General features: G+C 36.3%; 8 protein-coding genes and 2 pseudogenes across 10 annotated transcripts in view; 1 reads left to right on the top strand and 9 right to left on the bottom strand.

The window, feature by feature from the left end:
• Positions 1–4,443: 4,443 nt before the first annotated feature.
• On the bottom strand, positions 4,444–5,885 carry LOC106407945 (annotated as a pseudogene).
• On the bottom strand, positions 5,174–6,904 carry LOC125575462 (probable LRR receptor-like serine/threonine-protein kinase At1g29720). The gene is made up of 5 exons (XM_048764176.1): positions 6,843–6,904; positions 6,531–6,624; positions 6,271–6,456; positions 5,513–5,702; positions 5,174–5,439 (listed from the first exon to the last, which is right to left on the bottom strand). Exons 1-5 carry the CDS (start codon positions 6,902–6,904, stop codon positions 5,174–5,176), a joined length of 798 nt encoding a protein of 265 aa, XP_048620133.1.
• A 1,370-nt stretch (positions 6,905–8,274) lies between these two features.
• Positions 8,275–10,687, top strand: LOC106410800 (dihydrofolate synthetase). The gene is made up of 9 exons (XM_013851407.3): positions 8,275–8,622; positions 8,748–8,845; positions 8,910–9,054; positions 9,143–9,205; positions 9,292–9,453; positions 9,530–9,724; positions 9,793–9,892; positions 9,968–10,102; positions 10,177–10,687. Exons 1-9 carry the CDS (start codon positions 8,347–8,349, stop codon positions 10,581–10,583), a joined length of 1,581 nt encoding a protein of 526 aa, XP_013706861.1. The 5' UTR covers positions 8,275–8,346; the 3' UTR covers positions 10,584–10,687.
• A 1,917-nt stretch (positions 10,688–12,604) lies between these two features.
• Positions 12,605–16,092, bottom strand: LOC106410799 (protein REDUCED WALL ACETYLATION 1). 2 transcript variants are annotated; one of them, XM_013851406.3, is made up of 16 exons: positions 15,801–16,091; positions 15,581–15,672; positions 15,338–15,478; positions 15,193–15,249; positions 15,039–15,111; positions 14,806–14,964; positions 14,580–14,729; positions 14,245–14,500; positions 14,038–14,153; positions 13,860–13,946; positions 13,688–13,776; positions 13,539–13,601; positions 13,390–13,446; positions 13,218–13,314; positions 12,985–13,145; positions 12,605–12,913 (listed from the first exon to the last, which is right to left on the bottom strand). In XM_013851406.3, the coding sequence occupies exons 1-15, from the start codon at positions 15,831–15,833 to the stop codon at positions 12,990–12,992; spliced, it is 1,626 nt and encodes a 541-aa protein (XP_013706860.2). In that variant the 5' UTR covers positions 15,834–16,091; the 3' UTR covers positions 12,605–12,913; positions 12,985–12,989. The 2 variants fall into 2 exon arrangements, with proteins under 2 accessions (XP_013706860.2, XP_048618336.1); XM_048762379.1 differs by having other exon boundaries at positions 13,218–13,446; positions 15,801–16,092.
• Positions 16,093–23,522: 7,430 nt separating this feature from the next.
• On the bottom strand, positions 23,523–24,092 carry LOC111203536. Its single transcript, XM_022697392.2, has one exon. The coding sequence runs from the start codon at positions 24,090–24,092 to the stop codon at positions 23,523–23,525; it is 570 nt and encodes a 189-aa protein (XP_022553113.2).
• A 4,485-nt stretch (positions 24,093–28,577) lies between these two features.
• LOC106448839 (uncharacterized protein At4g02000-like) lies at positions 28,578–29,613 on the bottom strand. Its single transcript, XM_048764177.1, has 2 exons — positions 28,905–29,613; positions 28,578–28,807 (listed from the first exon to the last, which is right to left on the bottom strand). The coding sequence occupies exons 1-2, from the start codon at positions 29,611–29,613 to the stop codon at positions 28,578–28,580; spliced, it is 939 nt and encodes a 312-aa protein (XP_048620134.1).
• Positions 29,614–30,724: 1,111 nt separating this feature from the next.
• On the bottom strand, positions 30,725–32,015 carry LOC125589823 (annotated as a pseudogene).
• An 8,434-nt stretch (positions 32,016–40,449) lies between these two features.
• On the bottom strand, positions 40,450–41,487 carry LOC106383587. The gene has a single exon (XM_013823667.2). The coding sequence runs from the start codon at positions 41,485–41,487 to the stop codon at positions 40,450–40,452; it is 1,038 nt and encodes a 345-aa protein (XP_013679121.2).
• Positions 41,488–47,038: 5,551 nt separating this feature from the next.
• Positions 47,039–49,995, bottom strand: LOC111208346. Of its 2 annotated transcripts, XM_022707415.2 has the most exons (7): positions 49,455–49,995; positions 48,965–49,351; positions 48,773–48,843; positions 48,365–48,673; positions 48,103–48,294; positions 47,711–48,021; positions 47,039–47,621 (listed from the first exon to the last, which is right to left on the bottom strand). In XM_022707415.2, exons 3-6 carry the CDS (start codon positions 48,786–48,788, stop codon positions 47,756–47,758), a joined length of 783 nt encoding a protein of 260 aa, XP_022563136.2. In that variant the 5' UTR covers positions 48,789–48,843; positions 48,965–49,351; positions 49,455–49,995; the 3' UTR covers positions 47,039–47,621; positions 47,711–47,755. The 2 variants fall into 2 exon arrangements, with proteins under 2 accessions (XP_022563136.2, XP_048618338.1); XM_048762381.1 differs by having other exon boundaries at positions 48,965–49,995.
• A 17,348-nt stretch (positions 49,996–67,343) lies between these two features.
• Positions 67,344–70,642, bottom strand: part of LOC106407732 (WRKY transcription factor 8-like) — a 3,732-nt gene continuing 433 nt past the window's right edge. The window contains exons 1-3 of the mRNA XM_013848603.3: positions 70,212–70,642; positions 69,292–69,435; positions 67,344–67,879 (exon numbers count right to left, since the gene is read on the bottom strand). The exon at positions 70,212–70,642 is cut by the window's right edge and continues 433 nt beyond it. Coding sequence (XP_013704057.2) covers positions 67,507–67,879; positions 69,292–69,435; positions 70,212–70,642 — 948 coding nt within the window. The 3' untranslated portion in view covers positions 67,344–67,506. The remainder of the gene's footprint in view (positions 67,880–69,291; positions 69,436–70,211) is intronic.

The raw sequence follows: 70,642 nt of genomic DNA on the forward strand, positions 1-70,642 counted from the left end.
AAGAATATTTGTTTCTTTCCTTAAATAAAAACTACGGAATTACTTAATATGGTTAACATATATATGACAATTAATGATTATGAATAATAAATATTTTATAAAAACAATTCTAACCTCTCTCTTTTTTGTTTAATTTTATACTATTAAATGAAACTAAACAATCACATTAAGCATATAATAAAAACAATTATATTTTTTCTTATATGTTATATTTTGAATTTTTAAAAACGACTATAAATTAATAAACAAAAGGTAAAAATCCCACATTAAAAAATTTGTGATCAATGGTTTAACTTTTTTTTTGTTCAAGCAAGATACAAATGATCATATATCATAGGGGTGAGCGTTCGGATACACGTTCGGGTTTGTATCAGATATTTCAGCATAAAGATATAGAACCTGTTCGGGTATTTCTACACTTCGAGTCGGGTTCGGATATTTTATGTTCGGGTTTAGATATTTTGGGTCGTGTTCGGATATTTAAATTTTGAAGAAAAAATAAATAAGTTATTCATAGTTTAAGTTTTTTCTTAACTATTTTTTTTAATTTTTAAGAGATTAAACTATTAATAGGTTTGGAAATAAAACTTTAAAAATAGAAGGACACTAATTTAGTTGTTGTTTTGAAATTTTAGATGCAACTTTTTTTAATGCAAGAAACAAGAATTTGATATGTATTTTAAGTGAGTATCAAATGATTTTGTCCATAATTATATGTATATTATCTAATTTTGAGCAATAAGAATCATTAATAAATATTTTGAATAAAATGAGAGAAATAAACTAGAAATATAGACTTAAGTATACTTATGTTTGGTTATCTTCGAATATCCATTCGGGTTCGGATATTACCCGTTAGGATTCAGATATTACCCAAACTGGTGAAATAAGTAATTTGTTTTGTTGTTCTGATTAGATGATTTTTAGACCGACTTGGTGAATATATATACTAGACAAACATTTATATTTCGAGTTTGCATTTATATTCTATAACAGCTTGATATATTAGATTTGAACACTAACCTGTTAATATAGTTTGCCTGTGATTTTTTTTCAAAATTTTGATTCTTAGATATGTATATGGAGTGAAACTAATTTTTACATATGCCGAATTTTTTAATTGACATTTATGTAATTCGCTGAATTCATAAAAGAAGTTAAAAAAAAACTTAACTTATATCAATAAAACAAAGACGAAAACGAAAGCACAATTCTATAGAGGTAGAAAATGAAATCACTTATGGAGTCAGTAGTAAAAAAAATCGAGAGCAGAAAACCTAATCTTCTTTCGTCATTATACAATCGATGTTGCCTATTTGATTTTGGTGATTTGTGTCAGCCGCAAAATTTAATTTCCTTCTGTGCATATGAAATCTCAAAAATAATTAAAATGAGATGTAATACCTTAACTCTTCAACAACAATGATATATTTAAGAGACCAACATTTTTATTCATCATTTTATAATCGATAAAGATTGTAGTGTTGCAAAATGTTAAAATAATTTCATAAACAAACATTATTATAAGAACTCACTCCGCGCATGCGCGCAGGTTATCATCTAGTTATAGCTTAAAATGTATAAAAGCAGAAGCGTATAAGAAAAATATCAGTATAGAATTGAAAGAATTAGAATCAAATTTTACATATATAGTCTAAGAATACAAAAAGGGAAAAATACAGAATCGATCACAAAAATAAGGTGTTAGAATCTGCAACCACAACAAAGAAAGAAGAAACCAAGCTTAGAAACCAAAACCATTGCTTCAATGATAGACATGATTCTGTATTTCAAAGTTTCGAAAAACGACATCTTCAGATTCAGTCTCTTCCATTTTAGTCCTCCAAGTCCCAACAATTTCAGTCTCGTCCTTTCCTTTCTCGTCTTGAACATCGAAAAGGTCCCTTTTCCCGTCATCTAAAATCTTGAGATCCTTGTATAAAGAGAAGTATTACGTTTTTGTTTTGTTTTCTGGTTTGTTATAACGTCTTCGAAGATGAACAAATGAGTTTTATACAAGACGATGTCTATGCTGTTTGGGTAATTAATAGTCGTTGACTCGAAGCGCGTTTTCACTTTCTAATTTCCAATGATCAACATAGGTGTCCTGACGTGGGAGCTTTCTGTTTTTTTTTTTTCCAAAGAACTTTCGTGGATACGTCATTATCTGTTTCTATATTTAAATATTTCATTGACTTATTTGAAAAGTGATTTATTTAGGTCTCATCATTATATTCAGTACTACAAAATCAAAATCAAGAAGGAAAAAAATTTGTCAGCTATACCAAGTATACTTTAATATGGTGGAAACCATCTAAAGTATATTCATCGAAAGTATTGGTATATGTCAATAACTACACTACGTTTATGTTAATATATGCCATACGTAAGAAGTAACAATTAATATGGTCACAATAACATAATCAGTTTTAATTGATTTTAAGTTTAGTTAATGGAGTCAATCGGTAATATATTTAACTTAACTCCAATTAACTAAATTCGACCCGATCTGACCCAAGTTATTAAACCCGACCAGACATTAGTCTTCTTTCCCTAAATCGAAAATTAGGGTTCGTCACCGAAAAATTTGGGGATTTCGAACAGAGAAAGATTGATAGAAAAATGGAAGTGGGTAGAGGATCGGGCAAGTTGTTTATGAACTTGGAGATTGAAGAATGTTGGGATTTCGAACAGAGAGAGATTTGAAGTCATGATCTCTGTGCATCACTTGCAGTCTGATGGTCAAACTGAAGTCACAAATCGTACATTGGGAGACATGCTTCATTGTTTGGTTATTGACAACATCAAATCGTGGGATTCAGTTTTGTTCAAGGTGGAGTTCGCCCATAACTATGCAGTAAACATAAGTACTCGCTTCAGTCTGTTATGTGTTGTCCATAGTAACGTCTCTTGAGGTCTTATTGATTTTTGGCGTTGCTCCAGACCCTACACGTGACCATGGTTAAGCGGTGGATCTTGTGGCAAACATTTATTCTCTTCATACACAGGTGCATGATAATTTGCAGCTCTCGTCCGCCAAGTACAAGGTCAGTGCTGATAGGCATCGTCACGATATGCAGTTCAAAGTCGGCGATTTGGTTTGGGACGTCCTTACACGTGAACGATTCACTCCGAGCGATTATAATTAATTGAAGTCTCACAAGATCGGTCCTTTGGAGGTACTTGAAAAGATAAATGCCAATGCTTACCGACTCTTGTTACCTCCTGAATCTCGATTCTCCGATGTATTCAATGTCAAGCACCTTATACAACTTATACAATTTGTGGCGCAAGATGATAATGAAGATCCGAAGACGGATTTTTCTCTACCCGGGTGACCTGATGCAGTGTAGTCGTGTAGATCATGTTTTCCTTTTCGGTTTTGGCTTAAGTTTTCCTTTATTATTCTCTTTAGTTAAACATTAGTTTCCTATTATTTAAGAGATAATAAGACTAATAGTTATGGATATAATGTTAGATCATATTTTTTTTGGTAGGGGTGGGCATCTCGGTTTAACTACGTGTTCAGTTTGGATTTGGTTTGGTTTGAGTTATTTGGATCTAAGAAAACTCTAACCAAAGTCAACCCAAATTAGTTTGGTTTGGTTTATGTTTTGTTTGGTTTGGTTTTAGTTCGGTTTAGTTTGTGTTCGGATTGGTCTTAGTTTGGTTTGGTTGTGTTTGATTCAGTTTAATTTGATTTTGTCTGTATTTTTCAGTTCAATCGAATATATATTTTAGTTTTGTTCTAATTCAGTTACAAAAATAATTTATAAAAAATAAAAAAATCGTCACTTGACACTAAATCATTATTTTCATATTTAAACATAAAATCAAACATCACAATAAATATATAGAAGATATAATCCAATAATTTTATATTACTATCTTCAAATCTATATAAATATCATAAATACTTTTCTGTTTTGAGGTAATGTATGAGATTCATATTCTTTTATTTTATTTTTATTTGTCTTTATTCTATTCATTCAGAAGTAAAATATATAAAATTTTGTTTAGTTGTTTAGGCTAAATGGTTAAATACATTAAATCTTAATATTATTAGTATATTTAATTAATCTAATTAAAAACACTTCGGTTTTTCGGTTTGGTTTGGGTTGATAAAATCTTGAACCAAATGGGTTAGACATATACTTTGGTTTGGTTTGGTTCGGCTCGGTTCGGTTTCTTTGCCACCCCTAGTTTACGGCTAATATTAGTATATATAGTAATCTCTAAACTTTGTAAAAAGACACATTGTTATTGATTTTACAAGAGAGCTTTGCTTTCAACCTTTGTTTTCGGCTATATGATTGATGATTTCAACGAATTGAAGTTAGTAGATTCTTTTGAGCATTTTTAGACTAAACAATTGAAGCTACATATATATGTTACTATTGGCTAGATTTAGGTTTCAAATCATTCTTTTTCGAATTTTTGTAATCTTGGGAAACATGTGCAGATTCATTCCATACCATTTTGCTCAAAGAACGTTACAGTAGTCAAGTAGACTTGCTAAAAACAGTGTTCGAATTTATGAAAGGTTCATTCAGGCTCTGTTTGGGCAAAAATAATGGACTCTGGACTAATAAGAGGGTACAGGTCGTAAGCAGATTCACATGACGAAGGAATTGACACGAGGTATTCTGAAGTCCCGATCTCAGAAGACCGCTTAAACCTTAGTTCATCTCCATACACTCCAGGGTCTGAGATGATCTGTTCTATCTCTGTTTCTCCTTGAAGCATCTTCACAACTTCCGACATGGTTGGCCTTAAGGTCGGAGCATGTTGGAACACAGAAGCGATACCTTTATCATTCTCTCTGCCTCCATCACATCGAACACTCCCTCCAGCTTCGGATCCAGAATCTCTGAGAAAGCTCCTTTCTTCTGTAAAACAAACGCCTGAAAATTCAAAAAAATCAAGAACCTTGTTAAGCACGTAATCCTGAGTTCTTGTGTTACTTTGATTTGGTTAAGTTACCCAATCGAGAAGGCCAACGCAACATTCGTTATCTGGTGTGTAATTAGCATTGCTCTTTCCGCTAACGATCTCCATTGCCACCACACTGAAGCTGTAAACATCTGCCTTTTCTGTTAAGTGACCCCTCATTGCATATTCAGGAGCCATGTATCCTCTGCAACCAGAACAACATTTTTAACATAAAACATTATCATCCATTGTGTAGGAATCTGACTGACATTGTTCCTGCAACTCTGGTGGTAATGTGGCTCTTGTCGTCTTCATGAAGCCTAGCCAACCCAAAATCCGAAATCTTGGAGTTCAGATCCTTGTCTAGCAGTACATTTGTCCCTTTGATGTCTCTGTGAATGATCTTAACCGCTGAATCTTCATGAAGAAATGCAAGCCCTCTCGCGATTCCTAAGCATATTTTGCGTCTTGTTCCCCATTCTAGTTTCAGACCGCTTCTTCCTGCATCTAACAATCAACCTCAAGACAGGAGAAGAATATTTGGTCTCTATTTATAGTCCAAATAATGCATCAGCAAGACAATTGTTCTCCAAGTACTCATAGACAAGAAGGAGCTGATTATTCTCACAACAGCATCCATAAAGCTTCACAAGATTCGGATGTTGCAGGCAAGCGATCATACCGATCTCGTTTACAAACTCTTTGTTACCTTGACATGATTTTGAAGATAGCTTCTTTACCGCGATCAATGTTCCATCTGGTAATTGTCCCTGTATTGTCAAAAAATTGCTGGCATTAACTTGGTACTCACGTCTTCTTGTGAACACTGACATTTGTAAAGCTTACCTTATCCAATCTTGTTTTGAGGGATCAAAATTGTCAGTTGCAAGTTTTAGTTGCTTCAAACTGAAGGAACCTGTTATCATTTAAGCTCTTCGTTTAACAAACGAACAAACAAACCAACAACACAACTTTACCTAATATCATTACCTCTGTTTCCTGAATCTGCATTTCTAAGGCATTTCTTTAAATAGAACGCGCCGAAAAATCAAGAAAGCAAGATAGAGTATCAAGGCTGTTATGCCGAGGATGAGAGGATATGTTATTGGTTTGTGTTCTTTTGTGACTGAAAGAATCTTCACTTCAACTGAAGAAAATAATGATATACACATTCATATCTGAAAATAGATAGAATTAATTGAGTTGACATTTTCTTTTCTTACCACCACATTCAGATTCAGAACCTGAGAAGACAAGACGAAGAAGAAAATAAATCAAGATGAAAGTTCATGCATGGGAGAAAACTTGATCTGCTAACTTTGACTTACTGGGACAGACTGAGATTGCAGAGATAAGAGAGCCATAGTTGCCTCTTTTAGGAATGATCGTTGTGCCTTTCCCTGCCCAGTAGAGCCTTATCTCTAAAGTGTTATCAGTCACAGTTGTGTTCACTTCTTTTATAACTTCCTTGTGAGTTCCATTAGCCTCTACTCTAATGTTGAAATCCTCCCAAATCAACTTCCCCTGAACAGATAAACAAAGAATTAGCCAAAAAAAAAAAAATTTAATCCACAGCTAAAAAATATATGTGTAAGTACCTGAACGTAAATGTTAAAGAGCCGTTTCCCTAGTCTAGAGTATGGTTCCTCATCTGAGAACTGAATCTCCGAAAAATGGAGTTTCACATTGTAGCTTCCATTTTCAAAACAAAAAGCAAAGTAAGCCAGACTTAAAGGAGAACGTCGAGCTGTCTGATAAAGTTCAGGATATTTTGCTGACACAGGAGATTCTGATGAAATTGAGTGATCAAGGTATCGCTATCAAGTGATATTTTAGTTCAGTAAAAAAAAAGGGTGATATTTTAGTTTTAGTAATAGTAAAGTGAATGTTCTTAGATAAAGATTATTTACCCAGTGATTTTGACACATGTTATCACTACATTAATTTTGAAAGCAAAATGATGATATGACATACTAATAGAGATGATATAGCTTGGATTAATTGTGATACGCACATTTACATTTAATATTATTTTATAATTTTGGTAAATTTTTAGAATAAGTTAATAACTTATAAATCATCATTAATATAACAATAAATAGTAAAGTTAGAAATATAGTATACATAATAATTTTCGAAAATATTATTTAATTTTATTTAAATAATTTTATAATTTTTATTACTAAAACAAATCTTAAAAAAATTATGCACTTTAAAAAAAAAATCTAATCATATTATGATTTTTTTTTTAATATTTACAAATTTTAGAAATATTATTTAATTTTATGTTTTGTTAATTATACATAACAAAAATTTCCCTTAATTTTATTGAATTTTATTTAATATATATTAGCCAAAATAAAAAAGAATTCAGAGATATATATATTATTAAATATATTTGTAAATAAAAATATTTATTTTATCTTAATTTTTACATATAACTAAAATGTTGTATGCAAATAATAAAACCAAAAAATTAACAAAAATTTATTTATAAATATAATTTAAAATTTTATTTTTACACATGGTGCATAAAAACATCTAGTTATGTAAAAAGAAACTGTGTTTTTTTTTTATTCTTGAAGTTAGTGGCTTCAAAAGTATGACAGAGAAATATCACTGATGGTATTATCTTTTAACTTTTATTTTTCCACAACATTCAATCTTTGACTAATGAACTTCGGTAACATTATCAACGTGAATTGAGGACTTTCTCTCTCCTTGTGCTCTCTGAACGAAGTATATTTCAGAAATCTAATCCCATATTTTTTCTAAATCTTCTTGTACTTAGCTAGATTTCGGAAGATTCTAATTGTACTTGCCTACCTCTTATACTACAGGAAGATCGCTTTGTGAGAATGATAGTTTCAACAAATTCATCCCTCTACGTAACCAAACCATCTTCTTGTTTTACTATTTTTAGCACTAAACTAGTTTCCATGTTTTCCTTTGTTTTTGGGCAAATTATTCCCTTATATTTTACTTAGATTTGTATAGGGGTAAAAAGGGTAATAAAATTTGTTTAATATTAAAATTAGGTATTTTGCTAATTATGATATTAGAGAGTGCAAATAAAAAATCTATCATTATTTTGTGGGTACTTAGCCCAAATTATAAACAAAGCCCATAAAAAGAAAGCAAGTTAAGAAGATTGCAAAATAAGATTTGTAAACTATCTCGGCTCCGTGTTTCAGCCCAAATAAAATTTGTTTAATATTAAAATTAGGTATTTTGCTAATTATGATATTAGAGAGTGCAAATAAAAAATCTATCATTATTTTGTGGGTACTTAGCCCAAATTATAAACAAAGCCCATAAAAAGAAAGCAAGTTAAGAAGATTGCAAAATAAGATTTGTACACACTTGAAACCTTTGTCTGGTTTTCATGGTAAGCAAGTTCCTCTCACTGTAAGAATGAGAGCCCTGTGGAGCCAGTTGAGTATCATTTCCAATTGCAAACTTTCTCCAACAATCAGAAGACCGTCCGCAGCGAATATGATGACCTCAAATCGAAATCTATCAACTGAAGATCCAGAGCTCAGAGATTTTGTAGGGTTCTTAGAATCTCTCAAAAACTACGAGAAGTCTGGTGTGCCAAAAGGAGCCGGAACTGATTCTAGTGAAGGGTTCGATCTCGGTAGAATGAAACGTCTCATGCTTCGTCTCCACAATCCTCATCTCAATTACAAGGTTCGTCCTTTCCTCTCTTCCTGTTAATTGGAGTAGGAAAGAATTGAAATTGGTGAAAACTTTTTTGATATAAAGGGTAGAAAGTCATATCATGTTTAAAGATTGAATCTTTCTGTGATTTATAGGTTGTTCATGTGGCTGGAACAAAGGGAAAAGGCTCAACTTCTGCTTTTCTATCTAATGTATTACGAGCTGGAGGTTATTCAGTTGGTTGTTATTCTAGGTAAAATACTGAGACTATGTAGTTATTGTATCTTGAAGTTTCAACCCTTTGGTCTTCTGTGTAGCCCACATGTTATGAGTATCAAAGAACGCATTTCCTGTAATGGACAACCTGTCTCTGCATCCACTCTTAATGATCTTTTCTATTCAATCAAACCCATCATCGATCAGTCTATTCAAGAGGAAGATGGTTCCTTGAGTCATTTTGAGGTTACTACTCAAATGCTTCTTGTAGATTAGATTCTCTCTACCTTCCACACAGTTTTTCTTATATAGATGTTTCTTTTTTTTTTGTCAGATTCTCACTGGGATAGCCTTTTCTTTGTTTGCAAAGGAAAACGTCGACATTGCAGTTATAGAGGTTGGCTTTTGTGCAGAAGCTAATCATCTAGTTTAACTAGCTTATGTCTACCACTCTCTCTTATATTTTGATTTGTTAATCATCAGGCTGGGCTAGGAGGAGCTCGGGACGCTACAAATGTCATTGAGAGTTCAAATCTTGCTGCATCAGTCATAACAACCATAGGTGAGGAACACATGGCTGCTCTTGGAGGTTCCTTGGAAAGCATAGCAGAGGCCAAATCTGGAATTACTAAACATGGTCGTCCAGTTAGGTGGCTTTTGCTTTTATAATCATTAGCTTATAAGCACATTGATAGATTGAGGAGTTTTATAAAACCAGTAGGTGGTTTTAGGTGGACCGTTTCTTCCTCATATCGAGGATATTCTTCGTTCTAAAGCAGCATCAATGTCGTCACCGGTTGTATTGGCATCTAACATAGGTTCTGGTTCATCAATCAAAGGCATCATCAACAAAGATGGGATTGGGCTTTGTCAGTCTTGTGACATTGTTATACAAAGTGAAAAAGATGATAAACCAGTAAGTCTCAGAGATTTGTATTCTTCTATTTGAAGCAAGAACTTCAATTGTGATGTTTATAAATGCAGATTGTTGAGCTTGGTGATGTAAATCTACGCATGCTTGGACATCACCAGCTCCAAAACGCTGTTACTGCCACATGTGTATCTCTCTGTCTTCGTGATCAAGGTATGATACTTTTTTCAATCTCTCTATACTGTTCATACTAAACTTTCATTACCTTTTCTTGATGTGCGATTACAGGATGGTCGAGAGTGACAGATGAAGCTATTCGGATTGGTTTAGAGAACACACGTTTACTTGGTAGAAGTCAGTTTCTGACACCAAAAGAAGCAGAGGCCTTGCAACTACCCGGAGCAACAGTGCTTCTTGATGGAGGTTTTGTGCAGATGTTTCTACTTTGCTTGGAACTTTGTGGTTAATGATATTCAATCTTTTTGTCTGTCTTTCAGCTCATACCAAAGATTCTGCACGAGCTCTAAAGGAGATGATAGAGAAGGAGTTTGCAGGGAAGAGATTAGTGTTTGTGGTAGCAATGGCTAGTGACAAAGATCATGTGTCCTTTGCAAAAGAACTTCTCTCAGGTGTTAGACCAGAAGCAGTAGTTCTAACAGAAGCTGATATTGGTGGAGGCAAGGTTAGATCAACAGCGTGTTCGGTTTTGAAGGAATCGTGGATAAAAGCTTCTGATGAGTTAGGTTTAGGGTTTATGGAAGCTTCAGAAGATAAAACTGTGTTTGGTTCTCTCAAGCTTGCGTATGAGATTCTCAAACACAACAGAACCGGTGAAGAAGGAATGGTTATAGTCACTGGTTCACTTCACATTGTATCCTCAGTCTTGGCTTCTCTGCAACATTAAGTTTCTTCTATCATCTGTTCTAATTTGTCACATTTATGATTTTCTTGTAACAAATCAGTTTTTATTTGTTACATCGAAAGGAAAACAAAGATATCATTTTGGTTCTTGTGATCTCCATGACCTATAATAGGGATCCAAGTCTGCCATAAACATCCAAAAAAGTTCTGTTTCTTATTAATGTGCAATGGCCACACTTCAGTTGAAGATGAAAATTTCTGATTAAATTGACACGAACCACAAACTAATACTACTAACAGACATTATATGAAATAATGTAAAATAAGAAAATGCCAAAGAAATGCACGTGTTTCGTTGTGGTTGCCATCATAAGCTTAACTAGTGCCATCCTAACCTCATCAGCAAACACAAAGAACATAAAAGAAAGAGGACTAACTCACTTCATTGCTTAACTTGTTAAAAACAACCATAATAGTCTCCAGACATAGCTAAACAACAAAGAGACTTCTTACAAACATAGCTCTGACAGTTTTCATCCTCATTTACTCTAGACAAAGTCTACACCTGCATTTCTTGTATGACAAGAGCTTAAAGTTCACATGTTCCCTCCCTCTCTCAATCTCTCTGTAGTCTTTGCATATCAGTGTACGTCGACTCGACACGTGATAGAGCGTCTTGGGATGTTCAGAAGTTTATTCAAGATGGTATTTTCATTTGCAGAATAATCCAAACGCAGAGTCAATTTCTTGAGGACTACAGAATTCTTCAGAAAGTACCTTACTAGCTTCATTTCGCCAAACTTGAATGAGGATAGAAAACACTCTGGAACGTGTGATGAAAAGTCGATTTGATTCATCTCCTTAGAATGCTCTTTCTTAGAGTAACCATTCCATTCCTGAAGGTAACGAAAAATGCAATGAAAAGAGATGGGTAGAATTTATTAAAGCTCATAGGGTTTATTAGCAAAGATCATTACCAAGATGAGAGATTTCAAATTTGGGCAGCTCTCAAGAAAGGTTAGTAACCATTATGTTAAGCTTCTTTAGTGACATGTGCAAACCTCGGTGAGAAAACTGGAGATGATACTTTTCTTGGATGAAACGCTTGTTTCATCGAAACTGTGCAAACCAAAGGAGAGAGCAATGTCTCATTCTTGTCCAGTTTTTTTTCTTGTACAATAACATTTGTGCCGACAATAATTAATAAAATCTTTTAGTCCGAGAAATAAATAAATGTCTTACCTAATAAACTAAATAAACAGTAATACCAAACAGTAATAAAACAAAATTCTTTCAACTCTAATAAATAAAAATTGTACGATCAAAGTCATGATGTTCAACTCAATGTTTGTCAAATTCTAGATGTGATTGTTGGTCTTCATGTCCTTTTCAGGTTAAGAAAGCTCCAAGCTACTTCTGTCCTGTGCTGCATGGAATCGGAAGCGGGGACGCGGAAGCGGAAGCGTAAGGAAGCGTAGAAGCGAAAATTTTAAAACAAGTGACAACACATCAAACAAAGCACAATAACTGAGTATTTATATATATATGAGTTACGTACCTTTGCTTCTCTTCTCTCAGAATCTGGATAAAATGTTGAACTTGAAGAAATATCAGAACTGCTTCGTACGGTAACTGAATTTCAAGAGTTTTAATCTTTTTAGCTTATTTGGTAACTAGGGTTTTGTTATTATAATGGGCTAATTGGATCACATATTCACAAAACAAATCAAAATTTAAAAGCCCAAAATAATTTTCAGTTTTTTGAACATATATCCATCGACGCTTCCGTCAACTATCCATCGACGCTTCCGTCAACTATCCATCGACGCTTCCAATCCGGAATCGCGTGCTTCCATTACGGTTCCAAACGTCTCACTATCCGAAACGTGATTCCATGACGATTCCGGGCGATTCCGAGCGATTCCGTTTCCGGTTCCGCTTCGGAAGCACGAAACGCATGACCACCAACGATTCCATGCTACGTAGTTCTGTCTAAGCAATCTGTTTATGGATTATGAGATCATATGGAAGCAGCAACTATCACCCTTCTTTTTTTTCTTTGGAAGTTTGATTAATACTTTAAAATCACTATACATTTTTGGACGAACCACAAAGATTTTGCATAATGCTTACAGAACAAAATATAAAGAAATCTATATATAAGGGGGGAAATTTGAACTGAAAACAGTTGCATCCATATCGTATGGCACTAGAGCAAAGCAGACTTGGTTTCTGAGATCAGGTCTAGGCTTTGTTGAACGAAGCTGAATATGCACAAGAGAATGATCCACAAATCTAACTTGTCTTTATCTTATTTCGCTTTGCTTTGATGAGATCCTGACGAAGAAACAGAGAACAACACGTCTTTAATCCCTGTACCACAACACAGTTTTTTAGTTAGATTTTGATGAGTAAATGGCAATGAGACTGATTCGTGGACTCACGGGTTTTAGCGATGAATCTGAAGAAGAACGAATGAGAAGCAATAGAGAGGAAGAGCAATGGCGATCCCAGCTATAAAGTTACAGAAGAGACGTTTGTTGTCTTTTGTAGGTACAAAAACCGTCTTGAGTGTGTTGGTTAGTTCAAAGAGACGGTGAGATACCTAAAGAAGAAGAAAAACACAGATGTTTCAGAATGGAAAAGGACAGGGAGAAAAGAAGTTTAAGTTTCTTACAAGGACGTATATAGCAGTTGTGAGCATAAAATTGAGCATAGGGTATCCCGGAATAATAGAGAGAAGCCACTTTGGTTGCCCATCAGGCATGTTTGATCTGAAAATTGGTGGGTTTGAATCAACAAGAGATTGAGTTTCCGGGGATACAAGATTCAAGTTGTGGAAAACAAACCTTAGCCATATATGAAACTGGGAAATGTATGTCTCTAAAGTGATCTTGCCAAGCCACCTGCGCAGAGACATGTAAGAGTGTATTACATGGTTATGAGGCAAGCTTATCAAACAGGGAATTAAGTTAAATGCAACTGCCAGTTAACTCACGCGAAGAGAGTCAATGAGACACTCCGAAGCTGGTGTGTGAAATTTCTGAGGCATATGTAAACACTGGATCCAAGGAAACCAAATGACAAGTCATGTTTCAGTTTCAGAAAGTAAATATAAGACGAAGGAGAGGATTTTATGCACAATACGTTATGGGGATCCAAGATGTATATGGGTGATACATGTTGTAACTGGTCTTTTCCAGCTTGTAGATACACTCATACCACACGTAGCCAACCTAAAATGTGAGCAAACGAGAAAAAAAATATATCAATGAGTACAATTGGATGATGCAATCAATAAGATCAAAAGATGACTTACAAGCACGGCAATAGTAACTATTGCGGTCTTGATTGATAGTCTTTTCTTCGTTTCACAATCCTCTAACTTCTCCATCCATCTCTCCACCTAGAGAATGATTTCAAGTATTAAAGTTTATTAAACCAACACTGCACGAAATAAAAAGAAACTAAATGTGCGGCTATGTTTAAGAGTTTACAGTTGGATGAAAATAGGCATAAATCATCCCAATGATCCATATGTAGCGATCAAGCCCCGATCTGAAGTGCCATTCATGTAACCGATGAAGATCAGGCTTTGCAGGGTCACTGTAACCTGCACTTATTCACACGCAATTTCCAAATATTAGGAAAAAAAACCATTTGGTTCCAAACATGATCATCAGATCTAGAGATTGTTAAACCACCTAGCAAGAATGTTAATGGACTCCAGAATATTTCAAAAGCTCCAGGGATTTCCCACATGAGAAAGACGACGAGGAAGCATGAAAATATCTTGAGAGCCATCACTGATCCAACTTCATTGTACTTGCTGAAGATACCGAGAGCTCCGTACACCATTAGGGTGAAGAGAGTGTGCATTGGGCAGATGTAATACAACATATAGTCGTTGTTGAGAACAATACAGCAAAATGCTACAAAGAAGTTCAGCCTCCACATCATCTGTAAGAGAACAAGATTTTAGATGCTGAGGAAGTAAAGTAAAATGAGGAGAGTTTTGTCATGGAAAAAAATGTATCACCTGCGCAAAACGTGCAACGGAGAAATCTTTTCTGATGTAGTAGTAGGAGAAGTTACCAAAACCAGTCATCCAGACATAAGCAGCAATGAAGATACGGATTGCGTTGTATATCTCAGCCGCAGCAAAGTAGTGATACATTAAGAACAAAACCTGTTCAAGATTAAGACATTAGAAACCGAACAAAAAAAAGAGAGGCAAAGATCATATCGCAAGTGGAGAAACTTGCCTGCATCCATCCTTTCCACTCTTCGGTCTGGTGGCGGTTAAGGTAAAGAATGGATTTCCCACTAATGGGTGATTTGTCATTGTGCTTTCTGAGAGACGTCATGGCTGATACTATGATGAGAAGAACGTATAGAAAAATGAAAAGGTCGCGGTTGTAGTTCTGTGAAATGAAACCAAGTACTATGAGCAAAAGCACTTCTAATATCGAAGTAGAATACTGAAAGACATGGGTACCTTGGTTGAATCTCCAAGCAATTCCGTGCGGTCACAGATATAGAAATATAATAAGATTGCACCGAACTCCGACCTAGGTATGAGTATGGATTTTAACATATGACAGAACCAACAAACAAACAAATCATCACTTGCTGAGGTTATTTTAACTTACATGGCTCTTAAGGTTGCTCGGTGTTCCAGCAAAAAGGAATCTTCCATACTCAAAAACCTATAAATCAAAGAAACTCTAGCTGAGAACAGCTGGAGAGTTGTAATTAAAAAAATAAAAAGAAGGGTAATGAGGTAGAAGAACCAACCTGATGATGTTTGTTCTGATGGATGAGTTATGAAACCTTAGAGATGCAGATCGAGGAAGACCTCCCTCTAATAAATCAGCTTTGTCATCATCTTTCTCCCCTACAACGCCTCCCAACTCAACCAGATTATTATCCGAGTGACTGCAATACAAGAATGCAAACTCCCAATCAAAAACTAAACTGAAAGAGAGAGAGAAGACAACAAACAACAAACCACATTGCAAGAAGAAGAAGAGCACTAACGGTTTCAAGGGAAAGAAAGACTTCCTGTAGTCGAGTAGCTCCGAGTATATCCAACCAATAAATATTGGGATCACTCCAAGCAGAAAAGATACCTACAAGAAAGGTTAAACCTTTGCACTTTGGGGAGATTGAGGATACAACCAATCAAAGACTCGATCTTTATCATTTAGTGTTAGTGATCCATCCATTGCACTGCTCGGTATTAAAGTAGAAATTGTACCTGACCCGGCGTAATCGGACCCGGATCCACCATTGTCGAGGAAAGGAGGATCTCAGAGATGGAGATGTTAACTGAGGCAAATTCAACGAAGACGATGACGGGTGTGATGAGATCTCTAGCAGACTATCGTAATAAATAACAGAGAGAGAGTTTGCTTGAAGAGGAGAGAATGTCGTTGGGGGAGCCGTCGTTTTCGATCGCCGGCGATTGATTTTTCCGACCGGTTGTTGCGGTTCGGCGTACTGGTTACAGACACTGACTCCTTCCACTTTTATTTTATTTTTCACGTCTACTCACAATGCTCCCTTCCATTTATTATTTTATTTTTTTGTAATACTTTTATATTTAGATATTCGGAAAAAAAAAATATCATTTTATTTTTAGAAAATAGCATTTCTTTATTAAAAACCATTTATCTATTTTCAAATTTATAAATGTTTCTGAGTCAAATATAAAAAAATAAGTTGAATATATCAAAAGATTTATAGTCAGTATTTATGAGATACAATTTGCATGTATAGTAATAGAATTGAAGTGTCTAAACTGTATGTAGTCGTGGGAGTTCTGCATTAGGCCTGGGCATTTTAACCTGGATCCGAAAACTCGAATCGGTACCGACCAAAAATATCCAACCCGGAACCGAACCGAAAATTTACAAGTACTTTTTGGGTCTAAATTTTGTTTACCCAAAAGAACCGAAACCGAAAAAATCCGACCAGAATAGACCCGGACACGAAAAAAACCGACCCGAATAAACCCGACCCGATAAGTACCGATTTGTACCCGACTTAAGAACATGTATATCTAAAACTATGATTTTTTGTGTTCTATTTTATATATATTATTTTATGATTTAGTTGAAATATCTTTTGTTAACAACATTTGTTATTATTTGTAACATTTTTAAGTAATATGAAGCTTTAAAATTTAAAATTTAGATTTTAAAAATGTTTTATTTTAATTATTAATAGTTTCATTTAAGTTATTTTGTAAAATTTAAGATATATATGATAAATATAGACTAAATTTAATGGAGTTGGATATGCCATGTCTTTTTCAGATCCTAAATACCCTAACCGGACCCGGACCCGATATGTTACGGGTATTTTATGGGTATTTTAATTATAGAACCGAACCGACCCGGACCCGAGAAGAGCCAACCCGAACCCGACCCAAAAATTTCTAAGTACCTATTGGGTCTAAATATTTAGGATCCGAAAGACTCGAATCCGAAAGGAACCGGCCCGAAAAGAACCGGTCCGAACCCGACCCGAAGACCCGAACGCCCAGACCTAGTCTGCATTGGCTTCGTGCTCTTCTACATCATATTTATCTCCATCAGAGATTTACATGAATCTTAGGTAGACTTCTACGTTGTTTCAACTCCGTTATGGAGATCTTCTCTACCCTCCGCTAAGGATTGTATCAACTATCAACGTTGCTTACTGGTGTCTTACATTTAAATTTTTGCTTTGTCTATTGTGTATTCTCTAATTTAGTTTTGAACTCATTTGTGCTCCTCTCAATGTGGAGTTGTAGTTATATTTTACCTTGATAAAACCAGTGTTAAAAAAAAAAGAAACAACAAACGTTTAATGGAAAAATATTTCTCCAGTCAATGTCGTCCAAGTTCCAATTAGCTTCTCTCAAAGCGAATAGTTAAGAGGAAAACTAATATCATAGAAAAAAATACGAGGAAGACCCACCAGGCTAAATAGTAGTTTTATCTCTCAAATCTTGACTTGCCAAATTTATCAATCAGGGATCGAACATGGTCTAGTTAATAGTTTATGGGTGGAGTCATAGTGATCAAACAGGAGTTCAATCGTTTGGATTTCAAATTACTGTAGAAACCAGCCAATCTAGATTATACGGATACCAGATACATGTATAAATACCCAATTATTATTGTGAAACATAACACATGCACGGTTATGCGGATCAAAAGTCTAGTTTTTTTTTTAAAAAATACAATTGAGAAATTTGTAATGGTCAAAATGCAATGATCAATTAGATAATCAACATAATAGAGTTTTATTTACATATAGAATGATAACTAGTTACAAAATTATTGCAAAATTTAGCTATTCAGAAAATTTAACTCTTTTTTATTGTTCTGCAATATTATATGTACTACATATATACTATACTAGGGGGTGTCCGCGCTTCGCGCGGAATATTGTTTTTATTATTGCTAGAACATGATTTTTTGGATAATGTAATCATGTTGTCGTTTTTATTTGTTAAGATCATCATTTGGTGTTTTTAGTGTGTTATGTAGTAATAGATGATATGTTAATATATTTTGTGTTAGTTTTTTCGAATAATGTGTTGTTGTGTGTATAGTACTTGTTAGTAGTGAAATGAGCATCTAACGTAAAAGAATATTGAATTTCAATAACTTTGTTGATTCTAAGATTAACGGTTTCAGTGTCAAAATTGTATTATATTTATTCACATTTTTAAAAATTATAACTTTTAAGATGTTTTTTGCCCTCTCCCTATATTTTGACCTTGAGCCATCACCGTCTATGTATTTCCTTACCTTTCTGGTGTGCGGTGCTTCTCACCATCACCGGAAAAAGACTTACATATTTCTCTTGTCTTTCTTTGTCTTCTTCACCTGTGAGATTATATGGTATTTGTTGTAGATCGGGTTTATGAGTTTTCAGTTTTTTGGTTGATTCTCACGGCATTGTAGGTTATTGACTGCTCCTCTTCTTCTTTAGATTTCAGCTGGTGTTAGGAACTGCATCTTCTTGGTTGGGTCAGAGTTTAGTCGTTTTTGATGTTGTATTCCTCAACGTTGGCTTACCGTCAATAGTCACTGCTCGTCTTGATTTTCAAGATCTAATTTTTGGTGTTCTGACTTCTATGCTCTCTTTCATAGCTCGAGGACGGTTTCATAGTTTTCTAATTTCGTTTCGTCTCCTTTTTCCTCTCTATTCTCGCATCTCTTTGCAGCTTTCATCGCATCTCTAGTGGTTCTCCCTTTCACCATGTTTGCCACTCGAGGTTTGGATAATGTTTTCGTCCGTGCATGTTATATGGACTTGGAAGATTATTTCTGGTCTCAAGTTTAGTCTCTAATTTCATGGTGGTTGTCTTCCATTCTCCCTCCCTCAAGTTGTTTCTTTTCTTTCCATGTTTCCTTTGGTATAGGTGTGCGGAATTAGTCTCTTGGAGCTTTGGTCCCTTCTATAACAAAGCTTTGTGGTTTTTCACTTGCATGGCCGTGTTGTATATTCTTGTTTAGTTTGTGAGGTGTTTCTTACCTTTTACCTACTGATTGTGATTCTGGTGCTTTAAGCATATATATATGTTCCTGCTTCTTGGTGGCTTTGGCCTTTCGATTATTATTCTCCTTCTGACCCGCTTTCTTGGTTATTTGCGTTGGTGCTCTAGTTTCTTATTATTAGTTTGATTATCTTATGATATTGATAGTGAAATAAATATATAATTTGTAAATGAAATAATAAAAATTAGTAAAAATAATAAAATAGTGAAAGTTTATGCTATTTTTAGTTGTAAATAAATTAAATGTTTAAAATATATTTATATTATTTTATTTATTTCTTGAATTTTATGGACTAATACGTGTGAGAAGGATTAGATAGTACATAATTAGAGATTGATGGAATAAATTGCAATAATTTAAAAGTAAAATGATTTAAAATACAAAAAAAAATATGAGGACACATGTCAACAAACCCCCCTTCCAAATGTCAACAAACCCCCTTCCACGTAGAGAAAAAGCCAATTTTATATATATATAGATGTTTATGATTTTATGTTGGACATTATGGTTCAAGATCCTGTCACACGCCTTTAGTTTAATTTATTTCTTGTCATAACAAAACTTCTTCTGAGTACTTAATTACTATATGACTCGAAAGTTTTTTTTTGGAAGAAAGGTTGATATGACTTATAAGCAACAAAAGGAAATGCACAACGAGCTTCTGTAAAAAGACAAAGCACATGACCTCTAACTTTAATCCAGTTATACATGAATATAAAACTATCTTAATTTTACTAGCAAACAATTCGTTGCTACAAAGTCTCTTTTCTAAATACGAAAGTGTTCGCCTGCTAAGCTTGGGATCGCATGTTTGGTAGCTACTGATTCTCGAAAGCGACCAAAGAAAAAAAATCAATACCATGTCATAGTTATATGATAACAAAAGAAGAATTTTTCTTATTCAATACGTTAAGTAAATAATAAATATGTCATCTGCAGCCAATTTTCAGGATCAGGGTAAGTAGAAGTAGGAAAATTTTGGTCGAGCCTTTTGAAAACAGTGATTAAGAAAAAGATAAACCTAATCCAGTCGACTATATATTTACTTTGCTTGATTCTATACATTATCTTAAGCATCACCATAATTATCCATTGCAAACCTTCTTATCTTTGTTTATATATTTATAAATAACACATTCCTAAATAGAGCTTAAGAATTACCATCCTGATTTTTCTATTTGCCATTCCCTTCATTTCATTTTAGTTGTCGTTCTAGGTTTATGCACATAGATTAAGAAAACATATAATTTTGTATATTTCCAAAATAAAAATACAATTAGCTATATACCTAACCATATTTCAATTAATAAAAAAATAAAATGGAGAATCTTATTAATAAATTTTGAATTTGAAACTTTAAAATGATAATTATTTTCAAACGAATTTTTTTTCCTACAACAATAATTAAATCGAAACGGAGGGAGTACCTGTTATCGATGACTTTATTAAACACTTGTATATATCTGAATTCGGAAACTGAAAGCTCTTATGTCGCATCGTAGTCCACTAAAATTCAAAAACCAGTACATCAGATCATTGCATATATATTGGAAACTGGAAATTAATAATTCCGTCCAGTTTATAAAAGGCTTTTTACAAAAACCGCTAACCGAACTCAGTTAGCGTATGCCTGTAGTTCAAATTCAAAAAGTGGGAGGGGGAATACAAAATGGGCCTTAAAAGGCCATGGACGCTGAAGCCCATCTCACCAAAGAAAGTTGAGCAGGAGACAAGTCATGTGGCTTCAATGTTTAATGCCAAGTAATGGAGTTTAAATGTCTCTTTGACAAAATAAATGCTCACAAGACTACAATCTACAAAGGCTCCGAATGGTGACTACGGTTTGAGCGGTGCGGGACAAGCGGTTCAACTGCGGTACAATTTTAACAGTTATAAAAACGTATAGATATATGGTATATGTAGATATTTTTGATACTGTTAACTGCGGTGCGGGGCGGAGCGGTTGTAAACATTCGAAGCCAAACTAGTATACAAGTTGAAGCGGTATGAATCATATAAATGTCTTATCAAAATACTTTATCCTCTTAATTATGGGGTCCCATATAACCATGTCCTTCTATGATATATAGTCTATAATATCTTCTTCTTCTTTTTTTTTGTGAGAAAGGGCATTAGTCTATAATATCTTCAAGATTTTTGTTATGTTAAAGACCAATATATCATATTTTACTCACACAATTTATTATTTATACATGTATTTGGTATTCGTATAATCTAGATTCATGGAATATGATCGGAATACTTAACGATTACACCAAGTACTTCTCCTCTACACAGAAAATAATATCGAAATCCTTATACCCACACACTGGGAAAAAGAAAGGGCTTTCAATCCTCTCTCCTCTCGACTTTTCTCCTCCTTCTCTCCTCTAGGTCTCCGTTTCAGATTTTGCTCCCCCGGTGGTCGCCGCCGCGTCCTTTTCGCGGCCGCCGGAGCTCCAACCTTCTGTTTTCTTCTTCTCGTTGTCTGTGTTGTTCTCTCCCTCCGTTGTGTCCTTCTGTTTTCTCTTTCTCCGGCGGGTTTAGTGCGGCGCGTCTCAGATCCGGTTCAGATCCGGTCTCTCTGTTGCTTGTCTAGTCTATTTCTAGGTGGTGGCACTGCTTGAGGACGGCGGCTATGCTATATTGTCTTTGGTGGAGGCTTGCTCTAGGGTTTCTGTCCGGTATTTTTTTTCCCTTGTGTTCGGCCGTTCTTCTGTGCGAGTGGTGCGGCGTTAGCGTCGAGAAGCGTTTCTGCGCTGCGTATTCCGTGTACCGGCGTTTTGGCGAGTCGGTGGTGTACGTGGCTGTGGTTTCGTCTAGGTCTGAGATTTCACGAGTCTTAGATCTATCTCCTGAAGCTCCTCTGGTGGTCTCTGGTGGAGGCGCGTGGGTTCGTCGGTGGTCGTGCTGCGTCTCGATTTCCCGATTTTACCTGTGGCGGCGCGTGGTATTGGTGAAGGCGCGTGGTGGCAGCGCGTGGTAAGTCCGGCAGCGCATGGTGGTGGCACGTGTTGCTGGAGTTGTGAAAATTTTGGTTCCGTTCGCGAGCTATTCCGGTTTCCGGTGGTGTTTCCTTTCCATTTCCTTGGAGTTCTCGGCGGTGTGGCCTTGCGCCCCACTCTCTCACCCCTTTTATTGAACGGCTTGTCTTGTTGACCTCGGTGGGGGTTGCTGTGCTTTATTTGCCATGCGGCAGTGGGACATTCGGTCTGCTAATTCTCTTGTTGGTGTGTTCCCGGAGGGGGGATTTCTGTGCAGTCCGCTCCTTCTATATGTGGGTTCGGTTAAATGGGTGTAGACGGTCACGGCGGTTGGGTTTGGAGACGGCATTCTTCAGATCTGCCTTTTGAACGACGGCATCGTTGAGTGGAAACTCTCTCTCGTGCCGTCGGGTGTGCGTCTGTCCGGTGCTTTTGGTAGGTTCGTGCGTTGATTCTTCGCGCTGGTTTGTGTTGGGTCGGATTGCGGAAGCTGCAGGAGCCGTAGCTTCTAGGTTTGAGGGCGCCTAACTCTCGGTAGCTCGTGGATACCGTCTCTTCTTCTCCAACCTTCCGGTCTGCTTTTGGTCCTCGCCCGTTTCCGCTGCTTAGCTGGTAGTTAGACTAGCTTTTCCGCTTCGGTTTCTTGTCTTTGTCGTTCTTCGTTGTATTGTTTAGGTTTTTTTCTGCATTCCGCTACTCGTTATCTTTGTAACTTCTTTCAAAAATTGAAAACTTGGTATAATATTTAACATTTTACAAAAAAAAAAAGAACCATGTCTGTTTTTTTTCTTCTTAGAACAATGTTAGTATGAGCGTAGAGGTTTGAGAAAATTTGATAATTGGTAAGCTGCAAACTGAAACATCAATACAAACTTGAATTCAAAATTTATTAGTTATTGCACTTGACACTATAGATAGCAAACCTTCAAAATACTATGATACGACATGTTATTAGACAACATACACCATCCAGTTAAAGGGTAATAAAACAATATGGCTTGAATGATCTGTTTGTCCTATTCTTTTTACATGTTTGCATAAACTAAAACTCAAATCTCAATTTTTGACAAAGATCACAACAATTCAATGTCGATTTTATAACTTGCGATCGGTTGATTTTTTTTTGAAATAAGCTTGTATCATTTTGTTGGTAAAACCAAAATGACAGTAGTTAAGAAAATAAATTTTACTATCAAGTTTACTTCAATTGTAATCAGTTTAATTTAATGATTCAAATTAATCTAGCTTTCTCTGAAACATTTAAAACCAGTTTGAAGCAGTGATTATAGTAAATCATATAAATAACTATGTTTGTCTTATGTCTTTTTTTTTTTTGACATCGAGAATGGAAAAACTTAACAACTAGATTGCTCTGTTTTGGCCAGCATAGAAAGAAAGCCAGTAGGGAGCAGAGCTGTCGACATATTGTGGGTTGATACCTCATGATCTTCCACCTTTAGCAAGGCTGTCTGCACGGACGTTCGAGGATCTTGGAATATGAATGATGGAAATTTCCAGAAATGCCAGCGATAGAGCTTTGATCTCATCAATTTCAGCTGCCATGGAGGGCCAATCTTCTTCACTTTGTATCAGCTTAACGAGTTGCTTGCAGTCCATTTCAAATTGTACGCTTCTGTTCCTTGTTTTTAAAACTTCCTGCATTGCCCATATAAGACCTTCGGCTTCTGCGTGAAGGGAGGATGTCGCTCTGGATAGTTCTCTTGCTCCATACAGCATCGGTTTACCTGCATACATAACCACAAAACCCAGGCCTGCTCTCTCGTCTTTGTTTATCCATGATGCGTCGGTTTGACAGCTCCACAGTGGAGGACAGCTTGTGCGTGGCTGAGGCTGTTCGTCGGTTTGCAGCTCCTCTTCTATCGGGTCTTCCACGAGTTCCGGGGTTCGTTGGGCCAGTCTCCAGCTTTTGGCTTCCTTTACCGCGAACTGTATGGTCTCTAGAGGCAATACGTCTTTGTTGGAAATATTTTCTCGTTTCCAGCCTTCCATATGTACCATATTATCCACGGAATAACATCCAACACATCAACGTGAATCCCTTGTTCCTTGATACGTAGGAGAAGGTAGTCAATGTTCACGTATAGTGATGTACACGGGAATCGTCCCGGAGAGGTTGGAATAAGGGATAGAGCCCAAGTTTGGAAGGCCGGAGGGCCTTCAAACAGCGTATGGTTTATGGACTCCGTCTCTGCGCCGCATCTCATACATGTACTTTCTCTGGCGCAATGTCTCTCTTTTAATTTCTCAGCTGTGGCTGAGTAACCATCCGTAGCTTGCCAGAGGAAGGGTTTGAGTTTTCGTGGGGCTTTGATCTTCCAGATTATTTTCTTCAGCCCTATCGTACTCGGCTCCGAAACCAGTGTGCTATGGTCATTAGTTCGTAGTTTCCGTGCTATGGAGTAGCTGGACTTTACGGAGTATAACCCGGACTTGGTAAAGTCCAAACTGTAGCAATCCAGTCGACCTGTTCTACTGACCCTGATCGAGGTAATATGAGGGATGTCCTCCGGTGCAATCATCTCATTTAAAAGATCAAGGTTCCATTCCTGGCTCCCAAGATCGATCAGATGATGCACTCGGAGGTCCTCGTCTCTAGGGGTTGCCCTATGTGAGGGTGATCTAGCAGGGTTTGTTTGAAGCCAAGGTTCCTCCCAAACTCTTGTGTCGTGTCCGTTTCCGATCTTCTTCCTGAGACCTCGCTGTAGAATCTGTCGCGAAGCGACTATACTGCGCCAGCCATAAGATGGGTTGTTCGCTCATTTTATCATCATTGGGTTGGAATGTCTGTAATATCTTCCTTTCAGAACCCGAGCAAGAAGCGAACGGAGGGTACTTGAGTAGTCTCCATATCTGTTTCGCCAGTAAAGCGAGGTTAAAATCGTGAAAGTCACGAAACCCCAATCCTCCTTCTTCTGTTGGGGCGTAAATCTTATCCCATGCCACCCAATGTAGACCCCTATTGTTTTCCTTGGTACTCCACCGGAATCTCGAGACTGCACTAGTAAGCTTTTTTGTTACTCCTTGTGGTAAGAGATAGCACGACATAACGTGGGAAGGGACTGCCTGCGCTACCGCTTTGATCTGGATTTCTTTGCCTCCTTTCGACAGAAGCTTTGTCGACCATGAGTTTGTTCGGTCGTTTAATCTCTCTTGAACAAAGCTAAACACTTGTTTCTTAGAGACACAAATCTTCTTGGGAATTCCGAGATACATACCCATTCCACCTTCTTGAGTGATATTGAGTGACCTTTTGAGGTCTGTTTTTAAGGACGCTACGACCTTAGAACCGAACAGAACTGAAGATTTTGATTTATTCAGTTGTTGTCCTGAGGCATTGCTGTAGACGTCAATGATCCGCATGAGTTCGCTACATTCTTCCTGTTGCCTTACAAAAGAATAAGCTATCGTCCGCGAATAGGAGGTGTGAGATGGGTGGACATTGTCTCGCTATCTTTAAGCCGGAGAGCTTTTTTTCTCTTTCGGCATGCTGGAGTTTGAGATATAAGAACTTCCGTGCATAGGATGAATAAGAAGGGTGACAAAGGGTTGCCTTGTCGCAGTCCACGGGTTGGGATTATTCTACCTTTAGCTTCTCCGTTTATGAGAACTTGATAGGAGACAGTCGATACACATCTCATGATCTGGTGGATCCATCTCTCGTCAAAGCCCATTTTTTCCATTAGAGTTTCCAAGAAACTCCATTCCACCCGGTCTTATGCCTTTCTCATGTCTGTCTTTATCGCCACATATTTGCTTTGGCAGCTAGGGTTCGTCCTGAGCGCATGGAACATCTCTTGTGCAATCAAGATGTTATCTGAGATGAGTCTACGAGCCACAAAGGCCGATTGGGTTTCCGAGATTAACTTAGGAAGCACATGTTTTAGTCTTGCAGACATGACCTTGGAGATGACTTTATAGCTAACATTACATAAGCTGATAGGTCGAAATTCCGTCATAGATTTCATTCTCTCCGTCTTCAGTATCAGACACATATTCGTATGATTAATCCTTTCATCTAGGTCCCCTGAGTTGAAGAAATCTTTAACCATACGAACTATGTCTGGGCCGATGAGTCTCCAAAATTGTTGATAGAATAGGCTGGTCATACCTTCGGGACCCGGGGCTTTTTCTGGATGGATCGAGAACATTGCTTTCTTTATCTCTTCCTCTGTGAGTTCTCTTATCAGCATTTCGTTCATTTCATGGGATACCTTCGCGGTAGTAAACCGGAAGGCTTCATCACGGTCATGCGGTTCTGATGCAGTGAAATTGTTCGTGAAATACTCGGATGCCAGCGCTTCTATGCCTTCCTCCTACTCCACCCAATTGCCCATGGAGTCTAGTAACTTTGTTATGCGGTTGCGCGCTCTCCGTTGTTTAGCTTTCGCATGGAAGAACTTCGTGTTTCAATTGCCTTCTCTGAGCCATATTGTTCTACTTTTCTGCTTCCAGAACAGTTCCTCCTCCTTATAAGCTTTGCACAACTTCCATTTTAGCTCAAGCTCCTCTTCTGTTGATATACCATCATCATTCTTGGCTCTATCAATTTCATGCTTCAGCCTCTCAATCAGTTTTTGGTTGTTGGTGGGTTTCTTTTCTTCCAACGTGAGATAGCTTTCCTGCATCTACCATTTTTTTCGTGCAGACATGTTGTTTCCGCAGGATCAAATCGTCCCCATCCCTGCTTGACTGTATCGTATAGTCCTTCCTTCCCTAGCCAGCGCTTATCAAACTTGAAGCCTCTGTGTCCACCAGCTTCTTTAGACTTAATCTTTACAAGAACTGACCGGTGGTCGGAGCCCCATCTTAGAAGATACTCCACATCTGTGTGGGAGAACACTTGGTGCCAGTCCTCATTCCCAAGTGCTCGATCTAATCGACATTGGACTCTCCCGGATCTCCTTCTCCCTGCCCAAGAGAAAAATTTCCAGAGTGGTGGAATTCGATCATTCCGCATGCTAAGATCATGTTCTTGAAAGGTAGAAAGGAAGAATCTGGGCGTTTCCTGCCTCTTTTTTTCTCTAGGTTGCTTGTGATTTCATTGAAGTCTCCGACCATTAGCCAAGCCCCTGATCTTTGTAGACTAAATCTCATTAGTCTCTTCCATACTTGTTCGCGGTACTCAACTACCGGATCTCCATACACAAAGGTAATAAACACTTTATGTCCTTCTATTTTTGCTGCAATGTCAATCATTCTTGCATTCGAGAAGTTAATCTCAACATCAGCATCATCCATATAAAACTAAGCAAGTCCACCGCTTAACCTAGCTGGTTTCACGGTGAACAAATTATCATACCCAAACTCAATTTTAAAGTCTTCCATAAAAGAAAAATTGTGTTTTGTTTCAGAAAGAAAAGAAAGTGAGGATGAAAATAACGATGCAACTCCCGAAGATGTTGCTTTGTCAGGTACGCGCCAGCCCCCTGACAATTTCATGCAATTGCATTCATATCTGGAAACTGGATGGTTTCTGGGACACCATCGAACCTGTTGTAGTCAAAGTTTTCCTGCTTGTTTTAGAAGAAGGATACACCTCATGTCGAGGGACATTTCGAGCCGGTCTCAGCTGTTCGTGAGGAGGCTTCAGCTGCTTTGCTTTCGGTGAGAGTCGTCCACGGCTAGCTAGCTTCTTTGACGCTGCCGCTCCTTTAAGCTCCTGGTTTCGAGTTCCTCTCCGGGGTCCTACTGGTACAGTTTGGGACGGGGTTCTCTGGGTAGATTTGGGTTTTGTTGAGTCTTGAGTTGTTCCTCGTGCTTCTTCCACCCTTGATTCTTTTTGTGATATCGTTTTCGACACAGACTTCTGCTTACTGATTTGAGGTTCCGGAGACATTTGTGAGAGAGCTTCAATTTGTTCGTCCTTCATATCGTCGTCTCTAACGGGGAGCTTTGTGTATGGGGAGTTCTCTATCACTTCTTCATGCTCTTCGAGTAAATCGTCGTTATCGATCATTTCCTGAGTCATAGGTTGATCTGCCAAGTCTGCATATTCATTTATGATCTTGTCGAGCTCCTTAGCTTCTCTGTCTTTTCGTTGTTGTGGCGTCTCTTCCTGCGTTTTCTCAGGTAGCTCTTTTGTTCCTTGGATTTTATTCAGTGCTGAACCTTCCATCTCGGTGAGCATCATCATGTATGTTTCTTTCTCTGCTCCTCCTTCTGTGCCCCTGGTTTCATCTTCTTGTCGAGGCAGTTTCTTGAATCCCAAGTCTTGTCGGGGATTTACAAGTGGGCTTCTTCGTGCTCCTTCATTTTCCGGAGCAGTTGCACCTGAACTTTTTGTGGTTTCCTTTGGTATATTGCTCCTCTTCAGAAGGCCACGACTCATCCCTGTTTCTCGAGTTCTATCAACCGGTCTCCATTCCATTCTAGCCGATGGTGGAGAGCGGGAATTTCGGTCTCGGTAGTAAGCCTTAGCTTCATTCCTTTGGTAATCAGATACCGTTCGCTGGGAGTCCGGTGATATTATGTTCCTTAAGGCCGTGGTCCTGGAACATTCCCATTGCTTTTCCGAATGTCTCTCATGTCTCTTCTCCGGTTCTCTCCCGTATCGGGTTTCCCCCAAGTCTTTAGGTCGCCATTCTGAGGATGACGCCGTATCTCTGTGTGTTTCCCTAGAATGTATACCGGTTTGGCGATGGTATGGGTGGTATCTATCTCGGTTTCGGGGAAGTTCAGGTTGAGTACCCTTGGTGTTATCCAGTCTATTCCATACATTCTTTGATATAGAGTCACGTTTCTAAGTGAGTCTCCTCCTCAGGTCATAAGAATTTTTTTCAAAACTTTCATTATCTTTATTACCTCTTCGGGAATCAGGGGAGCTGGCCTCTTTGCCTCGGTACTCTTTCCCCTTACTTCTTGAGTTTTGGATCTCATTTCCTATTCCCGCATTCGGGCGTTGCGGTTGAGAAAAGGCTTCCCTAGTAGCACGTTCCTCCAAGTCGTGTTGTGCAATTCTTGCTACCCGGTTCCTCTCTCTTTGATCATCATTTAGTTCAGGGCAGGTACCTTCTTCATGCGAAATTCTCTTGCATGAGAAGCAATACCTATAGAGATCTTCATATTGGATTGACACCTTTGCCACATCTCCGTTATCGAAACCGACCTTGCACTCAAATTTCAAAGGCCTGTCTCCATTAACAAAGACTCGTACCTTGCTTCCTTCCACATCAGCCTTATCGAAGACTCCCAGTGCTTTCCCCACACTCTCGAAAGTTTCTTGTTTCCTGTAGTGTATCGGGACCCCCACCACATTTGCCCAAAAAGGGATCAAGTTTGGGAACTCTTCGTTGATTGTTGGTGTCCATTTTTCAAGGGCAAAGCTCCATCTGTTGAAGTGACATGGTCGTTTCTGAAGGACTTTCTCAAGATCTTCCTCCATGTCGAAGTCAAAGAGAAACTTATTGTTCCCTAGGTTAGTTCCCCTCACTCGTCCTTCAACATCCCAGATCCTGCGTCTGGGCATGTGTTTAAGCAACGCTTCCACGCTTCTTCCATCCGAGTGGAACATCCTGCCAATTAGGGTTTGTTTGAATTTATCGATCAGATCTGAGTTATCAAAAGCTGGAACCCTAATGATCTCCTCTTCTTCCTCTTGGGATCAACGTTTAGACGACCCGTCATGCCTTCTCCTTGGTTGTGATCCAGCCAAACGATTCATGGTATGGATCACCTCGTAAATCACCCTTGCTCGTCACGTAACAGCCCTTTACACACCACTAGGGTGGAAATTCTTCTATAACAGGATGTGACGAACCATTGTATGCAATACAGGACACCGTGAGCCAGAGAGGAGTGTTCGATAGTCTCCCTCTCTTTTTCCTCCTTGCCAAGCTTCAAAGATTCAAAATTGCCGGCGAGTCTCCAAAACCCTAGGCGGCTGGTTTTTTGTTTGTCTTATGTCTTAACTGCAGCTCTGTTGTACCTCCATGAAAGAGGAAAACGAAAACAAAACCAGACAAATTATTTAAAAAAATAAGATATATATGTATACAGTATTTCAAGTTTCAAAGATATGAACTTTGTCCCCAAGCAATGTATGCATTATTAGCCATACCAAACTTTTCCACGGCACATGAAACAGTAAGATTCCTCTGAATATAGTACTATGCAAGTATGCATAATAGTGTTTAATTAAACAACTAATGAATTAATTAGGAAGATAGATCGGAAAATTGCTCACAACTAACTATAGCAATTAGTTGTATATAGTTGCTATCTTACATTCTAAAGAACTTTACCATTACCAACCATGTCTTGTAAATAATGATGTTTAATTATATATATCATTGCGTTTACCACTTACCAAAATAAGATATTCAAAGCAAAGGTAATGTGCTGGATTGCAAAATCATTACATTTTGTTAGGTAGGTACTCGGCACAAATGACATATGTACACGTGAGTCCTTTCAAATGTGAAGCAAAATCAGATGAAGTATTAACATTAGATTTCTTTCATAAACAAACATACTGCAAAATATATGTTTTCAGTACAACACACTATTATTATTCTTCTCCATAAAATTGATTTGAAAAAGTCAAAGAAATGACAAAAAGGGCCTCTTGTTCATGTGATCTTCCAAGCACATAAATTAAATCCCAGCGTATTGAAATCTTCATAGGTCCCAATCTTATTATATAAAACCTTGAATAATATTACAGTCAGTTATCTCGTCATCAATTCTCTCCAAGCAACAAAAAACTTGGAAAAAAATTACGACAAGGGTAAATTAATAAACATATTAAAAGAATTTTTAAATGATACAAATATATAAAGTATGTAGTCTGGACCGTCGGATCAGCTGAAACTCCAAAGGGGAATATAAGCATCTTCATAATAGTACTCATCGACCATATTTGTCATCGAGTTCAACTGAGGAGAGTAATTGAACGGAGCTACATCATCGAAGGAGAACATCCCATTAGTTCATCACCATACCATGACGATGTTGGATCCATCAAAGACACATGGTTATCTACGAAAGACCCTATCAAAGATTGCATCCCATCATCATCATTATCATCATGATGCTGTTCTTGATCCAACGGTGACGAGGTAGCAGATGAAGAAGAAGTTGAGGAAGAAGGGGATAAAAGGTCAAATGAGCTGTTGGCAGCTTGAGCGGCGACTCTTTGGATGGATTTTGGGGACAAAATGGTATTTGCATCAAGAAGATGTTGAGATAGAGAATAAGAAGATGAAGTAGGGAAGTTGAGATTGGCTTGAGGGCCTTTGAGACACAAGAGTGCAACATCGTAAGAGCACCATTATCGCATGGTTTTAGGAGGGATTTTACCCAAAAAAACAGGGTGTGGGCCACCACAAAAAGGAAGAAACGAGTTGCAAAAGTCGCAGGAGAAGAAACGTTTGTTCATGGTTTTTTTTACTGTTCGCGGGCTCCACTGACACGTGGCGGCCAGCGATAGGTTTTTTTTTCTATTCAGACAAAAAAAAGAATAAGTAACCCAATTGGGTTTGTGGGATAAAGATGCTCTAAGCCCTAGCTGCTGCCTCGGCTGTTGAGTAAGAGCCTAACCAAATCCTTGTCTTTTGATTTGGTGCCCTAATCTCAGAAACCCAGGATCCCAAAGTTCTCATCCTCACTCCTTTGTACTACTTAATCTTACTCTTCTTGTTCTTGATCTTAGGGGAAGAGGAAGATAAAGATGAAGAATGAGATGGTGAAGACAGAGACATTTCTTTCTTGCTGCTGGTTTGAACCTTGGGTTCTTGTTTCACCATGGTACTTAATGTTGCTGTGTATATTGACTGGGCAATGCGGTAATGATCAAGTGAAAAGATATTGTTCTCGAGTTTGTGTTGTTTTTGTGATGGATAGATAGTTTTGGATGAGTTGAGTGTTAATGTGAGGTGGGGAGATTATATATAGAGAAGGATTGAAATAGAAGGGGTGTGGGTGAAGAAGGGATGAAATACTATTTTATTGACGAGTTATTTTGGGTTCACCCCCTAGGGTGAATCTCTAGGTTCACTAACCAATAGGATTTCATTATTTCAAATTCGATATCTTTTAAAAAAGGAAACAAAATATTGTCAAGTTATATTATGTTTTTAAAAAAAAAAGTAAAAAAAAAATAGTTACAGAAAAAAGAATTAAAAAAGGTCTTTTTAACGTCGTCAGCAAAACACTAAACCCTAAATTCTAATCCCTAAACTCTAAATCTTAAACCCTAAACCCTTGGGTAAACCCTAAACCCTTGGGTAAACCCTTAATAAAAACACTAAACCCTAAACCCTTGAGTGTTTTAGTGTTTCGTAATTTTGATTTAGAGTTTAAGATTTATCCTAGAGTTTAGAGTTTACCCAAGGGTTTAGGGTTTGGATTTAGAGTTTAGAGATTAAGATTTAAGGTTTAATGTTTTGCTTACGACGTTAAAAATATTTTTTTTTGTAATTACTACTATTTTTTATTTATTTCTTTTTATTTTTTAATTTAAAAAATATAATATAATTTGACAATATTTTGTTTCCCTTTTTAAAAGATATCGAATATGAAATAACACAATCCTATTGGTTGGTGAACCTATGTTCAACCCATAGAATAAGTCTTTATTGACATATATATACAAATCTAAAATAGGGTCAATTGTAATATAGTATGGTTTATTGTGTATGAATGTGACATTTTGGTGCATGACATGTGTTTTTTACAATAGCAAAATGGCAATTGTCATTAATACAATATTGTTCCTTTCTCATTTAAAACATAAATTTATATCTTTCGAATCTGATTATTAATTGGAATTTGGATGGATGTTAAGGCTTCGCTCAAGTGGCCGAACAATGAACATGAACATGGCCTTCTTTTAATAGATGGCACATTATATCGAAGAAATATGGGACTGGTACTAACTATCATTTGTAAACGGATAGTTTTTGTTTTAAGTGTTCAAAAAAAAAAATGAACCAACACTTGTTTCCAACAGAAACAAAACAGGACCAATTGTCGGACATCTTAACATATCCTCATTTAGTTATATTTCGTTTCTGATTATCTAAGCACAACTCTGTCTAATTTGGTTTTTAACGTAAGAGTAGATGTCCTGCAATCATGAAAACTGTCCAGATTGAGTGAGTGTTATCATGATTAAATAAATTGATTTATCACAAAAAATGTGTCCAAGCAATGGTTTAAATCTTATGGGTAATGGGTTATCTTGCAGAAATTACAATGAACGCTACATCAATAGCGTAACACACATGGCTAATCACCATTAACGCCACATCTATTTCGGTGTTATTAACTTTTAGTTGTTTTGCTTTGCTTATCTCACAGCATTCAGTATTTGCATTGCTTTTTTTTAATATATATAAGAAATGCAATTTCAGTTTGTTAACTATAAACTATATGATTCTATAAACAAATCAACTTGCTCTGGATATTGAAAGATAAAGATTATAAACAAAAAAAAAAATAAACTACTATGATGGATGATAATAAAATATTATCAGAAAAGCTGCTAACAGATTATCAAACAGATTATAATAAAATATTTCGGTGTTATTAACTTTTAGTAACGTTTTTGAGTTTTTTTTTTTTGACATCGAAAACTCCATATTTTATTAAGAAGTTACCGAGAGGATGGCCTCAGGAGCCATCCAGCTTGGTAGCTGGGAGTTTACATGGGAAAAGGAGAATCCTCGAGACCGAGCTTCTTTTGCAAGTCGGTCAGCTTGGAAGTTAAGAGAACGGAGAATAAAAGATATAGAGAAAAACGTAAACATAGAACAAATAAGGTGGAACTCATCAAATTCGGCCAACATAGATGGCCAGTTGTCTTCTTCGTCTTCTTCAAGTAACTTAACTAGCTGAAGGCAGTCTGTCTTGAAGTTCATTGTGCAATGATCCAACTGGATAGAAGATTTCATAGCCCACAGAAGAGTTTGGAACTCTGCATGTAGGGGGGTGAGGACTCGGTTACTAGCAAAAGAACCATAAGTCATCATCCCATCTTCGTTAGTTAGGATCATTCCTCCGCCAAAAAATTTATTCTTTGTGCCAGGAGGCGTAGAGCGGCCGACATCGGGGGGGGGGGGGGGGGGGGGGGGGGCGGAGCGGCCGACATCGGGGGGGGGGGGGGGGGGGGGCGGGGGAGGATTGTCCGGTGCTTCGTCGTGCAATTGCTCAACGGTCTGTGCAATTGAGTTTAACTCTAAGAATTGAAATATAGTTACTATTGTATGTGATACTTCTTTAGATTCATATATGATATCTAGGAAATTAGCATCACAATAAAATTCATAATTCTGGAGTATTATTATTATATATATAAAGAAGATCAGTCGGATAGCTTAATATTCTATTAGTAAACATAAAATACAAATAAATATGCAAAACATATTATAAACACTAAAAACATTGATCAAAATTCTATAAATGATCGTTTGAAATATGTTAAAGTAAAATAAAGTATGTCTTGGAATTTACACATAATTTTTTCTCTATTTTAAAATAGTTAATCTTTTAAGTAAAAGTTAAAATATTATCGTCAGATTATATTTTCAAAAAACAACTAAATTATATCATATTATTAGAAGTTTAAAAATTGATTAAGGAAAGTATTAGAATATATCTATCTTCATTATCTTTATTTTTAGTTGAGTATTTTTTGGTTCAAAAAAAAAACCTTATTTTAAATATAAAAAATAGCTAAATTAAAAAACATTAAAAATAATATTATTCATTTACAAAGAACTACAAATATTAAAGTAAAACTGTAAAAATAAGAAAATAATAGAAAGGTAAAATAAAATAAAATCAAATTGTTTACATTATAGTAAACAAATATACTGAGCTTCAAAAATCCTACATTAGTTATGCAGTATTTTCTTCACAACTAGGCAACAATCTTAAACGAATTGAAATATTTGAAATGAAATTTTATAACTATACATTTAGATGTTAATTTATAATATATATAATAAACGTCGTCGTGCAATTGCTCAACGGTCTGTGCAATTGAGTTTTAACTCTAAGAATTGAAATATAGTTACTATTGTATGTGATACTTCTTTAGATTCATATATGATATCTAGGAAATTAGCATCACAATAAAATTCATAATTCTGGAGTATTATTATTATATATATAAAGAAGATCAGTCAGATAGCTTAATATTCTATTAGTAAACATAAAATACAAATAAATATGCAAAACATATTATAAACACTAAAAACATTGATCAAAATTCTATAAATGATCGTTTGAAATATGTTAAAGTAAAATAAAGTATGTCTTGGAATTTACACATATTTTTTTTCTCTATTTTAAAATAGTTAATCTTTTAAGTAAAAGTTAAAATATTATCGTCAGATTATATTTTCAAAAAACAACTAAATTATATCATATTATTAGAAGTTTAAAAATTGATTAAGGAAAGTATTAGAATATATCTATCTTCATTATCTTTATTTTTAGTTGAGTATTTTTTGGTTCAAAAAAAAAACCTTATTTTAAATATAAAAAATAGCTAAATTAAAAAAACATTAAAAATAATATTATTCATTTACAAAGAACTACAAATATTAAAGTAAAACTGTAAAAATAAGAAAATAATAGAAAGGTAAAATAAAATAAAATCAAATTGTTTACATTATAGTAAACAAATATACTGAGCTTCAAAAATCCTACATTAGTTATGCAGTATTTTCTTCACAACTAGGCAACAATCTTAAACGAATTGAAATATTTGAAATGAAATTTTATAACTATACATTTAGATGTTAATTTATAATAAAAACAATTAGATTAACACTTTCACTATTCTCCTCGGTTCTTGAATATCATATTTAGCCTAACATAAACCTTAATAAAATCCATTGGTACAAATGATAATCATGAGAAGCACAATTAACCAATCAATTATGGATTCAGAATTATCACACAAAAAATAACAACAAAAACACCACTGACACCTCATCTACCGAATATAGTATGACTTGTCAATTAAATAGTTAATTAAATGGTCTTACTGTGACTTTTTTTCTCCATGATTCTCTTCCTTTTTTTTAACGCTTTGTAGCCAGTTCATAAGAAAGAGTAACATAGTCGAAAGAGACAAAGCTTGGTGGAACCAACAGGGCCTCAAACTCCAAAATAAAAAAAAAAACAAAACTCAACATCATCTCCCTTGCTCACATCCATCTCCGTTGGGAATGAAATGAAATGGATCAGAGAAGATGAAAACCAGACACAAGCTTTCCATTAGTACCCATTAACCGTGTCAACAACATCTGCACGAATCATAGGAAGAAGCCAAGAAGGGCCACCTTTCTCAATATACGAAGCATAGCGATGATCTCTTGTGACACTACGAGCGATGGCATCGGCGCACCGGTTCGCTTCGCTGTGTACATAAGCTAAGGACCACAATTGTAACCTCGATAGCTTCTCTCTTATCGTGTCAATCAGGACACGAAACTGAGGAAAATTATCACGGCTCAGAACTGCCTCTCCTGCCAAATAGGAAGTGGATTCAAACACTACATTCTCGTGTCGCAACGTCGATATGCTCTCTGCGGCCCACAAAAAACTAAACAGCTCAGCCTCTAGCGACGATGCCACCATCGAATACGAGCAACGGCTGTGAATTAGAGGAGCACCACAATGATTCCGTGTCAGCCAAGCAACCCCACAGTTTCGGTTTGCATCTATCCAAGATGACCCGATGTTACATTTGATGAAACTTGGACACGGTTTTTGCCAGCAAGGTAGTGCAGAACCACCCGTATTCTCATCAATATCCTCCTTGTCACCCACGTTGGCAGCATTCCAAGCTTCAGACTCCAGTTGACTCTTCTTCCATATCTAATCTGCCCCTACGCGTACTTGTTCAAAGACAAATTTGTTCCTGGATTTCCATAGGTTCCATAGAATCCATGGAAAGACCAAGCGAGTTTTCTCCTCTAGACGACTCCTCTTACATGTCTCCAGCAAGTGATGAAAGTTCAGGAAGACAAAGTTTGTAAAGAAACCAGCTGCTGGAGTAGGAAACTCTGATAATCTCCATACCTCCTTCGCAACCGGATAATGGAAAAGCACATGACAAATGGTCTCAGGCTGTGCAAGACATAGCTTACATGTTGTGTCAACGTTGATCCCTCGCGATCGCAGCCTCTCAGCTACTGCTAAGGCTCCTGCCAGTGCTCGCCACAGAAAGTGTCTGATCTTAGGCATTATCTTTACCTTCCATAAGTTAGACCAAAGTCTTTTCTCAATCGGAGGTAAGGAGGGTGCAGCAACTGGATTTTCAACTGTTTGTAGGAGATGCAGTAACTTGTATTCGCTTTGAGAGTCATACACCCCATTCCTGCTGAAATCCCAGACCATTGTGTCAGGGCGTTGAACTTGTGGCCTCATTCCCAGAATCTGATTGGCATCTTCCTCTAAAAACAAATGACGTACCCGCTGCGCATCCCATGTTCCATACCTCTCATCAATAAGGTCTGATACTTTAAGCGTAAGGTCTACTTCATCTGTTCTATATCTCGGAGGTCTAGGTGTAGGCATAAGGATCCAGTTATCATACCAAACATGACCATTCCCGATTCTTTTAAGCAGCCCTTACAATAGTAACTCACGACCATGTACAATGCTCCTCCAAGCGTATGATGGTCTATACCCAAGAGGACAGTCAAGGAAATTTCCTTGCTCAAAGTATCTGCTTTTCATGACCCGAGATAGAAGGGACTGCGGGTTAGACCAGATTCTCCATGCTTGCTTGCATAACAAGGCTTGATTGAACCATGCTAAGTCCTTAAAACCCATACCACCAATGTCTTTAGGTTTGCATAGCTTCTTCCAAGCTACCCATGGAATTTTCTTTCTCTCTGCAGTACCTCCCCACCAAAATTCAGTCATAATGCTCGTTAGCTTGGCGCATAGATCTTTAGGCAATCGGAAACAGCTCATTGCAAAGACCGGCAAAGCCATCCCCACAGACTTAAGAATAATATCTTTTCCTCCTTGAGACAGTATTTTCGACCCCCCACCCCTGAGTCTCTTTTGAAATTTCTCATGAATAAAATTCAGGAGCTTGCTCTTAGATGCACTGAAGCATTCAGGTAGTCCCAGATAGGAACCCTCACCCCCCCCTCCGCATCTATACACAACACCTCTTTCATTTGGTTACGTACCAGTGGTGGAAATTTGGAGCCAAAGATTATCGAAGACTTGGAAGTGTTTATCAGTTGACCCGACGCATCGCCATAGAGTTTTAGCCTCCTTACTAACTTTGTTCCTTCATCCACCGTTGCCTTGCATAACAATAGACTATCATCGGCGAAAAGCAAGTGATGCACTGCAAGATCCTCCCTTGATAAACGAATGCCATTCAACTTCCCCAAGATCTCAGCTTGATTCAACGTGCTCACCTGAGCTTCAGCACACAATATGAAGAGGAATGGAGATAGTGAGTCTCCTTGGCGGAGCCCTCTCTCCGGCTTGATGAAACCATGTTGACTTCCATTTAAGAGCACCGAGTATGTGACAGAGCTGATACAAGCACTGATCCATGTTACCCATTTTCTATCAAAGCCCATCCTCTCTAGTAGACACTCCACAATACACCACTCAACGCGATCATATGCCTTGGACATATCAGTCTTGATGGCCATGAAGTCTGAGTCAACCCCATCCTTAATCCTTAAATCATGTACCATCTCATGTGCAACTAAGATATTGTCGGTGATGAGGAGACCACTAACAAAAGCACCCTGAGTGTCGGAGACGATGTCTGGTAGAATTCTTTTCAACCTGTTGCAAAGAATTTTTGAGATGATCTTGTAGTGCACTGAGCAAAGACTTATAGGTCTCAATTCCATCATCCTCGATGGGTTGTTGACTTTAGGCAGAAGGCAAATGTGCGTATGGTTCCAACCCGCCGGTAAGATCGCTGTCTGGAAGAAACTCTGCACTTCTTGGACCGTAGTTGCACCCACAATAGACCAGAACCGCTTATAAAAAGTGCCCGTTAGTTCATCAGCACCCGGGGCGCTATCCTCTTTGATAGAGAAGGCTGCACTCTTGACTTCCTCAGAAAGAACTGGAGCCGTCAACATCGTATTCATTGCAGGAGAGACTCTACTCTGGAACCCTTCAAACAAACTTTCCAAGTCCCAAGGGTTTGAACTTGTAAAGATGTCACGAAAGTAATCCACCGCAATGTTGCCTTTCGATCCTTCAGAAAAATGTTCTCTACCCTGAGAATCCTTGAGCAGGAGAATGTTATTCCGGTTTTTGCGACCTTTGGCACAGAGGTGAAAGTACTTGGTGTTCCTGTCACCAAGTTTAAGCCATCTCACTCGACTTCGTTGTCTCCAAAAGGATTCCTCATCACGGTACGCTTGACACAAATCTCTTCTTAACATTTTCAACTGTTGCCAACTGGGTGAGATCTTAGAAATTTCTGTCTCCAGCGCCTCCTTGATTCTTTTAATTCTACTTCTCGCGCTTATAGTCGTGACTCGCTTCCATTTAGCAAGCTCTCTCCGACACCTGTTAATTCTCTCCAGCAAAGGTGTCTCGTTCTCCAATGTATCAACTCCCCAACCAAGCTTGACTATCTCCTCCACACCTTTCTGCTTCGCTAACCTCTTATCAAAAATGAAACGACCACGCCCCATTTCTATTTCCTCCAAAGCAAACTTGATTAAAATAGGTCTATGGTCAGAGACCAGCATCTCTAAATACTCCATATGAGCTCTGGGGAACAATCAAAACCATTCATTATTTCCAAAGCTGCGATCTAAACGACACTGCACCCAGACATTATCTCTCTTACCAGACCAAGAAAGGCAGTTCCCAGAGCTTTTGATTTCCTTAATCTTGCAGTTGTCCACCAAATTTCGAAAATCCCAGAAAGTTGAGGCATGTCTATCTGGACCTCCAACCTTCTCTGCTGGAGTAAGCAATTTGTTGAAATCACCCACCAAAAACCACGGCTCATTCCGTACCATACCAATAGTAGAGAGCCTGTCCCAAACAGCCTTCCTATGCTCTCTAACTGGATCACCATATATGCAGGAGAGGAAAAACACCAAAGAACCCATCCTCACCTTCAAGTCAATGATCCTCTTGTCTGCTTCTAAAACGTCAACATCGAAACTACTCTTCCAAAAATCTGCCAAACCTCCACTAAGACCAGCAGGCTCAACAGTAAGTAACTCATCGTAACCAAATTCTTTCTGTAACCCAACCATGTAATTGCGCTTTTGTTTTGTTTCCATCAAAAATAAAAAATCCGTAAAATGATATCTCCTCATTTCACGGAGGCGGTGAACTGTCTCGTCGATTCCAGCTCCTCGACAGTTCCAACTCATGATGCTCATTGGGGAAGCAGCGGCTTCAAATCGGAAGCCACCGTAGGTTGAAGGGGTTTTGAAGATTTTGAATAATGATCTCCAACATTCGAAGGAGCCTTTCGCTTAGACTGACTCAAACCATTAGTCGCAGTAGATTCTTCTCCATCACCCACTGGACTGTTTCTTTTAATAATATGGTCTAAGGCCTGAACCTGACCCGTAGGACGCTGGCTGCATATGCGTTTCCAGCGTTGCGGCCTGCGACGACTTTTCTTAACAGCCTCATTAGCCCCTGTAGAGAAGTTACCTGTATAGGTTCCCACTCGAAAGACCGTTGGACCGAGGGAAGAAGAAGACGAGGAGGCCTCCAGGTTGTCAAGGAGGAAGCCATCACGATCCTTTCCACGTATTATATCAGCCTTTGAGAAGGCTGGACGTTCTGAAGCCAATGCCGCTCGTTTACCCGGACGATCTTGTTCTTGGAAGTTGAAGACGTGGCCCTTCCCTTTATTAATGTCATGGGATATGCGCGGTGCTCTACCCACATTGTCCTCAAACCCAGGTTGAAAAGATTGTTTCACTCTCGTGATTCTGGCCTGTCTCTCCGTCGGATCACTGTGCGAGATGTACTGCAAGGCCATGTTTCTTTCTATCAGAGGCATCTCAGGGAATAAAGGAGCAAACCCAGGAGGCACTACTGGATGTTCAATCAGTAAAGGCTTTTGCTTCAAGATCCCACCACTAGCTTCAGGTTTTTCCTTATCACGTGTATCCTTTGCAACGTATGTGGCTGTTGGAAGAGAGCCCCTGTTTTTAAGAAAAGGACAGCTTGGTCGTTCATGTGTCAAGCGCTGACAATGAAAACATCGTTTCCTCAGCTTCTCATACTCAAATTCAATGATCACTCTTCCCCCCTTTGGTAGATTCAGAGGTTTAATAGCGATTTCTGGATTGGCTATGTCCAGTCGAACTTGGGCCCGAATGTACGCTTCTTTTTGAGAAGCTTTAGGGTCATAAGCGATCTCAAGCACTTTGCTGACTTTGGAAGCTAAGAAATCCATTGTTTCCAGACGATAGTGATTCACTGGGATTCTACTGATACGAATCCAAACATCAACAGTAGTCAAGAAATTCGCCGGCGGCGACGGGATCCACCGATCCAGCAGCATGGTCCAGTTATTATAGGTCCAAGGTCATCAGTCATCAGGTCTTCCTTCCGTTCGAATATAAACTGGAACTTGTCACGCGACAGAGCGATTCCACGAACTCTTTCATACACCCTCCATATCCTAGGCATCTCTTCGATCATCTTGTCCATGGCTTGGCAGTCTGGGTTTAAGAGTTTTCCCAAAAGACTAGTTGCGTTTTCATCAAACACATGGAACCGGGGGCTATCAGGCAAATCCACCGGTTCTTCATCGTGCAGCGATAAGGCGTTAATTGCCGTCTGAAGATTATCCGTCATTCCAATCAAACAAAAGCACGACACCGTGGCTCTCCGACGACGATGAGCGTTGAGTTTGAGTAGAAGGTCTACGCAAACGGATCTGTAATTGCTATTAAGACTGCAATATTCAATGATGATTTTGATGGAAATCATTGGAATTGAATGAGTAGAGACTAATTATCAGAAGCCAAAAGGAAAGTGTGAAGGAGATAAGGAATGTGAACAGATCAAATTGAGAAAGTAAGAGAAATAATTGGATACAAAAAGGAAATAAGAGACTCTGATTTTTTAATCACGCAAAGAAACCAATCAATCCGCACCCAGAATTTAAAAGGATCCACAAAAAAGGAAAACCAAATGGGAAAAGAATTCCGGTAGAGAGCCCAAAATTGATTGATATCGGCAGAAAAAGGTTCAGCCTGTCCAACAGAAACAAAACAGGACCAATTGTCGGACATCTTAACATATCCTCATTTAGTTATATTTCGTTTCTGATTATCTAAGCACAACTCTGTCTAATTTGGTTTTTAACGTAAGAGTAGATGTCATTCAATCATGAAAACTGTCCAGATTGAGTGAGTGTTATCATGATTAAATAGTATAAATTGATTTATTACAAAAAATGTGTCCAAGCGATGGTTTAAATCTTATGGGTAATGGGTTATCTTGCAGAAATTACAATGAACGCTACATCAATAGCGTAACACACATGGCTAATCACCATTAACGCCACATCTATTTCGGTGTTATTAACTTTTAGTTGTTTTGCTTTGCTTATCTCACAGCATTCAGTGTTTGCATTGCTTTTTTTTTTTTTAATATATATAAGAAATGCAATTTCAGTTTGTTAACTATAAACTATATGATTCTATAAACAAATCAACTTGCTCTGGATATTGAAAGATAAAGATTATAAACAAAAAAAAAAACTACTATGATGGATGATAATAAAATATTATCAGAAAAGCTGTTAACAGATTATCAAACAGATTATAATAAAATATTTTGGTGTTATTAACTTTTAGTAACGTTTTTGAGTTTTAACTCTAAGAATTGAAATATAGTTACTATTGTATCTGATACTTCTTTAGATTCATATATGATATCTAGGAAATTAGCATCACAATAAAATTCATAATTCTGGAGTATTATTATTATATATATAAAGAAGATCAGTCAGATAGCTTAATATACTATTAGTAAACATAAAATACAAATAAATATGCAAAACATATTATAAACACTAAAAGTATTGATCAGAATTCTATAAATGATCGTTTGAAATATGTTAAAGTAAAATAAAGTATGTCTTGGAATTTACACATAATTTTTTTCTCTATTTTAAAATAGTTAATCTTTTAAGTAAAAGTTAAAATATTATCGTCAGATTATATTTTCAAAAAAACAGCTAAATTATATCATATTATTAGAAGTTTAAAAATTGATTAAAGAAAGTATTAGAATATATCTATCTTCATTATCTTTATTTTTAGTTGAGTATTTTTTGGTTCAAAAAAAAATAACCTTATTTTAAATATAAAAAATTAGCTAAATTAAAAAACATTAAAATAATATTATTCATTTACAAAGAACTACAAATATTAAAGTAAAACTATAAAAATAAGAAAATAATAGAAAGGTAAAATAAAATCAAATTGTTTACATTATAATAAACAAATATAACTGAGGTTCAAAAGTCCTACATTAGTTATGCAGTATTTTCTTCACGACTAGGCAACAATGTTAAACGAATTGAAATATTTGAAATGAAATTTTATAACTATACATTTAGATGTTAATTTATAATAAAAACAATTAGATTAACACTTTCACTATTCTTCTCGGTTCTTGAATATCATATTTAGCCTAACATAAACCTTAATAAAATCCATTGGTACAAATGATAACCATGAGAAGCACAAACAAACCCATTTTTAAGAGACCAAAATATAGCAAACCACAATTAACCAATCAATTATGGATTCAGAATTATCACACAAAAAATAACAACAAAACACCACCGACACCTCATCTACCGAATATAGTATGACTTGTCAATTAAATAGTTAATTAAATGGTCTTTGCTATGACTTGTCAATAGTTTATAAAATTTAGGACCCTAAATTAATAGATTAGATGACTTGTATTTTAGACAATACATTTTATCAAACAGAAAATTGGTATATTAAACGCAAATTGTTTGATTACATGTTTATAACGGCTGTAATTAACAACAAACACTTTGTACTGTTAAATGAGTTGAAAATTTTAATTAATTGTCTTGGAAATTTAAAAAACTGGACTAATATAGAAATTATTCTTATTTTTAACTAATAATTTTTTAAGTTGCAGTCAATATAATGAATGAGATTTGTCTTGTTATAGCGTAAGCATTAGCGAACATTAAGATGGTGGAATTATTTTTTTATACGAGTTCTACAACACTTTTGGCTAAAATAATATCATTAATGTTATTTACATTTAGTTTAAAAAAATTTGGTTTGGAAAATAAATCCATAGATAAAGATGATTTTTGTCACTCATTACAAAGATGATGGAATTAGAGTCAAAGCAACAATACAATTTTGATTGTTTTTTTTTTTTGTTCAAAAACAATTTTGATTGTTTTATTCTTATTACCTGTCAAGTGACCAAATCTAATGAATATTTGACTTAAAAATCGTAACAAACTCGTTGTTATTATATCCTCTAGACTATATTTAGTAAGTGATTTTGCCACATGTCATTTGTACAATTAATTTCACAAAACAAATATGATATGGCTACTAAAATTGATGACATGTCTTATAGCTTAATATGACATGGACAATTGCATTTAATGTTAATTTATATTTTTGGTAAACTTTTTAAAATATGGTAATAACTCATATATTATATTTAATGTCAATTTATATTTTTGGAAATTTTTTTAGAATATGGAAATAACTCATAAATCATCATTAAAATAAATTTATTCACATATGACATTATAAATTTCGCAATATAATTTAATTATATTGTATCCTCTAGACTATATTTACGAAGTGATTTTGCCACATGTCCTTTATACAATCAATTTCAAAAAACAAATACGACATGACTACTGAAATTGATGACATGTCTTATAGCTTAATATGACATGGACAATTGCATTTAATGTTAATTTATAGTTTTGGTAAACTTCTTAAAATATGGTAATAACTCATATATTACATTTAATGTCAATTTATATTTTTAAATTATAAAATTTTATTACTAAAATTTTCAAAAATGTATACAATTTTTTTAGAAAATTATAAAAATTTAATCGTAAAATTATTATTTTCTTATATATCTTCAAATTTTATAAATATTGTTTAATTTTAATTTTTGGTAATTATGCAACTTTTACAAATTTATTTAATATATTTAATTAAAATAAATAGATAGAAAAATCTATCTAAGATTATAATTTCAAATATATAAATTACAGAAAATTTACAATATTAATAAAATTTTATTTTAAAATATAATATAAATTTATCTGTTAAAAAATATTTTAATTTTTTTTACTGTGCAGGCAGTGATGATACCTGAGAGAAACAAGCAATTGATTTTTTTCAAAATTTTTTGGAATGTTATACCAAAATACAAATAATGAAGGAAAGAAGAATATGTATGATTACCAAAAAGAAAATATTACTGGATTAGGTCTCTCAAAATTATCATGCAATCATATTCGTGAATATGTATTCTTACATGGTTTCGAACAAATTATGAATGTGTTACTTCTCGTTATAAATTGTATTATTAACTATATTATTTTAATAGGATTAAATTTAAATTTGCTTGTATTTTTAGTTAGTTTAAAATATATTAAGTTGTATTCCAAATTTAAGAATAACTTACGTAAACAAATATTAAGTTCGTTTCAAATATATTAAGTTGTATTCCAAATTTCATAATAACTTACCTAAACTAATATTAAGTTAGATTTTAATAAATAAATTGGTATGCATTTTAATTATAATCTAAAGATATTAAACAAATATACTTTTTAGTATTATCTGTAAATTAATACAGATTCATACAATTTACATTGTGACACATGAACTTTCCCGAAAATAAAAGAAAAAATCTTTTATATAAATATATAATTGGAATATTTATTTCTATAAAATGATTTTTCGCCCAATATCGCACAAGTTCTTTAATTTTCTGAAAGACGTCCCTTTCTCATGCCTCTTTTTATTTCTAAACGACCTATCCTTTCATAATTTCTATTTTAATGTGAGAGAGAAAGAGATTGTTTTGGAAAAAGGTGTGTCCTTCTCCGACGCATAATTTTAAATGTTTCTTTTAATTTCTAAATGATTCACTCTTTCACACTTCTTTTTTAATTTCAAAATGGCACATCTTTTCATACACTTTTTTTTAATTTTTAAACGATGTTTTTTTTTACTGGTTCTAAACTTTCTGATTGAGAAAGAGTGTTTAATAAACGATAAATAAATAGAGAACTATTTGAGAGAGAGAGAGAAAGGCTGAGTGTTTTTTTTTATTATTTTACAATTACATTTATTAAAATATTTTTATCTTGAGAAACTCTTAACATGTTTCACATTATATTTTCATCACATAAAAATAGATATATAATATATATATCGTAAAAAAAATTGAGTATGATAAAAGAATTAATAAATCTGTAAGATAAATTAAATAAATAAATATTTGAATAAATAAAAAGAAAATATAATAACAACAAAAAACATTGTATATGTATAAATAAAATGATCAAATATATAAAAAAATTATTGATAATATATACAAATAAACTCATCACAAGACACAAGTCTTATCCTAGTATTTATTAAATAAAAATAAAATCGTCATTTATTATTTAGATAGGTTCATCTCCATCAATATGCACGAATTAAATTCATCGATGAATCTCATTTTAAGCTAAAGTCCATCTTGATGGATCCTTTATATGAGACCCATTTTAAAACTAAACAATCTTCAATCTCATTCCGATTCGGATGGTTGGCCCCTCTTGACTTTATTGTGTAAAGCTAAAAGCTAAATCTCTTTTCTTTTTTTCTAAGTCAGGTATACAAACCAATTGCTAAATTTTGACTTGGAGTTAACAGTTGCTTTAATTTGACGAAAGACGCGAAACCATTTGAATCCATTAGCAACAGTTCATCAAACCAAAAGGAAAACTGAAATGTCAATGCATACTACTGTTTTTTTTGCATGGAAAGAGAGAAAAAAGGTTCAGCATAAAAACAAAAGCAGTTACTTAAGCAAGCTCTTGTGAGCTGAAGCTGAAACTTGTATCTAATATGCTTTTTGCAGACCATAGGGAGCTTCCAAATGTGACCATGTAATCAACCATCTCAAAGAGAACATTGAATCCTCTGCTTTTAACATCTTTAAAGACACTGTCGCACATGGCATCTCTAAAGGGTTTCGAGATTACCAAAAAATTAAAGGGTGCCCCAGAAGCTTGTGTCCAGTTAATCATGTCCAATAGCATCAAACTGAATTTCCCAAACTCATCGCCTTCAGGTGAGAGGCTCACCTGAAGTCCCGACTTCCTACAGACATTGACCACCTCATCAGAATTCTTTCCCTCTTCAACATAGGCTGTCACTGACTCATAATCAGCATAACCTTTATCCTCAAGAGTTGAGCTAAATTTGTTACGAAACTCATATGGATTAGATGGGCAACTGTCTACCAACCAGAAGATGATTACCGGACTCCCTGACAAAACACAGTTAGTGCAGTATGATTAAGATTAATCAGAGCCAGTAAAACATATTAAGAAATCTCAGACAACAATTTTAACTTACTTTTCAGCTTCCGGCTCAGGTCTGTGATCGTCCGACACGGTGACTCTAGGAGGGTCTGGTTGGCAGTGTCTGGTGGGCTTTTACAAACCGACTCAAAGCGGTCATTGATGGTATGTGACTATATGAGGCGACCTCATCATCAGTGGGTTTAAAGATGATATTGAAACCTCTGCGTTCCAAGGCTTGAATAACAATGTCGATGTCTTTTGAGGGTTGTGAGATAAATATCAAATTTTGTGGTAGATCATCATGGTTCATTGCCCAGAAAAGTATGTCCAACAACATCCTAGCAATTGCTGCGTATGAATCCCCTGAAAAAAAAATATATATATAAAAAAAAATATAAATATAAATACATCAAGGCAGATCCAGATTACAAGGAACTCACACACCTTCGACTTTGATACTGGGAACACGGGCATAACCATCATCCCTGTAACCCAACAACGGCTCATCTCCTTGATATGGAAGGTAAGGCCTGAGAAGCACCCTGCCATGATAACCCTTTTCGCGAAGAACTGGGAGGATAATTGATATGTCAGTTGGGCAACTCTGGACATCCCAGAAGACATGTATCTGGGACACTGAGAGAAAAGGGGACAATTAGATCATGAATACAATTTGATTGAGGTATAAGAAGTAGAGAGAGCTTACTATCAAAATCTTGATTATACAAAGAAGCTAGTCCACTGGAAAAACCAATGGCCTCCTCTCTGCTGATCCTTGGCATGTGGTTTGAAAATATTTGGTGAGGCATACTCACGTCGAGATCTGGTGGAGGTAATACACGAACATTGTAATATCTATCACCCAAAGCTTCAAGAGCATTGTAGAAATCCGTTCCTACTTTGACATTGTCAGAGAAAACAAACAAATCTCTTGGCTGAAAATAGGTGGCAGGATGATCCATTGCCCACAAAACAATGTCCACTGACATTCTATGAGCTCGAGCATGTGGATCTGCTGTAATAGGGATTTAGATTTATTAGAGACATATATATATATATATATATATATATATATATATATATAAAGAAACCATATAAGGAGATTAATTCTCACCCCGTTGGGGAATCATGGTGATTCCGAATTGTGTAAAAGCATCAGCCCATCCATCCGGGAAGGAGGTATGCCTATCATCAATATAAACCATGATCGAAAAGTCACCATTAAAACCCATCGATCTTCTAACGTACGAGTTAATATAAACAGGATCATAACATCTACGTAATGGGGGGAGGTCCAAGAAGACACCTGGGCAAAGCATCTGGGGAATGGGTTCGTCGGGCAGGGTGGTTTGGATGGGAGAATAATATAGAGGGACGGCCTCTCTTGTCATTTTCATCCGCTTAGGATCTTGTAAGTCTCCAGTTTGTAACAGGCAGTGGTAAAGCCATTTGAAGCTAACAGTAGTACCTACCAACTTAGGTGATGGGGAGTTATCGTCAGGCACTACTAAGTGAACATTGCAACCTACACTTTCCAGGTCTTCAAGAAAATTGAGGAAAATCTATTCTTTTTCAATCTGACTTGAGATTACCATAAAAGTAATCTTATTTTTTCCTCTAAAACGAAAACTGGAGGTGAAAGTCGAATCCACTTCCCACCATGCAATGTCCCGTAACATAAAACGATGCCTCTCTGAAACGAAACGTCCATGTAGAATTATTATTATTATCAAAGACATAAACAAAAGACCATTGTTATTATTATTAGATAGAGAGGGGTGAGATTAATAACTCACCTCGTTGAGTAACGATGTTAATCCCGGCTTTCTCATAGGCTGATTTATCCGGGAAGATTTCCGAATTATTAACATAAGCCATGATTGACAAATAATGGTTAATACAACCCATCTTCTCAAGAATTAATTTCATTCTGTGATAAATCGTTTCAGGAGCAAGACCCTCAGGAAACGGGAAATCCACCACGTCCCAGAACACACGCGTGCAGTGATCTGCGAGTAAGGTTTTAACTTTTTTAAGTTGACGCATAAACATATGAAAATCTATAATACATATATTTTCAGTGAGAGAGAGATAGAGGAGAGCTTATACCTGAATCTGATGACATAACTTAGAAGGGATAATTAGACAAGGTTTCGTCTGGGACAGATGATAAATTAGGGCAGAGAAGAGAGAGACGATCGTACTTGATTTATACCTGAATCGGGTCGGTTTCAGTTGACATGGGCGTTCTTTCCACGTCAACAGACTAAACCGGTACATTGTTTAAAAATAAAATGTAAACTACTAAAATATAAGGAAAACAGTAGAATACCAAAAAAAAATACCAGAAAAAGATAAAAATAGCACTAAATCAAGTTTATGTTCCCAAACTAGCATTTAAGGTCAAAAGTCACAAAAATAATACTTAATGTTTTATCAAAAGTCACAAACTTAGGGTTTAGAGTTAAAGGGTAGGGTTTAGGATTTAGGGTTTAGGGTTTAGGGTTTAGAGTTTAGGGTTTAGGGTTTAAATTTTAGAGTTTAGGGTTTAGGGTTTAGAGTTTAGGGTTTAGGGTTTAGAGTTTAGGGTTTAGGGTTTAGGGTTTAGGGTTTAGGGTTTAGAGTTGAGAAATGAGGTTTTGGGGATAAGATTTCAAATTTTGAAAAATAAAAAAATTAAAATTTTCAAAGGATAAACTTAGAAAGGTGCTATTTTGGTCATTTTAGTTTTTGAGTGCTATTTTTGTGATATAAACTTAGAAATGTGCTATGTTGGAGATTTGCCCAAAAAATATTAAGGAAAACTAAAATGTATAAACTATGCTTATAAATGTACTTTATATTGTTTTAAGAATATAAATTCTAACTTTTAAATATCATGTAGTTTGTTCAACGCATAAAAACTGCTAGTATCTTTTAAATTTGTAGATATAGTATAATATTCAGATTTCAAAATACCACAATAAATATTTGTTAATTTTAATAAAATTATACTAATGTTGACTAATATCTAATTGTTAATATAATCAACCGTTTTCGGCCAAAAAGTCAAATTGTCGATGAAAAGGATATGGTGGTAGAAGCCGAACAAAGAGATGGGCAAACCGATTGAGAAAAGAAGGGTGACGAAACGATCGAGGTAGATAATAAAGGGGTGACAGAATAGTTCAATTGAAAAGGACAGAGTGACGAGATCGATTGAGGTGGAGTGTTATTTGTTCAGTTGGTGAGGAGACGAGAGAGTAGTTTAGATGGAATTAGGGATTGTGTTATTTCATATTCGATATCTTTTAAAAAAGTAAACAAAATATTATCAATTGAACCCTTGGGTAAACCCTAAACTCTAGGATAAACACTACAAGAAAACAGCGGTATTCTGACGGATATTCCGACGGAAAATGAAATCCTCGGAATATCCCGAAGAATTTCCGAGGAAATTCCGAGGAAGCACAAAATTGGGTTTCCTCGGAATTTCCTCGGAATATACCGACGGAATTCCGAGGAAATATCTATCCGTCGGAATATTCCGAGGAAATTCCGAGGGAAAATGGGTTCCTCGGAAAAAACCGATGAATTCCGAGAAAATATTATAGCCGTTGGAGAGCCGTTGGGGGATTTTACAAAATTCCGAGGAAATTCCGACGAACTAGCCTTTTCCGTCGGAATTCCGTCGGAATTTCCTCGGTCTGTCGGCAGGATTTAAACTATAAATATAAGCACTCCTCTTCCTCTTCATTCACTCCATATCTTCATCCTCCCTCTTACTCTATTTACACACGAATTTGATTCATAAAAAATATGTTTTCTTCAAATTATTTTCGTTCTTGGATCGATCGACCTCATTTGGATCCGAACACGAGATTGCTTACGGAAGAATACCAACGAGGTATAACCGAATTCATGGGGTTAGTTCATCTACAACCGGAAGAAAAAACAGGTATGTTAAGATGTCCTTGCTCTAATTGTAAAAATAGAAAGGTTATTAAAGAGTGGGATGTTTGGACTCATCTATATTTGAGTGGGTTTACACGAAGTTACAAAATTTGGTATCATCATGGAGAAACTGACTATGAACATGGTAGTACTAGCGAACCTCAGCCAGCGGTTAGATTAGAAGAACCAATTAGAACAGATGTAGATTATGGTGTAGGTACTGAGCAGATGGTAAATGATCATTTTAGAGGGGAAGATTTACCCAATGCAGAAACTAGGAGATTTTATGATATGTTGGATGCTGGAAAGCAACCATTGTACGAAGGTTGCAGAGATGGTCATTCAGCTTTATCATCTGCTACAAGATTGATGGGCATTAAAACAGATTATAATTTGGCTGAAGACTGTGTGGATGCGATTGCTGATTTTGTAAAAGGTATTCTACCCGAGGATAATGTAGCTCCTGGTTCATACTACGAGGTTCAGAAACTCGTAGTTGGTCTTGGTTTATCGTATCAGGTAATAGATGTATGCAGCGACAACTGCATGATTTATTGGAGGGCGGATGAACAGCGGGTTACATGCAAATTTTGTGGAAAGCCTCGTTATAAAGATACGAGTGGAAGAGTTCCAGTGTCATATAAAAGGATGTGGTATTTACCTTTGACGGAAAGGTTGCAGAGGTTGTATCTGTCTGAACGCACAGCGCAACCAATGAGATGGCATGAGGAGCACTCAACAGATGGTGAGATCAGACATCCTTCAGATGCAAAAGCGTGGAAGCATTTCCAATCAAAGTATCCCGACTTTGCGTATGAGAGAGAAATGTCTACCTTGGATTATGTACTGATGGTTTCAGTCCGTTTGGCAAGAGTGGAAGACATATTCTCTATGGCCCGTCATTCTTACACCATACAACCTACCCCCAAACTTGTGCTTGCGACGAGAGTTTTTGTTTCTCTCAATTCTCGTTCCCGGACCAGAGCATCCTAAGAGATCACTTGATGTGTTTCTTCAGCCACTAATATATGAGTTGCAACAACTATGGGCTCAAGGTGCTGAAACATACGATGTTTCGTGTAAAGAAAACTTTCAAATGCGGGCAGTACTAATGTGGACAATAAGTGATTTTCCAGCATATGGTATGTTGTCTGGATGGACAACGCATGGAAGGCTATCATGTCCATATTGTCAAGATAACACTGATGCTTTCCAACTAAAACACGGAAGGAAAACGTGTTGGTTTGACTGTCACAGGAGATTCCTACCACCTGATCATCCATATCGTAGGAGTAGGAATTTGTTTACGAAGAACAAGAGGGTGTTTGACAGTCCACCTCCGGAAATTTGTGGGAAAGATTTGAAGATACAACTAAGAGATTTTGGTGCAGAAAGGACGCCAGACGTCGGTGGACATGAGCGTTTTCCGGTAGATGCTGTTGGAGAACAACATAACTGGCACAAAAAAGTATTTTCTGGGATCTGCCATACTGGGAGGATCATCTGCTAAGGCATAATTTAGATGTCATGCATATTGAGAAGAACTTTTTTTACAATCTCATGAACACGATCCTTAATGTTCAAGGTAAAACAAAGGATAATTTGAAGTCAAGACTGGATTTAGTCGATATATGTGCTCGTTCAGAACTTCATGTTGATGAGAATGGTAGGGCTCCTTCTCCCATATACCGACTTGATGCAGAGGGAAAAGATGCGTTCTTTGATTGGATTTCAAACGATGTGGAATTTCCAGACGGTTACGCATCAAATTTGTGTAACTGTGTCGACAGAAAGGAAGGAAGGTTTACTGGCTTGAAAAGCCACGATTGCCATGTAATGATACAGCGCCTCCTTCCGTTCGCTTTCAAGGAACTATTACCACGAAATGTTCATGAAGCAATTGCATGGATAAGTGGTTTCTTCCGCGATTTATGCACGAGATCAGTGACTCTTGAAGGTATTGAAAATTTGAAGACTAACATAGCCGTGATTCAGTGCAACCTTGAGAAGATATTTCCTCCCTCATTTTTTGATGTTATGGAGCATCTTGTTATTCACCTGGCAAGAGAATTGGAACTTGGTGGTCCTGTGCAGTATAGATGGATGTATCTGTATGAGCGGTATATGTTCCATTTGAAAAAGATGGTGAAAAATTTAAGTAGGGTGGAAGGTTCTATAGTCGCACAGATGATCAATGAAGAAACTTCAAACTTTGCCGAGTACTACTTTCCAGCAGAAGTTCAGACCAAAAACTGAAGACCTGCTCGGCATGATGATAGAGGCGAACGGGCAACATATCATATTACGGTTCCAGACATTTTCACAGACGTTGGACGACTTAGCGGAAAACCAAAGGACCGTCGACTTACTGAGCAGGAGCGCAGTCATTTGCAAACATATTTGCTCACCAACTGCGAAGACGTTCTTCAATATGAGAGGTAAATAAATGAGCTTATTAATTTTTATTTTAACAAGTTGAAATTTAAATCTTAATTAATTACATTATTGTCATCATATACAAGATTTTCAGGGCAGAAAAGCGGTTCGAGTATAGATACGCCACAGAGGACGAACTAGAAGAAATGAAGCAGAGAGAATTTACTGGATGGATGTTTACTTATGTGAGTGCTTTAAACAAATTAAAATATATTTTATCACATATTTATACTAATTCACATTTATTGATATAACATATATATATGTGCTATTAATAGGTGTCTGCTGGTTTGGCCAGAGGTGAAACATTTGACGATTGGATACGTGAGATGGTCGTTGGACCAAACTTTGTTGTGAAGTCATATCTGAGATTTTGTACTCGAGGATATGCATTCACAACTCAGAAGAGAAGACGTTCGAGTACGACTTATGATACTGGCGTTTGTTCTGCATCAGGAGATGATGTATACTATGGACACATACATCAGATTTTGGAAATCAAGTATTTGGGCATGGTTGGATTGCTCTGTACTGTTTTCTATTGTGATTGGCACGACAACACTCCAGATCGAGGTGTGAGAACAGATGCATTTGGTGTTACATCAGTAAATTCGAGGCGAAATCTGTAATATTATGATCCTTTCATTCTTGCTTCTCAGGCCGATCAGGTATTTAAATGTTAATTATTCAGAATGATTCATCATCATGTGTATTAATTTATAATTTTTTTAAATGTTACAGGTTTGTTATATCAAGTACCCTCGGGTGAGGAACATAGATGATCCATGGGTTACTGTTACAAGACTCAACCCGAGAGGCCGAGTTCAGGGAAGTTCTGAGCTGGAAGACCCACTACAACCAAGCACATCCGGCAACTTAAGTGCAGCAGAAGATTTAGCTGGAGTTGGCCTGTTAGTCGATTTAACCGACTTTGGAGAGGAAGCCGTCGTTCCGAGGACATTCCGAGGAACACTTGAGATTCTCGATCGATCGATGGGATAATCTCATCGATCGATCACATTCTTACGGTCCGGTCCATCTTAGTGATCGATCGATGCGTTTTTGGATATATATACATCGATCGATCCGTTTATAAAAAAAATTGACGTATTGAAACCCCAAACACTAGTTCCTCGGAATTTCCTCGGAATATTCCGAGGAAATTCCGAGGAAGAAAAGGGTTTCCTCGGAGTTCCCTCGGAATAATCCGAGGAAATCCGAGGAAATATGGTTTTTAAACCGAAAACAACGTTTTACGGTTTGAATAACACCTATATAACCCTTATTAAGTGACTTATGTTCATTATGAAGTCAAATATTTGTTCCTTACCGTATAATTAACACTTTTCCGATTGTATGAACAAAATCCCACAACATAAGAGAAACACTTATACCTTTTAATGAACGGTAATGGGAATACTTTCAATTAGTTTTGAAATTTGTTATTTCATGGTTTATGCTCATCTATACAAAGAATCCTCAATGGTATGCATTACAATTGTATAAGAAATGAAATACGGCAAAAAAAAATTGATGTTTTGAAACCCCAAACATTAGTTCCTCGGTATTTCCTCGGAAAATTCCGAGGAAATTCCGACGGATATTTTACTATCCGTCGGAATTTCCTCGGAATATTTTCATTTTACCGGGCAAATATTTCGCGAAAAATTGAAATTAGAATTCTGACGGAATTCCGACGGATAATGTCCGTCGGACCCTAGGTTTTATAACCACGAGCCGCTTCTTCTTCCCCATTTCTTTCTTCTTCCTCTGCGCGACTCCTCTCTCATTTCCGGCGATTTCCCCCTGAAATCCGACGATATCTCCGGCGATCTCCCCCTTCTCTTACACAAATCATGTAAGGACCCTATCCCACTCTCTTAGGTTCTATTTGTTAGGGTTTTGTGTAGTTTGATAGATTTTTGAGAGTGATTTGGTTAGGTTGATTGTTTAGTGTTGATTGTGATTTGGTTGTATAATAGGTTTAGAATTATGATTTGGTTGAATAATTTGTTTTGTTGAATGATAGAATTTTTTATAATTTTATAATTTTTTATTTTTTGTATTTATAAAAACGATATTTGTATATAAAATCGATTTTTGTATTTTACAAATCGATTTTTCTATATAAATTCGATTTTTTGGATTTTACAAAAAAACTTTGGTATACAAATTCGATTTTTTTGGGATTTTACAAAACATTTTAAATATCTATAAAACTTTTTTTGTGATTAAAAACTATTATTTGGGATTTAAAAATATTTTTAATATATATATATATATTATTAAAACTATTTTGTTTTAATTATTAAACTATTTTTATTTATTAAATCTATTTTTTGTTTATTAGAACTATTTTTATATATTTATTAAATATTTTTAATATATATAAATCTTTTTTGTCACTATATTATTTGGGATTTTTTTTTAAACAAAATTAATTTATATATTTCTCTATTTATTAAATATATTTTTTTAATTTACAGGTCTCATGATGATGAGACCCGGCCTCGACAGCGTCGTAGTCGTGGTGGTACGGGGAGCCAGTCTTGGGATTTCAGCCATTTTCAGGATTCCCCTGCGCGCCACAGCTCCTACCATACATCTCCCTCTGCTGCACTCGCTCCTCCTCCTCTCGCTCCCGCTGCTGCATCCGCTCCTGTTCCTCCGGGTCCTCCGGGAGTGATGCGTGTTGCGGAGTTGGTTCAACAGCCCGGTCGTGACCATCTTCCGTATCTCACTCCGTATCCACATGGACGGGGTCAAACATGGTAATTAAACATTTTTTTCTTTAAATTTGGATTCATTATTAACCGTTTATTCTTTTTATTAGGTTCAACCGATCCGGGAACGGGATCAGCGCATGGATCAACCGTATGATGTACTCGGCCCTCGACAGTGGACATCCGACTTTCACTCACTTCCCTACCGAGAAGCAGGTTCTGTGGTTTCGTCAGTTTGCGGTACGTATTCTAATTTCTTACTTATATTTTTAATCTTTAATATAATTTTTCTACTAATTGTGTTTTTTTTTTCAGCAAGAGTTCAACTGGAATTCCGATGAGACGCTCTTTATCTATCACCACTTCGTCCATAAAGTAATGGACAACTATGGGAAGCAGATCCACGAGTGGAAGAAGAAGTGGGAAATCAATAAGGTTCGATTTAATTTATTAAACAATTTTTTAATTTATTAAACTATTTTTTAATTTATTAAACTATTTTTTTTTTATTAAAAGGTCCCAAAGTCGATGAACGACACGGTCTGGAAAGAGTTGTGAGCGCATTGGGATAAAGAAGAGACGAAAGAAACTTCTTCCACCAACTCCACCAACCGCAGGAGCGACCGTAAAGGGAAGGGCATCTACAAGCATAACTTGGGTGCTCAATCTATTGCCACTCTGGGAGATCGCATGGTAAGTTAAACCGTTTTTTCTTCAATTATTTGAGTTTCAGAATTTTAATTTATTGTGCATTTCTTCTAATTTCTAATGTTCTTTAATTTATGTTTTTTTTCAAGGCGGAAGAAAATGATGGCGAGCCGGTTGATGATCTCGCCCTAATGAGGAGGGCGTATACCAACAAGAAGACCGGCCAGATTGATGACGGTCTTGTGAGGGACGTGGTCGACCTGGTCCAAACTCAGGTGGTAGACGAAGTGTCTCAGCTTCAAACCGAGGATGACGCTTCGACGGCTTCGACCAACTTGTCCCGGTTTCGAATCAACGAAATCGTTGAATCCGTAAGTTCTTTTTTTTTTAAAGTTCAATTCATTTATTTCTTGGTTTAAATTTGTAAATCTGGCTATTTTCTATTGAGTCGGTTCCAAAGAAGAAGGGACGTTTGGTCGGTTTGGGTCGGCACCCGGTCGGTTCCTCCTTCTTCTGCACCACCGCCCTTTGTTGATCCAGAAGTGCTTAAGGCTCTTTTGAAGGACAAAGATGATCGTATATCTTTGTTGGAGACCCAGATGGCGGCTCAACAGGTGGGCTATGAGGCACAGAGGAGGCTGAACCAGCAAATGATGGAGATGATGCAGAGGATGTACCCGAACGAGGTCTTCCCGGACGTGCCAGACCCGTAGTTTTTTTTTTCCAAAAACTCGGAATGTTTTATTTTTTATTTGTGAAACTTTGAATATTAATTAATATGATTTCATTTTTAATTTTAATTTCATATTTTCGAATTTATATTTCAGAATTTTTTTTTTTTTTTAAATTAATATTTTTTACATTCCGAGGAAATTAATTATATTTTTTCTCGATCGATCGATGCGTTTTTGGACATAAATCCATCGATCGATCTGTTTATAAAAAAAACATTCGGAATATACCGAGGGAAACCTTTCCTCGGAATATACTGAGGGAACGGTTCCTCGGTATATACCGAGGGACAGATCCCTCGGTATATTCCTATCGATCGATGTATATATGCCTAAAAACGCATCGATCGATGAACGTCCGAGGAAGTATCCCGAAGAAGTTCTCCCTCGGTATATTCCGAGGACCTTTCCGACAAACTAGTGATCCTATGAATTTCCTCGGAAGTTTATTTCCTCAGAATTCCGTCGGAAAATTCCGAGGAATTTCCGAGGAAAGAAGAAATTCCGAGGATTATTTCCGACGACTTGTTTCGTCGGTATGTCGTCGGAATAACGATATTCCGACGAAGTTCCGACGATTTTTTCCCTCAGAATCCTTGCTGTTTTCTTGTAGTGAAATCTTAAACTCTAGGATAAATCTTAAACTCTAAATCAAAATCAATAAACACTAAAACACTCAACAGTTTAGGGTTTAGGATTTAGGGTTTAGAGTTTTAGGGTTTAGTTTTTTTATTTAGAGTTTAGGATTTATCGAAGGGTTTAGAGTTTACCCAACAGTTTAGGGTTTATCCAAGGGTTTAGGGTTTAGGATTTAGGGTTTAGGGATTAGGATTTAGGGTTTAGTGTTTTGCTGACTACGTTAAAAAGATTTTTTTTAATTCTTTTTTTCTGTAGCTGCTATTTTTTTTCATTTTTTTTATTTTAAAAACATAATATAACTTGATAATATTTTGTTTCCTCCTTTTCTAAAAGATATCGAATTTGAAATAATGAAATCTTATTGGCTGGTGAACCTCAGATTCACCCTAGGGGGTGAACCAAAGAATCACTACAAGAAAACGGGGGGATTCTGATGGCCGAAATCGGCGGAAATTCGTCGGAATTGACCAATTCCGACGAATTTCCGACGAACCCGTCCGTCGGTATCGTTTCGTCGGAAAAGAAAAATTCGTCGGAATTTCGTCAGAACTTCCAACGACTTTCTGACGAATACCGAGAAACGTCATTCTGACGAACTTCCGACGATATTACGATGCAGATACACGAGACCAGTGTTCATCGGAAAAACTACGTACCGACGGAGAACGTTCCTCGGACACTTCCGACTAGAGTGTTCCTCGGTGGATTCCGACGAACCTCGTTCGTCGGAATATACCGACGACCGTTGTCCGTACCGACGACCGTTGTCCGTCGGTAAATTCTGACGGATATATGTCCGTCGGTATATTCCGACGACCACTGTCCATCGGTATATACCCATTTATTTTTTTAATTAATTTTGCATTTTTATATATTTTTTGATATTAATAAATTTAAAAAATCAGAAATTTAAAACTAATAATATTATAAAATTTAAATTCATAAAAACCGAAATAGGAAAAAAAACATTCATAAAGTTTCAAATTCATACAAACCGAAATAAAAAAAAAAATTCCGAAAGTTTTAAAAAGCCGAAATAAACTAAGATGAACTCGAAGACATCAAACGATCTAGCTTCTGCATAATCTCGGTGTTGAACTTCTTCTGGGATGCCAACTCAGCAAGGATAGTGGCATTCTCCGAACAGATAGTGGCATTCTCCGAAAGGATAGTGGTGTTCTGCTCTTCCAATGCCCCAATCCGTTCATCTTTGTCATGTAGCTTCTCGAGAATCATGGGATCAGCATACAGAGCTTGTGAAGAAGATGCCGGATACGAAGAAGCACGACGGGCCAACCCAACTAAACGGTCTCCTTTCTTTTTAGGAACCGCTTACCAAAATATTTAAAGTAAGTAAATAGGGACAAGTAAGTAATCGACATTATAAAAAAATATATTAATAAAAAAAATTACCTTTTCAACCATCTCATTTATTTGCAATAGAGACAGGTTGGTTGAAGCTCCCGTGGACTCGCCGTCATCAGAGAGAGGCTGAGATTGGGAAACTATTTCAGCTTCCACCAAATCAACTACACCTTTGTTCACGGGGTCCTGAATTTGACCCGTCGTCTTGTTAGTGTGAGCCACCTTAATGAGTTGTAGACGATCAACGGGATTACCGTCATTTGCTTCGATCTAAAAAAACTGCCATTATTAGCCAAGAAATATATAAAATATTTATTTAAAAAATATAAAGATAAATAATAATAAAAAACTTACAAGTTCATCCTCCTTAGTAGACATAGAGCAAGCGCCGAGGTTGTGCACATACATACCTTTCCCGCCACGATCGCTCTTCCGGTTCCTGGAGTTCCTAGAAGACGTCTCTGCAGTGTCTTCCCTCTCCCAATGAGCTATCAACTGCTCCCACACCGACCCGTTGATGAACCGTGGCTTCTTGTTCTTCTGCCAAACTGTCGTCCACGAGTTTATCTGCTTTGTATAAGAGTCCATGGCCTTTTCGTTGAATTTCTTACGGACTGTTTCCGTATGATCGGAGTGCCAGTTGAACTCTTGCTACAAAACAAACACAATTTAATAAGTAAATATATTTTAAAAAATGTTCAAACTTTAAAAAAATGAAGAGTTACTATACCGCGAATTGACGAAACCACAACTCTCGTTCATCGGTAGGGATCACACTCCACTTTGGATATCCAAAACGGAGCATGGAGTACATCATCTGGTTGATGCTCCGGCTAATGCCATTTTTCGACTTGGTGAACCTTTAAAAAAATACAAGTTAGCAAGTTAATTAAAGGGAAAAATATAACGGTACAAATAAACAAAATACTAACCAAGTGCTATGGCCTCGTCGTGGGTTGGGTTGGAGAAACGGGAGATGCTCTCGACCTGGTTGTTGAACCAATAGATGAACGGCATGACCCCCGGATCCTGTGGAGCAGCAGCGTGAGGGGCAGCGTGAGGGGATGAGGGAGCTGGAGCGGGAATATATGCGGGAACCGAGTCATGAGACGATCCCGATGCACGGGAACTGCTCACCGAACTACGTCGAAGACGGGCTGCGGGGCGGGCTTCATCCTCGGCCCTAAAAAAAAAATTAACCCATCAAACATATTTTCAAATCATTTCTATTTTTAATGTTTTCATTTATATATTTACAAAAGGTTTTATAAACGTTTTAAAAAAAAACTATTAAACCTTTTATATATATGTATATATGTATACAAAATTATAAAATTTTTATAAATATAGAAAAATGTTGTTAGAAATTTATAAATGAAGAAAAATGTTACTAAATATTTATATTTTTTTTTAAAAAATGTTTTATTATACATAGTTTATTAGTGGAAACTTATAAAAAATTATAAAAAAATTTAAATTTTTATTATACATGATTTACATATATATATATATGTATTCAAAATTATAAAAATTTATAAATATAGAAAAATGTTGTTAAAATTTTTTAAAAAATTTTAAAAACGTTTATTATATATATTTCATTACTGGAACTTGAAAACGTTTTTAAAAATAAAAAAACGTTTTAAAAAATCAAAAAACGTTATTAAAAATAAAAAAAAATTTTTAAAAAATCAAAAACGTTTAAAAATCAAAAAACGTTTTTAAAAATAAAAAAACGTTTTTAAAAATAAAAAAAAACTTTAAAAAAATCAAAAAACGTTTTAAAAATCAAAAAACGTTTTAAAAATCAAAAAATGTTCCAAAAAAAATAAAACAACAATCCTAACTTATATATCCTAAACTATCCATTAATCCTAAAATTTTCAATCAACAACCTAAAATCCGAGATCAACTACCAAAACCCTAAACAATTGATAAAAAAGAAGGTTTGGGATGATTCTTACATGATTTGGGGTTTGGGGAAGAGATATGAGGGTGAGGAGAGGATTCGCCGGTGAGAGAGAGAGGTGGAGAAAGGCCGGAATCGCCGGAGAGGGGGAGAAATCGCCGGATGCTTGCGTTTTGTGAGAGGGGGCCGCAGAGATAACGAAGAAGGAAGAATGAGGGTTTTTTATATCCGAGGATTCCGACGGACACGGGTTCTTCGGTATTCCGTCGGTATAATTAAAATATACCAAATGCCGATTCGCGAAAATTTTCAAGCGGTTTGGTTCTCCCGGGCAAATTGAAATTCCGACGGAATGTGTCCGTCAGTATTTTCCGACGGACACATTCCGTCGGTATATTCCGACGGAATTCCGACGACTTAGTGTTTAGGGTGTTGATTTCAAGTTTGTAAATGCAAAATCCAAATCTTTGATAATATATATAGTATTTGCATAAAGATTTAACAATAAAAATGTTTTATAACACGATTTTACACAACAACATTTTTGTAGTGTAAGCTTATATAAATATGATTGTATAAGTATATAATGTTAAGATGAGATGTTATGAAAACAATGATATGCATACATAAATATTTTAATGAGTTGTATATTTGAACGGTTGCGATCTAATACTATACTAAACACTTATTATGTGTTATTTTCATAGTTTTGGCATCTAAATTTATAGATTTTATGATTGAAACTTTTTAGAAACACATGTCGTCGTATATTTCGTCGGAAAATACCGACGACATTCCGACGAACTGGACAAGTTCGTCAGAATGTCATCGGTTTTCCGACGAAATACCGACTTTCCAATTTTCAATGAAACCCATTGTCGTCGCTATGTCGTCGGTATATTGCGACGGATTTCCGACGGACCATTAAAAAAAAAAAAAAAAAAACTAATCAGAATCTTCTGAATCTTCATCAAACTCCCCAACCTCGGCTTCCGGCTCTGAATGTACGACAGCATCATGTCCAAACACAGTCAAATTCTCAACGAGTTGAACATTTTCCAAATCTTCAACTGCCTGGGCGTTGCTGGTAGACTCTGGTTGCAATGGTTCATCATCATCAGAATTTCCATCCACTCGTCCTCTTGGGTTGATTTGCGTTACAGTAACCCATGGATCGTCTCTGTACGTCACCCGAGGGTAACTGATGTAGCACACCTATACATATCAATTATACAAGTATTAGTAAAATATATAACATTAATTAATTATATTGCTAAAAAATTATGAATAATTGACATACCTGATCAGCTTGCGAACCAAAATGAAGGGATCATAATATTGAAGTTTCCGCCGCGAATGAACTGATGTAACACCAAACGCATCAATCTCATCTCCTCTATCTGGGGTGGTGTCATACCAATCACAATAGAATACTACACAACGCAATCCAACCATTCCAGGAAATTGGATTTCCAATATTTCTTTTATGTTGCCGTAGTAGACATCGTCACCAGAAGAAGATGAAACACCAGCATCATATGTTGTCTTAGAATGACCTTTCCTTGTGAATGCATATCCTCGCGTACAAAATTTAGGATATGATTTGACGACATAGTTTGGTCCCTGCACAAATTCGCGTATCCAATCATCGAACACAAGACCTCTGGCCAAACCATCATTCACCTATAAATTAAAAACATATATGATTGCAAAATTAATTAGTTTATATATATTAAATTTAAACTAATCATTTGCATAGGGTAATATGATATATGACTCACATAACTACGAAGCCACGCAGCAAATCCGTTATCTCTAAGTTGTCGAAGCTCATCTTCTGTTGCATGCCTGTGAGTCATACGCAACTCCGCCATATATACACTATATACAAACATATTATCAATATGAAAAAATTATTGAATATTAATCTAACAATAAATGAATAAATATTTTTACCTCTCATATTGTAGAACATCTTCACAGTTGGTGAGCAAATATGTTTGCAAATGAGCGTGCTCAGTGTCCGTAAGTCTCCGCTTCGTAAATTTTCCACTAAGTCGTCCTATTTCCTTGAACATGCTTGGGACAGTAACATGATATGTTGCTCTCTCCCCTCTATCATCATGCCGAGCAGGTCTTCGGTGTTTTGTATGCACTTCTGGTGGAAAATAATTTTCAGCAAAGATTGCAGTTTCTTCATTGATCACCTGTGCCACTATAGATCCTTCCACCCTGCTTTGATTTTTGACCATCTTCTTCAGATGATGCATATAACGCTCAAAAATATACATCCATCTGTACTGCACAGGACCACCAAGTTCCAATTCTCTTGCGAGATGAATAGCAAGATGTTCCATTACATCAAAGAATGATGGAGGAAATATCTTCTCAAGGTTGCACATGCTGACTGGTGCGTTTGTCTTCAAATTATTAATACCCTCTTCAGTCACTACTCTGCTGCATAAGTCGCGGAAGAAAACACTAATCCCTACATAGATAAAAGACATAATTTTCGTAAGTATTAAGTTTTTATAAGCATAATTGTTAAATATAAAAATAAATTAAATTGTAAAAATATAATATACCTGCAATTGCTTCATGAACATTACGTGGCAATAATGCTGAAAAAGTAAACGGAAGGAGGCGCTGCATAATTACATTACAATCATGACTCTTCAAGCCAGTAAACTTTCCTTCGCTTCTATCAACGCAGTTCCCCAAATTTGATGCATATCCGTCAGGAAATTTCACTTTATCTGTAATCCAATCAAAGAACTCTTCTTTTCTAGCACCATCTAGCCGATAAATGGGAAAAGGGACCGTACCGTTCTCATCAACGTGAATTCAGAACGATCACAAATATCTACTAAATCCAACCTTGACTTCAAATTATCCTTCGTTTTACCTTGGATGTTAAGGACTGTGTTCATCAGATTATCGAAGAAGTTCTTCTCAATATGCATGACATCTAAATTATGCCGCAATAGATGACTCTCCCAATATGGTAGATCCCAGAAAATACTCTTTTTGTGCCAGTTATGTAGCTCTCCAACCGTATTGACTCGAATGTTTTCATGTCCACCTACATCTGGCGTCCTTTCTGCATCAAAATACCTAAACTGCTTCAACAAATCTTTCCCACTAACTTCCTCAGGTGGACCATCAAACACCTGCTTGTTCTTCATAAACGAAGTCTTACTCCTGCGGTATGGATGATCAGGTGGTAGAAATCGTCTGTGACAGTCAAACCAACACGTTTTCCTTCCGTTCTTTAGTTGGAAAGCATCTGTGTCATCTTGGCAATATGGACATGATAGCTTCCCATGTGTTGTCCATCCAGATAACATACCATATGCTGGAAAGTCACTTATTGTCCACATAAGTACTGCCCGCATCTGAAAGTTTTCTTCGCGCGAAACATCGTATGTCTCAAAACCATGCGCCCATAGTTGTTGCAACTCATATATTAGTGGTTGAAGAAACACATCTAGTGATCTTTTAGGATGATCTGGCCCGGGGATGAGAATTGAGAGAAACAAAAACTCTCGTCGCATGCACAAGCTCGGCCATAAGTTGTACGGTGTCACAATAACCGGCCATAGAGAATACTGCCTTCCATGCTTTCCAAATGGGCTGAAACCATCAGTAGATAATCCAAGATAAACATTTCTTCTCTCTTCCGCAAATTCTGGATATGTTGACTGGAAATGTTTCCAAGCCTTTGCATCTGAAGGATGTCTACTCTCACTATTTGTGGAATGCTCTGCATGCCATCTCATTGCTTTTGCTGTGTCTCACACTGATACAACCTCTTCAATCTTTCCGTCAAAGGCAAATACCACATTCTTTTGAATGGGATCAGAACTCTTCCCCTCGTCTCCTGATAACGAGGTTTCCCACAAAATTTGCATACATTTCGTGTCTCATCCGCTCTCCAGTAGATCATGCAGTTGTCAATACATACATCTATCACTTCATACGGTAGTTGAAGACCTGCAACAAGTTTCTGAACCTCGTAGTATGAACCCGGTGCAAGGTTATCCTCAGGTAGAATACCTTTGACAAAATCAGTAATCGCATCCATACATTCCTCAGCCAAATTATAGTATGTCTTAATACCCATTAATCTAGTTGCAGATGATAAGACTGAATGACCATCTGTACAATTTTGATACAAAGGTTGTTTTCCTGCATCCAACATGTCAAAAAATCTCCTAGACTCGGGGTTTGGTTCTTCCCCTCTATAATGATCATGTACCATCTGCTCAGTACCTACACCATAATCTATATCCGTTCTAGATTCTTCTAACCTAATATCAGGCTGAGGTTCACTAACAGGCTGAGGTTCGCTAGTACTACCATATTCATAACCAGTTTCCCCATGAAGGTACCAAACTTTATAATTACGTGAAAACCCTTTCATATACAAATGAGTCCAAACATCAAATTCTTTTATAACCTTATTATTATTGCAAGAAGAGCAGAGACATCTTAACATACCACTTTTTGCATCCGGTTGCTGTTGAACAAGCCTCATGAATTCTCCAATCCCTTGAACGTATTCTTCCGTAAGCAAATTGGTGTTCGGATCCAAATGAGGTTTATCCATCCACGAACGATAATAAACTTCTGAAGACATGATTTTCACGGAATTGTTATGACTAAAGAGAATGAAGAGAGAATGAAGTGTGAATGATTTGAATGAGGAGGGGTTGTATTTATAGGAAATTGCTTACGGACCTCCGACGACTTTCCGACGGAATTCCGACGGATGTAAAGCAGTCCGTCGGAATTCCGTCGGTATTGTCCAATCTCAAACGGCTATACAACGGTCATATATATTTGTCGGCAACGGTCACATGGTTCGTCGGAATTCCGTCGGATAATACCGACGGAATTCCGACGGAATTCCGACGACATTCGTGTAAATCGGAATGTCGTCGGAAATTCGTCGGTATTTTCCGACGGAATTCCGACGACTACAACGGTTTCATTTTTTATCGGAATGTCGTCGAAAAGTCGTCGGAAAATTCCGACGAACCCCATTTCGTCGGAATTCCGTCGGAAATAGCCGACGGAATTCCGACGACTTAGTTTTTTTGGATTTGGTCGGAAATTTGTCAGTATTCCGTCACAAATATCCGACGACCTTGGTGTCCGTCGGAACCTCCGTCGGAATTCGGTGTGTTTTCTTGTAGTGAATAACTCTTTAGGGTTAATGTTTTTCGAGTTTGGAGATAATGGTTACAAGTTGTGTTTTTTGCGTTTTTAGGAAAAGTGGTTATATGTCATTTACTCAAATGAAAGAAAGAGACCCATCAAGGATCTTTTGGTATAACATTTCTAAATTATATCGGATATATCCTATACTCTCAAGGGTATATGTATCTACATGCAAAATTAAATAACACCATCACTCATTATGTATCCAATGTTGTTTCTATATAATAGTATAACTATATCATCAAGGTTCTTGCTTGAGGAAAACCGAAGGAAACATCTCCTTCAGAAGCTCATAGTCACTCTCATGGTGAAACTCTTGGCTTTGTTGTTGCTCATAATTAGCGTTTACATTCATACTAGCGTATGGCACACGGAAGAGACCATCATGTGAGAAGGTTCTTGGAGTATTGATGATGAAATCGGAAACTGGAGATAGAGACGAGGAGTTATAACTACATGCGGCGGGTCCAGAGAACATTGCCGTACGGCGACTGGTCGGGATCGGGTGGTTGTGTTGACTCTCGTAGGTTGTGATCACGACTGTTGGATCTTGATAAGATCTCTCAACTCTCTTCTTCACGTTGCACTTCTGCGTCGTGCATCTATAGTAACTCCTGTTTTCGTAAATGACATATATAGTTTTAGCATTTGACTTATAGTGTCGGTTATAAAATTAAATTTATGTTTTTCATACTTTTAAACAAAATTTGTTTGACTTTTTAAACAATGTCAAAATCTTATATGGAATCCATATATTGAAATTTGATTAATTATCTAAAAAAACAAGATGAGTGATATATATACAGGGAAACATTTCCCAACGAACTTGACTTGATCAAAATAACTTTATCGATGTATACTTAGAAATCATTTAAAAACTGAAATTTAGATTACAATAATTAGAATGAATGATATATATTTATACAATGCTTATGAAAAATAAGCATAATTGTCCAAGAATATCACAATAAATTAATTTTCAAATTGAAATCAAAATAATTTTAGAAAAGGAAAGCAAATAAAAAGAAGATGCTAAGAAAAAAATATATCAAATTTCTGTATTTTATTAAAAATATCAACTTTTTAAAAAAATTAGGGGAAAGTAATGGTTTTGCGAGTTATTCTTTAGGTTCACCAACCAATAGAATTTCGTTATTTCATATTCGATATCTTTAAAAAAAAAAAATATTTTCAAGTTTTATTATGTTTTTAAAATAAAAAGATGAAAAATAAATAAAAAATAATAGTAGTTACAAAAAAAGAATTAAAAAATTATATATTTTTTAACGACGTCAGCAAAACACTAAACCCTAAACTATAAATCCTAAACCCTAAACCATTGGGTAAATCCTAAACCCTAAACCATTGGGTAAATCCTAAACCCTTGGATAAATCCTAAACTCTAAATAAAAAAAAACTAAACACTAAAACACTAAACCCTAAACCCTAAATCCTAAACCCTTGGATAAACCCTAAACCCTTGAATAAATCCTAAAATTTAAATCAAAAACACTAAACACTAAAAAACTAAACCGTAAACCCCAATCCTAAATCCTAAACCCTTGAGTGTTTTAGTGTGTAGTGTTTTTTTATTTAGAGTTTAGGATTTATCCAAGGGTTTAAAGTTTACCCAATGGTTTAGAGTTTATGATTTAGGGTTTAAGGATTAGGATATAGGATTTAGTGTTTAGTGTTTTGCTGATGACGTTAAAAATATATGTTTTTTAAATATTTTTTTCTGTAACTACTACTATTTTTATTTATTTACTTTTTACTTTTTATATTTTAAAAACTTAATATAACTTGATAATATTTTATTTCATTTTTTAAAAGATATCGAATATGAAATAATACAATCATATTGGTTGGCCGGGTGAATAGAAGAATAAGTCTTTGCAAATTTAATAGGAAAGCTAAACAAAAAACTACATTCTCAACAATTGTTTTTGGGGTCAACATCAACACTTCTTTCATCTGCTGTACTTATTTATTTGTGCAACAGATAATAAAGTATAATATAAATTACCTCGGATAAGGACTGTTTTTCACTGCCTTTTGGCCGTACTTCCTCCAGCGATAGCCGTCTTCGAGATGATCAACGTCTGTCTTGGTCATAAACGAGACTCGTGACTCTCTTTGCTTCTTCTCCTCTTTCTTCTTGGTTTTAACTCTGAAAGGTATATATATACATTGTATTAGGCAATTAAATTAATGCTTAGCTATAATAGACCGTTTTGTAATTAATGATGATAACGTACCATGCAATTGACTCTGATTTATGTAGTTTAATAATGCTAAGCATGAATGATTGCTCCGACACAGCAATAGTGCAATACAATAATCTTAGTCTGCTAGAACACGGGACTCGTCTTTATGTTCAAATGGGTTCAGGCTGATAACTGATCACTATACTATAGGTAAAAATAAACGAATAAACAATTTTACAATCAGAGTATACATATACATATATATATTAAATCACGCCTTACAGATAAAATACCGAGCTTTTGTGATTGAAATACTTTAATGTATCGTTCTTTCAAATAGAATTAGCATTCTAGCGAAACATGTTTATGCTAATTACATCTTTCACAAGCATATTTAATTTCAGCAAAATAAAACCCCAAGGCATTCTTAAAGGTGTCATATTATGATATCTGAATTCTCTATATGTATTTTTCCTATAAAATAATCAAGATTAATACGTTTAGTTATTTATAGTTAGTTAAACGATTCTTGATTAGCCCTAAAACTGAAAACCATGATGAATGCATTTTATATTTTCAAATAATTAATTAAGGTCTTGGTGTTTAATTAGAGAAAATAATAACTTTTGGTGATAAAATATAAAATAAAAGTCTGATCATGATTCATGTGAACTCTGAATATTTCTATCTCGCTTGACTATGTGAAAGTTTAACTACAAAAAACACTTGCGAAACTTACACTTTCTGAGAACGTTGACCAATATCTTTTCCTCCATCGTCAGCTTCTCTTTTCATCAGGCTCTTCCCGGAATCTTCCCCGTGATGATGTTCACTCGAAGAAGGAGATGCAGAAACCTTAGTTTCACTCTCAACGATTGCACCACCACCACCGACAACTTCATGACTCTTGTGACTAGTATTATAATTATAGGCGTTATAAAAATCATTTTCTTGGTCGATCGAAGAATTAAAAAACTCGGTGGAAGATGGCGAGAGCTCGAACCCAAGTCCGCACGCTCCTCGGGGACACGAGTGTAGATCAGAACCGATTTGCGATGAGATCATGTTTGCATTATAAGTGGATGGACCAGAAAGGTAAGCGAGATTCATAATACTTTGGCTGTTGATGCTGTTGTAATGATCATACGATGAAGTGAAGTGATAGTTGTT

The sequence above is a fragment of the Brassica napus genome, chromosome C7, assembly GCF_020379485.1.
Source record: "Brassica napus cultivar Da-Ae chromosome C7, Da-Ae, whole genome shotgun sequence".
Taxonomy (NCBI): domain Eukaryota; kingdom Viridiplantae; phylum Streptophyta; class Magnoliopsida; order Brassicales; family Brassicaceae; genus Brassica; species Brassica napus.

Coding starts and splice junctions, on each gene's coding strand:
- LOC106383587 (XM_013823667.2), bottom strand. CDS start 41,487: ATGGATTTCTTAGCTTCCAAAGTCAGCAAAGTGCTTGAGATCGCTTAT.
- LOC125575462 (XM_048764176.1), bottom strand. CDS start 6,904: ATGTCATATCATCATTTTGCTTTCAAAATTAATGTAGTGATAACATGT. Junction 6,625..6,842: donor ACATGTGTCAAAATCACTGG/GTAAATAATCTT, acceptor TGAAAATGGAAG/CTACAATGTGAAACTCCATT. Junction 5,440..5,512: donor TGAGTACTTGGAGAACAATT/GTCTTGCTGATG, acceptor GTTGATTGTTAG/ATGCAGGAAGAAGCGGTCTG.
- LOC111208346 (XM_022707415.2), bottom strand. Junction 48,295..48,364: donor GTATAATCAAGATTTTGATA/GTAAGCTCTCTC, acceptor CTTTTCTCTCAG/TGTCCCAGATACATGTCTTC. Junction 48,022..48,102: donor TCCCAGTATCAAAGTCGAAG/GTGTGTGAGTTC, acceptor TTTTTTTTTCAG/GGGATTCATACGCAGCAATT.
- LOC106448839 (XM_048764177.1), bottom strand. CDS start 29,613: ATGTTCCACTCGGATGGAAGAAGCGTGGAAGCGTTGCTTAAACACATG. Junction 28,808..28,904: donor CTCCCCTGATTCCCGAAGAG/GTAATAAAGATA, acceptor TGTATGGAATAG/ACTGGATAACACCAAGGGTA.
- LOC111203536 (XM_022697392.2), bottom strand. CDS start 24,092: ATGGAAGGCTGGAAACGAGAAAATATTTCCAACAAAGACGTATTGCCT.
- LOC106410799 (XM_048762379.1), bottom strand. CDS start 15,833: ATGGTGGATCCGGGTCCGATTACGCCGGGTCAG. Junction 15,250..15,337: donor ATCAGAACAAACATCATCAG/GTTGGTTCTTCT, acceptor TTTGATTTATAG/GTTTTTGAGTATGGAAGATT. Junction 14,501..14,579: donor CCGTTGCACGTTTTGCGCAG/GTGATACATTTT, acceptor GTTCTCTTACAG/ATGATGTGGAGGCTGAACTT.
- LOC106410800 (XM_013851407.3), top strand. CDS start 8,347: ATGAGAGCCCTGTGGAGCCAGTTGAGTATCATTTCCAATTGCAAACTT. Junction 9,055..9,142: donor GTTCCTTGAGTCATTTTGAG/GTTACTACTCAA, acceptor TTTTTTTGTCAG/ATTCTCACTGGGATAGCCTT. Junction 9,893..9,967: donor TCTCTGTCTTCGTGATCAAG/GTATGATACTTT, acceptor GTGCGATTACAG/GATGGTCGAGAGTGACAGAT.